The 71,604-nt window shown below is 47.5% G+C and overlaps 2 protein-coding genes across 4 annotated transcripts; one reads left to right on the forward strand and one right to left on the reverse strand.

The window, feature by feature from the left end:
- Positions 1-9,824: 9,824 nt before the first annotated feature.
- On the reverse strand, positions 9,825-41,313 carry LOC149336743 (regucalcin-like). Of its 3 annotated transcripts, none has more exons than XM_089553097.1 (6): positions 41,145-41,313; positions 17,650-17,811; positions 15,774-15,968; positions 14,165-14,377; positions 12,158-12,304; positions 9,825-10,531 (listed from the first exon to the last, which is right to left on the reverse strand). In XM_089553097.1, the coding sequence occupies exons 1-6, from the start codon at positions 41,281-41,283 to the stop codon at positions 10,338-10,340; spliced, it is 1,050 nt and encodes a 349-aa protein (XP_089409223.1). In that variant the 5' UTR covers positions 41,284-41,313; the 3' UTR covers positions 9,825-10,337. The 3 variants fall into 3 exon arrangements, with proteins under 3 accessions (XP_089409223.1, XP_089409221.1, XP_089409222.1); XM_089553095.1 differs by having other exon boundaries at positions 17,650-17,933; positions 41,142-41,275; XM_089553096.1 differs by having other exon boundaries at positions 17,650-17,882; positions 41,142-41,250.
- Positions 41,314-67,649: 26,336 nt separating this feature from the next.
- On the forward strand, positions 67,650-68,588 carry LOC149336744 (TNF receptor-associated factor 5-like). Its single transcript, XM_089554768.1, has one exon. It carries the CDS (start codon positions 67,731-67,733, stop codon positions 68,418-68,420), a length of 690 nt encoding a protein of 229 aa, XP_089410894.1. The 5' UTR covers positions 67,650-67,730; the 3' UTR covers positions 68,421-68,588.
- The last annotated feature ends 3,016 nt before the right edge of the window (positions 68,589-71,604 follow it).

The raw sequence follows: 71,604 nt of genomic DNA on the forward strand, positions 1-71,604 counted from the left end.
GTCCCATAAGAGCGTACCGCAGCGATCTGTACGAAACCCCCACGAAACATGATGCGAGTTGAAGTCTCCAACAATTAAAACCTGTTTCCTGCAACTAGACAAAAACGAGTCAAGAGGCCGAACGTCATGCACACCTGTTGGAAAATATACATTAGCCAGAGTGAGTGGCTGATATCCAGGAATATTGAGATCAAGAGCCTGAATTTCGCACTGCCTGTCCATATATTGAAATGACACAGTTGCCCTGTGGCAAAATTTTGTGGATACGAACAATAGCAACCCACCACCTCTTGAGGGCCGGTCAAGCCTGAAAGAACGATAATTTTGTAAATTGTAACTAGAATCTTTTGAGAGCCACGTTTCCTGAAGAGCAATTAAATCTGGACTTAATTTACTGATTAAACAAGCTAAATCTGTTGAAGCAGAAAGAATAGACCGGCAGTTCCACTGCAACACCTTCAACGACCCTATGTCGCCGAAAGGGCCGCAGCGGAGACCGCCTGATCCAAAATGCTGCCTTTGGGTGTAGATCTAGGGTGATTCTTTTTATTCTTCGACTGAGAGCAAGACGGACTAGCACCACCTATCGGAGACGCACTGCGCTTTTGAGCACGCATCTCAGTCTCCATATCAACGCACTCTTCAGATGAGAGTTCTGTCTCACTGTGATGTGAATAACTGGTTGTAGGGATAGACGAAGGCTGTGATTGAGTCTGACTCAGTGGATTGGTAGTCACGGGCACAGAAGGTTGGGGAGGTGCAACCAATGGAGAAGTGATTGAGCCACAAAGGGGGGCAATAGAAGCTTGCAATAAAGTGGACATTTGGGATGCCATGACCTGCGAAATGCACGCGGACAGATTTTCAACTATGCGATCCATGGCATTTGCCATTGCTTTCTCCACCGCCGCCGCAATCGCTTGCGACAAGGAGGAATCCACAACGGTTGCATGCCGCGCTGCCACACTTGCATAGCCAGATGTCCTATCTTTGATGACTGCAACTGCCTCACGTCTTGAGCACCTGCGCTTGTCAATCAACTCTAATACTTGCACTTCCTCAGCCCGCGCTGGGCATTCGGAATGGCTTGCTGAGTGTCCTCCGCCACACAAACAGCATTTCTCTTGTTGAGCAGAACACCCAGCGGGGTCGTGGCTCTCTCCGCACCCACAGCAGCGAAAACTCGATTTACAGGCCTTGGCGCTATGGCCAAACCTCCAGCAATTACGGCACTGAAGGGGCCGAGATGAAAATTGATCCACACGGAAAATCAAAGGCCACACCTTAACTTCAGATGGACAGGACAGCCCCGCAAATGTAGCAATAACAGTCTCCGTCGGTACCTTTGTTCCATCCACCACACGACTGCATCGGTGAATGGCGATCACACCAGCCGAAGTGAGCTGTTCTAATGTCTCGGACGCACTTAGACGTGGGTCTACGCCACGGACTAGCCCTTTCGAACACGCCAGATGAGGAGGTATGAACGCGCTCACCGGGTGATTGGCAAACGACGAACACTTCAGCAGGTCGGCTACGCATGCCTGGTCTGGCGATCTGCATACGATCCCTCCACGGCCGAACTGCCGGACGTCTGTAATCTTCATGTAATGGGGGGTGGTAGATTTAAGCGCAGCCTGAACAGCCTCGGGGTTATTCAGCTTGATGGAGCCGTCATCCGCGGGGACGAGAGCAACCGGTATGCTGCTAACTCCGCCACGGAGGAAACAATCAAGAGGCAGCTCATCTGGGGCGAGACATGCTGCACCTCTGAGGACGTTGGTCTTCTTCTTCTGCTTCTGTCTAGTGCATCCGTGCCATCAGACGTGGGCATGACGTTGAAAGCGATGCTGTTTCAGATATATCGCGTGTTGCGGAAATATACGCGCCCCGTAAAATGATTCTTTCAGCTAAACGGGCGCATTGTTCGAGCTCAAATTTCGCACAGAAATGGAATTTGGTCGGCAGAATTGTTTAATACCACGTTTGCTTGGGGTACTTACCTGATTCGAACAGAATAAGTCGGATATTCACATCGTCTGCGGCGACGACGAAGGAAATTATGCCGCTCTGTCAGCGATCGCACTGGTGGCGCCATCTCGTTTGTTCGCCGCGAAGTTTAAGCAAATGTGGGGGATGTTTGCGGGAAGTTTGAAGGCTCTCTTTCAAATGTTCTTTAATTGGTCACAAAAAACGCAGTTTGGCAAAAACTGCGCGAAATTCGCAACGTTTCGAATGCCTTTAGCAATAAATCTTTTCGAGCTTCGAGTGTCGTCTGCTTTCGTCTGTTCGCTACCGGTGCGATTTGATGCCGTACACTGCCACAGAATAAACGCTATGAGCGCTTTGACACCCTCCTGAAAGCATTTTTGCATTATGCTATCTGTGTAGATACCATTTGGTTCTCCTTTATTTGCAGAGGATCGGGTAAGGAGTAGCGGCGGTGCGTTAGCTCCCACCAGGCAGGATTTTGGTTGCCCTGATAAGGGCCGTTTCGCGACTTGTTCTTGAGATCCTGTGCAGCTCAGACGTCAAAGTGGCCGCCGTTGGCTTGGATGCACCACTCCAGGCGCTCTTCATAGTTTCTGAACACGTTTGCCCGCATTTCATCAGTGATCTGGTCAAACGCGTCCTCAATGCGGGCCTTGAGCGCAGCGATGCTCGTCAGTGTGCCGGCGCTGTATACAAGCGGTTTTATGAAGCCCCAAACAAAAAAATCGCACGGGGTGAGATCAGGTGACCTCGGAGGCCAGGGCATGTTTTCGGACCCGCGGTCCATCCACTTGCGCGTGAAATTTTCATCCAAAAAACGCCGAACCTTTGAGGCGTAGTGCGCTGGGGCACCGTCGTGCTGGAAAATGCACACCTCTTGCTGCATGTGTCTTTCGTTCAGTTCAGGCAGAACATCGTTCTGCAGCAGCGACAGGTAAGAGTCGGCAGTGACAGTATCACTGAAAAAAAATGGTCCTACGACCCCTTCTCTACAAATCCCGCACCAAACTGCCACACCTGGAGAGTGAACAGGACGTGTTGTTGAAAACCTGGGGTTTTCCCGGGACCACTGGCGCGTATTTTGCCTGTTCACTGCGCCGTCAAGATGGAAAATAGATTCATCAGTGAACAGTATGAACTGCAGATGTCCAGGGTCTGCAGCAATTCTTCTCTGTTCTGCGCGACAGAACTCCAATCGTTGCGCCAGGTCTTGGGCGGTAAGCTCTTGGAGCACGCGAACTTTGAAAGGATGCAGCCCTTTCTTCCTAAGGTGTCGGCTCACTGTTGACGTTGTGGTGCCGAATAGCAAACCTGCGCGTCGGCAGGAAAGCCGTGGGTTTGAGTCGAAAGCGCCCTCAATTGCATCAGCAATAAAACTCCTGGAGCTTCCAACATCGCATCTTTTCGTTCTTCCGACAGTTCCAGTTGACAGAAACTTGTCGACCCACCTTTTCAGAGATTCTCGATGCGGCGGTCGACCTTGGAACTCCGCACGAAACTTATTGCGCACGAAGCGCATGGAATTGGATGCGCACATCCATGACACGGCCATGGCCTTCTCTTCGTCAGTGTACGGTCTCATTTGTCGGTAGTAAGCTTCCGTACTTTACGAAAGAAGGCAAGACTGAAAGCACAGACTCAGAAGCTGCAGTCGGTAGCGAACAGACGAAAGCAGACGACACTCGAAGCTCGAAAAGATTTATTGCTAAAGGCATTCGAAACGTTGCGAATTTCGCGCGGTTTTTGCCAAACTGCGTTTTTTGTGACCAATTAAAAAACATTTGAAAGAGAGCCTTCAAACTTCCCGCAAACATCCCCCACATTTGCTTAAACTTCGCGGCGAACAAACGAGATGGCGCCACCAGTGCGATCGCTGACAGAGCGGCATAATTTCCTTCGTCGTCGCCGCAGACGATGTGAATATCCGACTTATTCTGTTCGAATCAGGTAAGTACCCCAAGCAAACGTGGTATTAAACAATTCTGCCGACCAAATGCCATTTCTGTGCGAAATTTGAGCTCGAACAATGCGCCCGTTTAGCTGAAAGAATCATTTTACGGGGCGCGTATATTTCCGCAACAGTCGGTAGTTTACAGTGCTAGCAGGGTGGGGACGAGTTTTCGTGAAGACGACAATTATTCAGATATTTAGTGAAGGCCGGTATTTTCTGGTGCAGAAATCGTCTGCACAAAGTCATGAGAAGAAGAAGAAAACTACTGGGTACATCAGCTATGCACCCTGGCCAATCCCCCGCCGTGGGTATGTGCCATTAAGCCTGAGGACATCGTCATCACTGTGCCCGCTATGCACCCTGGCCAATCCCCCGCCTTTGGTACGTTTCATTAATCTGAGGACATCATCATCAATATCACTGTGCGCGCTCTGCGCTAAACCCGAAACGATTGATCACTTCTTGTTGACCTGCCACCACTTCTCCTCTTTACGGAGGCGCCTTCCAGGAAACCCGTTGCGACAGCTCGGTCTAAGTCTGTCTGCTGGGGTTGCTCTGTCTCTTGGTGCCTCCACTCTTGTACACAACAACAGGAATGTGCGCTCATTGTTTTCATCTATCGATAGTATGATACATTAAAAAATGAAATTGTTAAGCTTACCTGTAACTGAGAAGCAGTGATACATCGCCGCCATGCTAGTGACGCCCTTCTTGAAGTGAAGTACCAACCGCAGTTGTCCTGGCAGCACTTCGCTCGCTAGGCGTTGCTAGGCCCAACCTTCTTCAAATCGAAGCCGCAGCGGACTGTATTTTGGAACTAGCTATTGCTATCAGTAGATGTCTGCTCCTGTTAGCAGTAATATATGTATAGAGCAACCGCTCACTAAAATTAAGGTACAGTTGATTTCCGCAACGTCTTCGGCACCAACACTCCCTTCCTGGCAACCTCTGTACGAGCCCCAGACTACAGTGCTCTAGAATATTGGGAGCACTGTACCCAGACCTACCCGCAGCTGAAGCGATCGCCATCGCACTGGCCATAAAAATGAGTGACACACACTCCAACAGCGGTCGCACATTTACAGACTCTCAAGTCAAAAAACAACACCAACTCCAGCCTTTTTACCTACTCTCTTCAAATTGTGGGACAGAACATAGACATAGGGTATAACTGCCAGATTTCCTTGTTTGGAATTAGGGACAGTGTTGCCCCCCTTCAGCTTTTTCAAAATCCCTTCTGCTACTGACGTCAGAATACGAAGGGGGTATTTTGTATCGTTAGTCTATCAACCTGATTGGAGAAACAATAATCTATCTTGTGTGGACAGGATTTTTTCATGGCATTTTGAAAGCTGAAGGCGGGCAATACTGTCCCTAATTCTAAACAAGGAAATCCGGCATTTATACCCTATATCCATGTTGTGTCCCGCAATTTGAAGAGAATAGGTAAAAAGGCTGGAGCTGATGTTGTTTTTTCGGCGCCTATGAGACTGAGTGGCTTGTGTGCTAGGGTAAATGCCCCGGATAAAAGATCGGAATCTGGTCATGAATGCAAGAAAAACCTCAAGATGAAGTATATCAAGGGAGAAAACCAGCCAAAAAAAAGACGGAAACACAAGAAGAGAACGACACAGGACAACGGCTGGACAACAGGACACCAGCCGTTGTCCTGTGTCGTTCTCTTCTTGTGTTTCCGTCTTTTTTTGGCTGGTTTTCTCCCTTTTCTCCCTTGACATGCCTTACCAACAGGCCCACCATTCTGCCCTGCTCAAGATGAAGTATGTGCCATGCCAAGATAACGTTGTGTATTCAGTCCCGTGTATGTGTGGTGATTCATACATCGGCCAAACGGCTCGTTGTCTAAATGGAAGACTTAGGGAGCATGGAAACAACATTAGAACGCGGCCCGCCACATAGGTATTCACTGTCGTGAGTGTTCATGTTTTCCTGTGTTCAAAAACAGCCAAGTAGTTACCAAACACAAGGATAAACTTACAGGAGAGATTATCGAGGCATCTGAAATCATGAAGCTGGGTGCGAATTGTATCAGCACTCCTTCCGTAGCCATTTCGTGGAAAGAGCACAACTATCTGATATCATATGATCGATGTACACGCGATACAGCTTTATGCGCATAGTGACTAGGTTTGAAAGTTTCCGCTCCTCTCTGTTTCTTTTGTTTTTTTTTTTCTCTAAGGTGCTAAAATATAGATATGCTGATAGCACCCCGAATAAACATTTGTTGTCAGTTCAGAGCTGTGTTCAACATTTTCTTCCTTTGGCCTTGTGCCGTTGCGCTGCTTCACTAGATATGTCAGACCAACTCGCCTACCAGTTCATGTTGTCGATATTGTAGCCTACAGAAAATAGCTTAAAGGGAGACTGAATCACTTTTTCTGAAAATCGGGCTGGCAGCGGCGTGCTATAGTTTTTCATGCTGTATACTGAAATATCGCATCCAAATACGGCAAAAACAAGCGCGAATTGCCTTTTTTAGCCGAAATATGCGGCCTGTGCCGCGGGGCACGCCGCGCGGCGCGCCGCCGCCCGTCATTGGTCAAGAGAGATCGTGACGTCACTTTGAGGACTGGAGAAGCTGCCGACGCGGATCCGGCGCTGCGTTGAGTGCAGATCGAAGCTTTCCGTGTCGTTGTAAAAGCGAATACGGCGACTGTTTTTTTTTTACTGACCACCGAAGAAAAGGATACTACAGTTTGCTCATTCCACGTATCGCCTGAAACCAAAAAAGACACAAGCAAAAAATTCTATGCCTAGCACAAGCATACGCCAGCGTCAAAGACGCGATGCAGACCATGCGTAAAAGGTACCAGCACAACCTCGGCTCGTATTCTCGGAAAGGAAGGGGTGTGAACAATACTCAAGTCAATTACCACCACCGGACGCCTCCTGGCTCGCCCGGAAGAGCGTCATCCTAAAGAAAAGGCCCAAAGCACTGTGTACAAGAAATCCTATTCTCAGTACCCGGCGTTGCAGGTTGGGGCAAGAAAGAATTTTAAGCAAACGATGAAGGAGCACAAAGTTGGTGTCAAAATTAGCGACGCAATCATGGTGCGCTAGAAACCAAGCCAAATACGCGCACAAGGCTGCTGCTTCACTCCTGGCGCGTTCAGCAGATGCCAGAAAATATTAATCGCTGCCTCGGAAACGTTCGCCCTTCCTAGATTTGCAGTTTAGGTTCAGTGAAGTAGTTGCCAACTATATGTGTGTTTAAAAGCCAAGCTAGCTCCAACTCGCCCGCTGCCACAACTTGATGAAGAAACCGAGTAAGGCTGCGGTGTTTTTTTGCAAAAACTCGGTTGGCATTCATTTCTCTCATAAATTTGCATCCCAAATCAACGTCGAACGCTTTCATTTTAATTGCTTAGCTAGGAATAAACGAGATGCCCCATATGAAGAGCTTCGATGCTTGCTTGCTTTGCTTTATTGTGCTTTGCTCTGCTTGCTTGCTTGCTTGGACACGTCGAACCGAGTATAAAATCACTAACCGAGCCTTGCTGAGCACGTCTCAGGTGGTCTGGCCGCACCTAAGCTCAGGAGAGCGACACATGCTTAAGCCTCTATAAGGTTTCTTCAGGGGATAAGTGAGCATGTTTCTATTTTTAAAAGAGGCGCTTCTTCGGAATGGTGACACGCCTCTCATGCGCGAGGAAATCGATGGAACTGTGTCATGGTTCAGCCGCGCCTTTTCGGCAGAAATCTCCAGAGATCACACTAGGACAAGCTCTGCCTGTAGCCGCTCTTACGAAAGTGTTTCGAGCAGAGTAAGCTTGCTTTAGTCGGCATAAATTCTTCGTCACAGCAGCGAGCGGTTGCGCTGCGAGCTTGTGATCGTGCGGAAAACAGTGGAAGACGACGCAGTCGCGGCCGTAGTTGTTCGTGGACACGAACGTAGAGTAGTACCTGTTGAATCTGATTCTCAAGGTCGGCTGACACGCTTTGTACGTCACAACGCACGCAGTACGAGGAACAACGCATGCAGCACGAGAAACAACGCACGCTGAAAGCGCGCTCGGGTGCGCCGAAGCATCCCCGGCTCCTCAACATGACGTCATGCTGGCCGACATGGACGAGGTTTCCCTCTCCGCTGTTCCTCTCTCCTGCGCTCCCGCGGGGCGCGGGAAATTTAAACATCGCGTTTTTAACTGGTGATTGCGCCACTGTTTTAGCCAAAATCGAAAAAATAATTTCACAGACGTGATCAGCAATGACAGTACTTCAAAACCCTAGAAGGTTAGCTGATTCGAAAACCGCCTCAGTATCCCTTTAACACACGGTAAAGGTCACAGAAACAGCAGCAAGTTGCCCTATTGTGTCCATGCTCTTTTGTCACTGTTCTTCGCGCCCCCGAAAACCGTCGTGAAGGGAAGATATTTGTAAAAAAGGCTGACCTCTCAGCTCAGTGCTGAGCCATGCTACGTTGCAAAATGACTAAGTCGTGAGTCATGACTATGACTACGACGCATGACTGTGCTTAATCTTTGTACAACCCTATGCACCCTACATTACGTTACTTGTAAAGTGTTGATTCATACTACACAGCAGAAGTAATGGGCGGGGTCATAATACGTTGCACAATGATTATGGGTCATGACTTTAAGTACGAGTCATTAAGCATACTTTGTAGAAACTTTATGCACCTTACCTTAGTTACCAGTAAAGTGCTGAGTCTTGCTACGTTGTAGAATGAATGAGAGTCATGACTAAGAATACGCCGCATGCCTGGGCATACTTTATGCAAACTCTGTACACTGTTATGACTCAGCTTGCGATCCACCGTTTGACCAGCCGACGACCCCAAATAACGATACCGCGTTCAGAAAGCGCCTGCGGGATTTTCTCGCCCTTCGTGAGGTGGAGATGACCTACCTGGAGAAGGACACCAGGGCACAGCGACCGACGATGGACGGAACGAAGGGCGTCCTTTCTGGGGAATAAAGGGATGGAGCCATCTAGTAACTACCCGTTTCCGTAATGAGCCGGTCCCACCGTAGAGAGATGTACCAATGCTGTTCCACGGCAGTCTCTAGACCAGGCAGATATGGAAATCGCGGCCGCAGAAGAGCTCTGAATCATCAGGACCAATTACGAAAAACTCCGAGGGAGGATGTCGAGCCTCGACCTCAGTAACAACGAAGTCATTTTTCGCGTGGTCTGAGGTGATATTGCTTTTTTACGATATAACCTTTCTTCTCATTTTCTTTGTAGGTTCTGGGCGGTTTACTTTACCGGGTTTCGTTTTTTTTTTTTTTGCACTACACCTGCCTCTTAATTTTTAGCATCAGCCAACATCTTGCGCATGGCTGCCGACCCTCGCTTTGCCGGTCCACTGCCCACAGATCCACAAGTCCTGTCTATACTCAATCCGTGCGCACGTCCTTCCTTAGGGTTGTGGAAATTCGCCTTTATCAAGGGCCGAATGTGTGATCTTTGAGATCTCGGAATGCCGGGGCAATCCTAACAACTTAATAACATGCGGCTCAATCGAACCGCAGTTTCCGACTTCCTTTCAGGAAATTAAGACAAGGTTGTCTCAGGAAGACAACTATGTTTTTTAACTGCTCACTGCTCAGGGCCTGAACACACCGACTGAGCACTCGGCGCGAAGCCGAGGCAAAGAGTCTCCTTCTTTTTTCACTGAATGATTCGTCGTTTTCATCAGCAGTCGATTTGTGGGTTGTCGGAAGAAAATAGGGTCTCTGAAGGCCAACAATGTTTCCGTTTGTGTCCCCTACGCTGCAGTAATGCGGAGAGATGATTCTTTGCAGAAATACTGGTTAGATATGTTGATTTCTGCTCTAAGACTGGTGTTCAGTGTGTTGGTGTCATCTGTGTCGCTTACAAACAAACTAGACATTAGACGTTGAGGATAAAGGCCATTTCTTTATCACAGTAGTGGGGCCTCAGGAAAATCCATGGTCCTGGATCTCCATAAGAGCACCCAAAAGCAAAAGCAGTGTCAGTGCTTACTATATACTGTCGCTATGCACGTAGCAGAGTCCACCAGTCGCCAATTCCGCGTCTTCGGCTTTTTCTTTTGTGTGCAGCAGCTTCCGGTGGCACCGTGTTTCTCAATGGCGTGGCATACATATACATATACATACATACAAGTTTTATTCTCCACAAAGAAGTGGAAGGAGGCGGAGGGAAAAGCCGTACATTTGCGGCTTGAAAAATCCTCCGCCCCCTTACAGTGTATACAGCAGCAGAGTGGGGCAATAAACAGTCGAACAATAAACAGTCAAACAATAAACAGTCAAACAATAAACAGTCGAACATAAGGATAGATCTGTGCGTTCATTCACACAAAAAAAGAAAAAGGCTTGAAAGTGCGCCTCGCAAAACAATATAGATTCCGTCACAGTCGCTACGTGTGTTAGCCAGCGAATTCGAAAGGAGCTTTTCCTTTGACGCCAAGCTCGGTTACTTGGTACAGCAGCCCGTCGTCTGGCCCCGAAGCGTCGGGAAGGAAGCTGGCGGAAGTGACGTACAGCGTGTCGTAGTTCTTGCCTCCGAAGCAGCAGGACGTAGTACATTTAGCCGGGAAGTTGATCTTGGTCAGAATTTTAGCTGCAGTGGGATAGGGGGAGAGAAAAGCAGGAAAAGAAAACAGTGGAATTATGTTTCATTCAAGCAACTGTACAGGACTTGAAACATCCCCGTAATGATAATTTTGGATATTCCCTCATGATCGCCACAACTAGGCACCGTAGGATTGTTTTCGATTGATTTTTTTCTCTGATCCGCATTGATGATTTAAAGCGCGTCGACCGCTTCCTAAGGCTGCGTTTAATCCACTGCCTAAGCAAACTAATGGTGAGATCGTGCAGCACCAGCTCATTTTCCGCTTTGAAAATAGCCCCACTGAGTTCGAGCATGAGATTTTCCCCGTGTTTTAAATTCTATGCTGCTACTTCTTGCGTAGCAAGTACTTTTGCATTTCCACTTGCACAAAGCTCAATGCAATCGCACAAGGTGTGGCCTGCCTAACATCTCGGCAATATCTGAGCCAGGGCGCGAGCGGGGAGAGTAGGGTTGCATATTATTTCAATTGGGCACAGACGCCAAGGTTTTAGGTCTTGTTCTTATTGTTAAACTATGCGCAGATCCTTACAAACAGCAAGTTGGGAGAATGCATACCTGAGTTGGCTTTAAATTTTTTATTACAAAGTTATTTTTTATTCGCAGAGTTTCGGTTTCAATGTTTGTGAGCATTAATGTGAAAGGTAGATCACGACGCGAGTCACATCCGGTCTGGGAACAGTGACGCTTTTGCTGTTCCACACCGTCTTCAAAGAGGAAAGGAAGTTGGGCTTACCACCCTTGGTGTCATTGTGCTACTGCCAAAATGCTTTCACGAAAACAGGCATTAAATCAACACCTGACTGTTTGAGCAAGCAGAGAAATTGTTTAAAAATAAATTCATTTTTGCAGTTTAAACTACTCTGAGCGATCTTAAACCCGTTGCAGAAATGCTGTCTGTAGCGTCCATCGTGGTGCCGATTATAATCACGCTGTCCGGACAGAATGCTGCTTCCCCATTAGTACGCACTGTATTATGTCCGTAAAATACTTCCGTAGATTCCTTCGGCGGCTTACTTCCTTACTTTGTTTATTTCAACTGCACACCTTACTTCCAGTGTTGACTTGCCACCATTCCTAAACTATGCACCAGTTTCTGAGCGTCAACGTGCAAGTAACAGCCCCTTCTCTCTCGTCATTTGCTACTCTGCCGGACTCCACGCGTAGAGTTTGTCGTGGCGAAACGCTTCTGGTACTCCATTCAGTGACATGTCGTCATGCAGTTCTCTTCTTTCTCCTTCTTTTTTTCTATTGTGCATATTGTATGGCGGCTACCAGTTTGGGTGGCCTGTTAACCTTTAGCGGCGCTAACGAAACCAGCCGATCGTAGCCCTGTTTCCTGTTTGAGTATTAGCACCTAAAATGGCTCTCAAGGGGCCATAACAGAAGTTGGCAGATTACAGAAATGCGTTGAAAGTAGTTCGCGGTAGTTCAAGTGAACTTCAAGGCTTCTTGCTGTTCACGTAGCGGCTGTATTTACCTCAGGCGATTTCTCCTGCGAAGTAACAGTCTGGCAGACTCATAAACTGTGCTATAAATGTACCTTAGGAAACTGTAAGGCAGGCTCTTGAAACCAGCAAAACATTTGCTAATAACTGGTGTGTGGGTCCTTACCTGTTTCGGGGTCGATCTGCACCACCGAGCCGGTTGAGAAGCAGGTGAGCCATATCTTGTCGTTGACATCAATGGTCATGCCGTCGGGAATGCCAAGTTGCTGATATCCGGGAGTGACACTGAAGTCTGCCAGAACACGCTGGTTGCCTGCAGGTTGCATCAAGGCTCATAAACGACACCTACTTGCGAAAGATATGGACAGCCGAAGAAAACGCGAATGTTTATGCCGCGCACAAACACCACTCGTCCACACAATATTTCGGCAGGATTCAGATGTGGTAAGGTGCTAAATGTTGACCACAGCTGTCCAAGATACAAACGACAGCCTAGCAGGAACAAGTAGCCTTGGTGAAACGTTCCATATCGTAATTTCGTAATCCTGTATGTATTCCGTGCGGCTGACACCATGTAGCTGCTACGAAACTGTTTGAAGCTTATGTGGACTGTTGTCCCAGATAAGAACCGCGCCTTGTCTCCAAAGTTCTGCGTCAGCTTTAAAGTGAGCTACGTCGGGACTTGCAGACATGCGACTCCCGCCATAGTTCCCAACAACTGCCGAGCACTTGTGTTGCTGTCACCAACACCGCGTTGCTCAGTTTTTTTTTTCGTATGAAAGTCAACTCAGTAAAATGAAATCTATGCCCGTTTGCTCTTAAGTTGTCCTTGGCGTTGTGACCACCACCGTCTCCACATTATGTCATAGACATTGTAAGGAAGCGCCATGTGGAAATAATTTAGAAAGGATATGTAAACCACACAGAAATCATGGGCAAAGAATACGGATATCAATGAATGTTCGTTACCGCATGGACTCCTTATTCCCGCAGTTCTATACGGGTTGTTGAAGAGGAACGTTGGAGTCGGGAATAGTTTCATATTATAGATCTACATGGGTTATTCGAGAATGTTATTCCCGAGAATGCGACTGAACTGTGCAGAGACACTACCACTCATGACCGTTAAGCACTGTCAGAAACAAAAGACTCCATGGGGCATGAGGGCTACCGAAGTTGGTAGCTTCGGTTTTAGCCGTTGGGTCGAGAACGCGCTTGTAGCTAAAGTCATATTTGCGTCCTATAAACTGCGATCACCAAAGGAGGTGAGTATTGAAGACATGACAACTGTGCACCGAGATCGCTTTGTGTGCGTCGTAGAGATAGGGCCCAAAGTAACGCACAAAAGCCATTTAAAGCATGGAGTTGTGTATTCGGCAGTTACTCCGCACGTGTGGACTAAACACTTAGAAGTCGCGTATAAGAAAAACCTATCTATGAACTTTACACTAGCACAGCTTGGGTGCAAGAATGGTGCAAAAAGCGGCGACGGTCACTAAGACGGGATTATTGAACCAGCTTTCTTCCGCAATAAACTTATTGAACAATACACACATCTGAAGGAGAGTGAAATTTCTTTTACACTGTGCACAGTTAAAATCTTTAGTTTGGTTTATTGGTTTACTGGGGTTTAACGTCCCGAAGCAACTCAGGCTATGAGGGACGCTGTAGTGAAGGGCTCCGGAAATTTCGACCACCTGGGGTTCTTTAGCGTGCACTGACATCGCACAGTGCACGGGCCTCTAGGATTTCGCCTCCATCGAAATTCGGCCGCGGCGGCCGGGATCGAACCCGCGTCTTTCGGGCCAGTAGCCGAGCGCCGTAACCACTGAGCCACCGCGGCGGGAGTTAAAATCTTTAATCTGCTCCCTAAAACAAGCGTTTTGCGCAAAAATACAAAAATCTCACTAACCAATTTGATACAAGGAGAACAATGTGTGAACAACATCCGCACCTAAGTAGGGGTCCAATGCATTTGCTATCCATTTTCTCTAAAGAACTCATGAAAGATACCCGTAAAGCTTTAAGAATTACAAAAAAATAGCTTACTAGCCGATTTTCAATACGCGTTGGAGAAATCTATACGCCAGCACATTAACTGCAGTCTAAGAAGAGTTTATATGGCGATTAAACTCTGTCGGAGGATTATGTAGCTATCGCCCGAAAAACTCACTTATCTCCCCTGAGGCAAGGTCGAAGTCGAAGGCGTACGTCTTTCCGGGCACAGAGTCGTTGTAGAACATGGTCCGGTTGTTCGCTGTCCACGTGATGCCGTTGGACAGGGAGACCTTGTCGAGCTTGTGTTTCAGCAGTCCCTTGGAGAAGGACCACAGGTTATTCTTTCCTTGTGTCATTCCCTCGATGTCGACTTTAAGTGGCATCGTACCTGGAACACAGAGTGTTCGAAACGGCCCGTTAAGCGAGATTCATTTCGCAGCGAAAGAACGCTGGGGCTTGACGGCTGTGGCAGTGAGTACAGTCTAGGCTTTGTCGCTATCAAAAAAACGTTTGCTAAACCGTGTCGAAAAAATGTATGAAGAATGTAATGCCCCTTGCAGCCTTTGCTGTGCTTTGTGTTCGCAAGATGTTTCTGTTTATTAATGAATACTGCTTGCACAGAATCGGCCTCAAGTGCAAATCTGTAATGGAGGAGTATGCAGACCGGCAACGTAGCGAGGTGAGTCAATCACATTGATGAAATGCGTTGATGAAATTTCTTCTTTCATCAATGGCTGTCACGGTCCAGGAGGCAGAACCGACTACATACTTTCCGCATATAGATACATGTCATTGTATACATACGAACGGTGTCAGTGGACAGAATGCCACTCGAGGCTTCAACAGACGGGGATAAATTTCTCGGTAGTTTTTGGAGCACGTGATAGCTGCTCTGCAGCAACTGACTCGACCGGAAATTTTGTGCTAGCTCCTTTCAGTGTTAGATATTTTTATTTATTTGTGACATACTGCAGGCCGTGAGGCCAAAGCAGGAGTGGGTACAGAAACAGATCACAAATTGAGCAATAATACCAAAGTGCAAACAGAACACGAACAGCGCGAAATGACATGGAAGCGGAAAAAACTAAGAAAATAAGCTAAAAAACAAGCTAACAATGGTCATTTACCAGGTCAAGAGACCGTACACACAAAGCTGGTAATATAACAGAAAGGAGAGCTGGTTGGTGACTAGTATTAGAATGCATCTAGGGACCACGCAAAAAGACAAGGGACGAGAAAGAGACCAAGAAGACACAGCGCGGAACAGCAATGTCTCGCGATAACACCTGGAAGATCAACGTACACTAATCAACTGGGCCCGCATCGCGGCAGCAGCCGCAGGGACCCTGGACTAGTGTCTCTGCCCACCGAGCTCGCCAGGGCCTCTGTTCAGCAATAAAAATTTCTCATTCATTCATTCATTCATTCATTCATTCATTCATTCATTCATTCATTCATTCATTCATTCATTCATTCATTCATTCATTCATTCATTCATTTATTCATAAATAAATCATTCATTCATTAATCATTCATTCGTTGATTCATTTTTCATTCATTCATTCATTAATAAATCATTCATTCGTTCATTCATTTTTCATTCATCAATCATTCATTCATTTCTTTTAGTAAACGATCCTGTGTATCGGATCAGGTGGTTGAGAAAGATTTGATCCCCTACGATCGGCGCGGATATTTGTGCCATGGCTTCCACGCTATAAGCGTGGCAAGGAACGGCACGCCCACCACTCCCTTCTCTACGATTTAACTGCACAGGAACTCACCGGCCCAGAGGCGTCCAGCGGCGTCGCACTTGCCGTCGTTGATGCGTGTGGCCACCGGGGAGTCCTTGTCCAGCATCTCGGTCAGCAGCGTCTTCTCCTTGGTGTCCATGTCCAGACGGTAGACGCCGTTGCCCATGCAGACCATCAGCTTGCGGTTGTCTTCGGTGTACGGAATCAGGTTGCCGATCTCCTCCTCTGCGAATTGAAATGTTTAAGCACTGCCGGGTACAGTACCACGTTGATGTAGAGGCTAAAAAGCCAACGCTCCTCCGCCTTCTTGAGGCCTTTAAAGGGGGGTGGGTATCGGCCGTGAGCGGTTTGATACAGGAGGGAGATCTCCCGAAAAGTAATAGCCGGATTAAAATTAGTAGCCGGATCAGGCAGCGAGAGAAGCGATGCCCGGTGGTTAAGAGCACGGGCGGTAGCGTCCGCTACCTTATTTCCCTCTATCCCCGCATTTGCTGGGTCCCAGATGATGGTGCGCCGGGTTGGGAAACCCCGGTACTCACGCTATGTAAAATTTGGAAGGCACGATCTGGAATTTGTCCCTGTTCAAAATTGCGGCAAGCTCCGCTTGAGTCGGTGATAATGACTCGGGACGCTGGATCCGCGGCGGCAAGTGCGATAGCAACTTCCTCCGCGAATGCAATGTTGGGGGTACGGGAGGTGAGGAGGATCGCCCTGATAGGTCTGTCACTAAACAAAGCCTCGATTTCAACGTGTCTCGGGATCCAAGCTAGTTTAGTCGCACATCAAGCTAGAGTGATGCCCTAATTTCGCGTACTTACGCACATTTGAAACAGTAAGGCTAAAAAAGGTGCAGTTTCCACTGCTTTGTTTTGTTCCCCAGTTACCAGTAGAGTATTCTGCATCGCTGCGTTATGACAGCAATACTCGTTCAGAGTTCTTCAATCCAATGGGTTGCAAAACACAGAATGGAAATCCAGGGCATGGCCTGCGGTCACCAACTAACCGAAGATTTAGGAACTGGTGGCCTTTGTGCTTTTTTTTTCCACATTATAACCATGCATTGGACAGTCTGGAGCATATACCCTAAACGCTGCAAGCAGCGTGCCAGTAAGCTAGCTTGGTGGTGGTAGTGGTTTATTAAAAAAAAAGAATAAACGAGAAAGGAAAAAAGAAAAAAATGTCAATGAAAAGAGTGTTGCCGGCCGCGGCAATAGCTATCTAATATCTTAAGCACCAGAGCTGCAGCCGGCGGATATGAAAGGGAAAGGGAGAGGATAGTGAGGAGAAGTATAGAGGGGAGCGATAGCAATAAAGGACAGGGGAGAGCTTTTTACACTATTTACAAAATACGAAAGCAACCAAGTTCGCGCCGCTCGCGCGCAAAATGTGCAAGCTTTGTCCGAAAATAAGCGCGCGAGCGGCCACTGTGCACAATCACTTACAAAAAATGAAATAAAAACCTTATGTACAGAGCCGCGCGCACGTATCCTGCCTCGGATTAATCGCGCGCGCGGCACACTGCACTAGCGGCCGGGGTGGGGCGCAAGGCCGCGGTAAGCTAGCCTCCCGGGATTGAATTTCGACACATGGGTAAATTGATAAATTGGTAAATTGGTTTTTGAGGAAAGGAAATGGCGCAGTATCTGTCTCACATATCTCGGCGGACACCTGAACCGCGCCGTGAGGGAAGGGAGGAAGGTGGGAGTGAAAGAAGAAAGAGAGAAAGAGGTGCCGTAGTGGAGGGCTCCGGAATAATTTCGACCACCTGGGGATCTTTAACGTGCACTGACATCGCACAGCACACGGGCGCCTCTTGGGTCCCACGAGAAGCTTCTCCAGGGATTTTCCATCAAAGAGCCCTGTATCCGCTCTCAGTTTGTGCATGTAAAAAAAGATGATGCCTCACCAAGGCGGATGACCTCGGTCTCGGTCCTGGTGTGCGGGTCGTAGCGCACCACCTCGTGCGCGTGGGCATCGTCGAACAGAAGCGTTCCGCTCCTCTCGTCCCAGTGGGGTCCCTCGCCCAGGATGCTCCGCCGCTTGCTGGCCACTTCCACTTTCATCGTTCAGAAGGCGTCCACGTACGTGTGGGTAACGAGGCGTACACCGGTGTGATGTGAACCAGCAGGTCGAGCAAATCTGGACGTAGTGGAAGGGGAGGGTCTCTGTAGCTCCACCAAGAGACGTCACCTTCGGGACAAGATACTCTTATAAGCGCCCATGCAGGTGTCCCTCGGAGATAGCTCTTGAGGGCCGCGCAAAACAAAAATAACGCTTGCAGTCTCCATCGATAAAGCGTGCAGGCGCTCGTTTAGAAATGATCGCACTGCGCCAGGTTAACAAATGCGTTGAGAATATCAGCGGAGCCTGTGAATTCTTGGCCGCGCAATAAGCTTCCGCACTGCAATGAACGGTACCTGTTCGCTGACAGTGGTATCGGTCCAGTTACAGCTGGGAATATGGCGAGAATGGAGGGCGCAGAACCATGTGCACTGCTTGTGAAAGGCGCTGTTAATTTTTAAAAGAGCCCCAGCACTTTTTTCTGCCAGAGCCCCGCCTGTTTCAAGAAGCGGATGACGACCAAAAAAAGTCCGAGGCGCCATTTTTGCTCCGCAAGAAGTGACACAAACAATGGCTCTTTATCGAGTCCAAGATATCACCTATATTTCCCCATCTCCCAAACTCTCTTGTATCGCGTAACCTCGAAGGCTGCAATCGTGAGAGCCCTCCTTCACCTGTCCGCATAGATCGAACTCCCTTTGGGTAGCTCATGGACGCGGAAAATTTCTGTAGTGACATACCGCGTCGCCATGTGGGACTGCATTAACCCTATAAGGCATGGATGAAAAAAAAAGATTATAACTTCTCGCTCTCCTCTAGGGAACAGTAACGGCACAAGATGATAGCACCCTACGCGACAGTGGCCATATATATCTCCACCTGATCATATTTCTCTGTATTGGTACTTCATCGGGAGCGCCAACTTCACAGACACGTATTCTGAACCATATACAGGGTGTTTCACCTAAGACTTTCTGCAATTTTTAAAAATAAGGTATTTGAATTAGATGCGCGCTTTTTCTGGCATAACATTGTCATTGTTGTAGTGCATCATGATGCAGCTAAGACGTGCTAACTAGCAGGCTTGTTAACCAATATTTAATAGTTAACTTTTAAACTATTACCGTTGGGCTCCTTAATTATTGACAGGCATGCAGCCCACCGTAAGTAATGTCCATATCCGTTTTTAGAATTTCGAGAACGCGATTATCCTCGGCGCTGTGGCCCAACAAATTTCGCCTACATCGCGCCAAAATACATGCGGTTTGAGAAGCTTGCAGGCAAAGCAACCTCTCCAGTGAACCTAACTCGTCGAAATAGCCAAAATTTGTTTGGCCACAGCGCCGAGGATAATCGCGTTCTCGAAATTCTAAAAACGGATATGGACATCACTTACGGTGGGCTACATGCCTCTCAATAATTAAGGAGCCCAACGGTAATAGTTTAAAAGTTAACTATTAAATATTGGTTAACAAGCCTGCTAGTTAGCACGTCTTATCTGCATTATGATGCACTATACCACTGACAATGCTATGCCAGAAAAAGCGCGCATCTAATTCAAATAGCTTATTTTTAAAAATTGCAGAAAGTCTTAGGTGAAACACCCTGTATAGTTGAAGGCACATCCGCATAAAGAGGCGCTCCTCTTTAGTCCTGGTGGCAGTTTGGGGGCAAAGGCATAACTGGATCGGGAGTAGTAAAGGTATGTTAAGGGTATGCTTAAGTGTATGTTATGCGTCGACCAAGTTTTTCTCTTTTTTTTTTGCTGGGTCTTAAATGCCGACTTTCAACGACTTGATTTGCCCCAGGTAACCTCTTAGCGGTGTAATTTCAAGTATTGTAAAAAAGCGGCCTCATCACGCAGGTTTCCAAATGGCATAGCATTGCGCAGCGGGGCCTGCTGCATTCCGCAAAATTTCGCTTTTAAGTGCCGCGCATTACGACTTGACAAGAATGAGCTGTTTGTTATCTGAGATCCACGCGTTAAATCCGGCTCCTTGCAAGAAGCTGGACCCGCCGCGGTGGCTCACTGGTTAAAGCTCTCGCCTACTGGGCCCGAGTTTCCAGGTTCGAACCCGGCCGCGGCAGCCGCGTTTCAACGGAGTCCGTGTACTGTGCGATGTCAGTGCACGTTCAAGATCCCCAGATGGTCGAAATTATTCCGGAGACCTCCACTTTTTGCGTTCATAAGCAACTTCTCGTTGAAAAAATTCGTTTGTCCAGAATTTCGGGGCATGATGAAGAGCGAACGCAGCCGAAAAACGCGTGAGCAGTGATCCTTTCTTTTATTTCGAAGTCCGCTGACAACTATGCCGCAGCAACTCTTATGCAGTGCGGTCCAACGTGATTGCAGTCATTCACTTGCATGCAACTGGCGCAATTGTACTTGCGCACATGTTAAGTTTAGTTTGGTTTTCTGGGGTTTAACGTCCCAAAGCGACTCAGGCAATGAGGGACGCCGTAGTGAAGAGCTCCGGAAATTTCGGCCGCCTGGGGTTCTTTAACGTGCCCTGACATCGCACAGTACACGGGTCTCTAGAATTTTGCCTCCATGTATATTCTGCCGCCGCGCTGGGGATAGAACCCATGTCTTTCGGGTCAGCAGCCGAGTGCCATAACCACTGAGCCACCGCGGCGGCCCTGCTAGATTTGGAAAAGGCACTATTCATAAATAACACAGTACCGCAAGCATTAATAAAACATGTTTTATCTGCATTTGTACGGTGTTGTCTGTATGATTTTTATTGCATGCATACCCTTCCATTTCCATTAAAATACATGTGTTTTATTCCAAATCGGGTTCACATTTTGTTTTCGTAAGTGCATTTCCATTCAATTCATCAGAATTTCAAAATTGCACCGGAAGGCCATTTCACAGGCGGAAGATTTTTTTCTGTGTGTCTTTCGGCAATGTCCCAAATGTGCTCCCAAGTTTGTTCTTCCTACCACGAAAACAACGGCGGCTTTAATTAACAGACACCTTCAATTAACTTTTCATGCAGAGTGATCATATCCGGTAATTTCCGTACAAAGATTAAATTTTCTAGAAATTTCTCTACAGAAAGTGCTTAACGTTAAAATTATTTAAAAGCCGCGAACTCATCAAGAGAAAGCAAGAGTTGTGCAAGAGTTAGGCGCCTGCAAATAACAAAAAATCACACACAAGTTGCAGTTTATGGCCATACATGTGCGACGCCCCATGAGCAAATTCGCAAGCAGTCGCCTTTAGAAAGGGGCTTTAAAAAAATGTAACTAAAGCTCTGCTCTTAGGGGTAAACACACCTGTATGATAGTCACTGCACTTGGGATGCACTCAAGGGTGCTACCTATGGGGTAATTGCAGTTGAAAACCAGTTGATTGCAGCTAAATATGCCTCCATAATAAAGCTACCCCGTTCGCCTTCGGAGCTCCATTTAAAGATAGATTTGACCCACTCTGGAGCAAAAAAAAAAACACTCTACCACTTGCCCAGTATAGGACACCGTTCTTGTTTCGAGAAGTTCCTCAATTTGGCACCTCACTTCCAGTGAAAAAGCCATGCTTGTCAGCTGAGCCGTTAGCAGAGGTGCAGAGCATCGAAATCGACCAGTCGGTGTAGCACACTTCTCTGAAGTACAATCTTTGCCAAAAGTAACCAGGCTGCACGGTTTGATTCTCAGTCGTATATTAGAGCTACTATTCCAGCCCTCAAGCTTTGAATCTCTGTATGGTAAGCAGAACCCCTGTCCTGACCTTCAAAGAACTTTTTGATACTTAGGAAACCGTGAGGGCTCTACTATACAAATGAGAAGCAAACCAGGCAGCCTGGTTACTTTTGGCAAAGACTCTACATACATCAGAGAAGAGCGACAGGCTCTACTCTGACCGAGGTGCTGACTCCGTTTGCCGATGAGAACGAAGAATTTTCTTCCCATTACAAAATGAACCGTGACCAATACCCCGCCGTGGGTATGTGCTATTAAGCCTGAGGATATCGTCACTATCAACAACAACTTCAGAAAGGCTTACGGCGTCCCTCTGTAGCTGCAAGAATTTGTTTACTACCATCGTCGTCATCACCAGCCTAGTTAAATCCACTGTCAGTTCAAGTACTCTCCCGATGACTTGCCATTACTCCTGTATTTCACCAGCCGTGGACCATGGCATCCTAGAAATTTTTTAAATTGTGCCCCTTCATATCTACTTTCATCTGTCCTCATTTACGTTTCCCGTATACTGGCACTCCCTCAGACTTAGATAGACCCCAGCTGTCATCTGAGTGCTTTACCTGTCCTCCGCATGTTCATTTCTTCCCTTTCACCAAAACAATATTCTCACCTTGCTCCATGTGTACGTTAAACGTTGATATATATAACTTTTTCCTGGCAAGGACTAGATACAGGACTGAGCGTCGTGACTAAAAATGAAAATAAAAACAAATAGTGGCACACTTAAGCTTCGCCTTGGGGGTATGACACGATAGCAAATGCGTTGATGCCAGTATGCATGTGGAATTGGTCATTCTCTACTTAACATTCATGTATCTATGGGAGTCCTCATACCAATACTGGTGCAGCGGTGTAGTGGTTAAGCGATGCGCCACTCGATGGCAGGTGCTACCACCGGTGAGACTTGTGCGATCCAGGACGCTCTTCCCAGCAACATACTGCCACCTGCCATGGTGCGCAGTTTTACTCACAGTCCTGTGGGCAGGTTGTGATGACGCCACAAAGTCATATGACCTAGCTGGCCCGCCTGCCTCATAGGTTGTTCCTCTGGGGATTTTTTCGTGGATTTTTCACTCACGGTCAACGACACCGACGACGTCGACGCTGGATCTTCTGCGGCACGAGCTCCTTTACGTATCGCGTTCAAAAAAACACACCGCTCGCTTCAAGAGAGATTGTGAAGCTATCGCAGAACTCTAGAGGGCCTCGCAAGCAAAACGCCGCACTTTCATGATAACGTGGAAGAAGCTAGCCGTTTCGCCACGCGTTCGCTCCTCCGCAGCCTTCCACCAATGCGTTGGGCATTCGGTCACTCGTGATGGTGCAGCTGTCTACGACATACAGAACTAATGCGTCAATCGGTACGGGCTGCTTTTGGCATCAGGCAGACAGGCAAATTTATTAATGAGTATAAACGTTACTTTGCCAGTTACTCAACGCATCGAGTCTGCGAGTATAAATCTCCCGTGTGAAGCCTTCCTGAGCAACAGCAAGATAACTTCGCAATATCGCTTAGTCATGTAAAATGGTACTCTTTCGAAGTTTCTCACAAACAGCATACCTGAAAATTCTGCACGATGATTAATGCAGTACCTGGCGACCTGGTTGGTTTGGTTGATTTATTGGGGTTTCGCGTCCCAAAGCGACTCAGGCTATGAGGGACGCCGTAGTGAAGGGCCCCGGAAATTTCGACCGCCATGGGGTTCTTTACCGGGCACTGACGTCGCACAGTACACGGGCCTCAAGAATTTCGCCTTCATCGAAATTCAGCCGCCGCAGCCGGGATCGAACCCGCGTCCTGGCGACCTGGGAAAGACGTTTAGCTGCCTTCTACCATGTGACGATTGCCATTACCGGAGTTCTGAGGACACGACTGCGCAAGCGCGACTTTTGCCAGAGGCGACCACTGTACCGGAACGCACTTTTTACCTTGATACCGTAATGGCAAATGGTAAATTGGTAAATTGGTTTTTGAGGAACGGAAATGGCGCAGTATCTGTCTCACATATCTCGGCGGACACCTGAACCGCGCCGTAAGGGAAGGGAGGAAGGTGGGAGTGAAAGAAGAAAGAGAGAAAGAGGTGCTGTAGTGGAGGTCTCCGGAATAATTTCGACCACCTGGGGATCTTTAACGTGCACTGACATCGCACAGCACACGGGCGCCTCTTGCGTTTCGCCTCCATCGAAACGCGGCCGCCGCTGCTTATGCCGTTATTCGAGTGGAGATTTGCATTTGCTGGCCGCTGAGTCCGTTCACTGGCAAACGAATCCTCATGTTTCCGATGAGCTGCGACCTATTCTCGGTTCGGTTCGAGGGTACTACATATCCGTCTAATGTCTTACATGTAGCTTGAAAATGATACTGACGCCGAACGTAGCACGCCGGCTTGTCAGCGAATGACCCAACGATTTGCACTTCAGCAAAGATTCAGAGATCGACATCGTCAAGCGACGTACAACTTGGACAGTGTCTTATCTAGACATTGCACGCATGTGTTTAATTATAGCAATGCGCATTCATTTTAAAAACTGAATGTGTTCCGACAGTCGGCGTTGGACGTCCTTCTACGGCCAAATGCCTTTCTAAGTTAACGAGCGGAGGTTACACAAGGCCAAGAAGGAAGTTTTGCGAGAGGTATGTAAAATGCATTACAACTGACACCAGAGGAAAAATATTTTTGTGCTTTCTGTAAATTAACGTCTGCGCGATGCACCGGAAACTAACGAATACTCTTTTATCGCCTTCAAAGATGCAGTTTTATTCAAGTCCTCCAACAAATGGACACTGGAAATGGACTTCGTTTTCAATTCCCACAGCGTGTGATACCTTATATGGCCACTCAACATGACCACGAACCCTCCTACGACATGATTTTTCTATTCGTACTGCACAGCCTGCGAAAAACGCGCATGTTGGACAAAAGTGTTGAGCCTGTCGTTTCTTCCAGAACCCATTTTGGCCAGACGATGCTCCACCTGAACGACACCTACGATGACAACGACTTTCCAGTCTCCGTTCTTGAAGTGTTGTCTTTCTTTACCATCCTTTCAGATATTTTAGCTGTGTTTAGTTCTCTTTTCATTTGCTGCAGCATGTCCACTTGGTGTCGTCTTTGTAATTAGTATCTGTGTATAGCTCATTTCTGTACATAAACGCGTTAATAAATACCATATTGGAAAAAATGGCCGTTTTAGTCGAGGAATAGCCTTCGTCTCCCGCTCAAAAGTCTGCTGTTAAGTTCCCGCTTTTCCGTGCTTTTATTTTTTTATACAGCGTCTTCTTTTTTGTGTTTCTTCCTGCGCTTCTATTCGTTTCACGGCGGTAAAAAACTACCATCCTATCTCTTCTTTCTCTTCGCTCCGTGTAGTTAGGGTTAGGTCAGTCTTATATCGTCAACGCGGCGCCGGCGTAATCGCTGCCGTCCAAGGGACACTCGCGCACGTATTGTCGCTATAGGACTCCCCGTACTGCGGTACCGGATTAGAGCATGCTAAAAGTTCCAGTCGAGGTCCCGGTACTCCGTTAACGATAACACATTACACGGTATGCCAATAGTGTCTATTGTGAGTCACAATGTCAGCGCCGCCGTTCAAAGGCGGTGCACTCGTTGTTCGATTGAGTGCCCCAATTTGTATCACAAGAACCGCATAGGCCCCTGTAGGACAAGTGTAAAAGTCTTAAATGTTTACTCGAATCAATACTTCGATGCCTGTCAGCAGGGTTGGAGGGTCTTTGTCAAGAAAAGCGGAAATGCTGTTTAACTCATAGAGTTTCTCAGAGAAATCATTACCTGTAAATAAAAGTGGCGCTGCGAACTTTCACCTATTATGGAGAGACACAAGAATGACGGGAAAATGAGATTGCATATTTGGCTTGGCTATTTCGGGGCATAAAATGTGGATTCAGCTGGGCATAAAACGTGCGCTGTGATTATACCACTGTTTTGTCTCAAAAAACTCCCTGGAACAAAATAGGTTTATCCCTCCTTAGCACACTCATAGGACACCCGGAGCCCGTTTTTGTACGTTTGAGCAACCTCCTTGTCACGTGATTTCCAGCCACGAAAATAAAAAAAATTCATAAACTCTTTCGTCGCGCCATTTCCTTCGCTGGGCATATAGGCTTCCCGCTCAAAAGATAACACAACCTTGGACAAGTCGCACCATTGCGTTCAGCGTCTTTCCCGCTACTTATCGCTATTTTTATCTCTGGCGTCACTTGAGCTCCGGGTCACGGATCAGCCGGAAGAGATTGCAAGTTCAGTCGGTTTTCTCGACTCTGCGAGCAATAATAACAATGATGGATCGTCTTGACCTTGTGCATTATATACGCCGGGCGTCGCCGGCCCATATATGCACTACGGCTTGCGGGAAAAAAATTGGAAGTGGCTTAGCTCTGCTATGCCAGGATATACGTAGCGTGAGGTATTGGTATATCTTGGTTAACTGTTCTTATCAGCTTGGTTCCCCCCTCCCCTGTTAAACCTTGAAAATCCGGTACGTGTAACTATGACTAAATTAAAGACGAGACAGTGTGCAGTATCGATTGTCATTGGCAGTGAAATTGGCAGGTTGGTATCATTTTTCCTAAGCTCAACGGCTAACTGCCACGCGACAACCTCGGGGTTCCATGAATTGAGTTTTTCAAATATCCTGCGCCGCTCAGCAGCAGCTCGACGCTCTTTTTTCCGTCATGGAACACGGCGCAGTAGCTGTGCATCCCTCCGCGTTTATTGGAAGACATCATTGGTAAACTTTATCCCAAAGGCGGGGAAACCGGTAAACACAGACAACCTCCGGCCCATCTCCCTCACTTCATGCGTAGGAAAACTGATGGAAACGATGGTCCGTGACCGCCTCTCAGAATATCTCGAGAGCAAGAACTCGTTTGCCGACACCATGTTCGGTTTCCGACCCAGTAAGTCCGCACAAGACATCCTTTTACAGCTTCATCACGAGGTTCTCGAACCCATAGAACACCCACACAACGACAAAATAGTCCTAGCACTCGATCTCAAGGGTGCGTTTGACAATGTTAAACACGGCGTCATACTAAAACACCTTAGCGAGATTAACTGTGGTCCTCGTACATTCAATTACATCAAAGATTTCTTAACAGACCGCTTGGCCTATATACGTATACAAGAGACCGAGTACGGCCCGTTTGAGATGGGAACGCGGGGCACACCACAAGGCGCTGTGTTGTCCCCGCTTCTCTTTAACATTGCTATGATGTATCTCCCGGCACAGCTGGCGGCTGTCGGCGGTGTTCAGCATGCGCTGTACGCCGATGACATCACCATCTGGGCCACTACGGGAAATATAGGAGAGACGGAGGAATGCCTGCAAGCAGCGGCGAGCATAGTTGACCACTATGCCACGTACTGCGGCCTCCAGTGCTCCCCGTCCAAGTCTGAATTTGTGCATATTCGATCTTCTCCGAAATGCAAAATCTCCGTTCAGCTTTCTCTCGCAAGCGGCCCCATCGGTGAAGCGAAGGAGCTACGCATACTCGGTCTCTTCATTAATCAACATCGTAAGGCAGACACAACTCTTGCCAAACTCCGCAAAGTCGGCGACCAGGTGGGCCGAATGGTTCGCCGCGTTTCCAACAAGCGAGGAGGGTTGCGAAGTAAGGATGCGATGCGGCTCGCGCATGCCTTCGTAACAAGTCGAGTACTGTACTCGACTCCTTACCTCCGCTTACGGAAATATGACGAAGATCACTTGGAGATTGTACTCCGCAAAATTTTCAAGAGAGCCCTCGACCTCCCGATATCCACTTCCAACGCGCGACTTCTCGCGTTGGGGGTGGTGAACACCTATCGAGAGCTCCGCGAGGCGCATCTCGTTAACCAATACACGCGTCTCGCCCAGACCGTGTCCGGTCGCCGCCTCTTGGACCGGTTACATATCAGACATGATCACCATACCATGGAACGGGTTCGAGTGCCAGAACTGTGGAGAAGCGCCCTCTACGTTCGACCCCTTCCGACTAAGATGAACAAGGAGGACCATAATGGCCGGCGCCAGGCGCGGGCGAATATCCTGCACCGCCACTATGGCTCAAAGAAACACGTCTTCTACATCGATATTGCAGGCCCCTACCGCTCCAGGGGGGAATGGTACACGGCTGCAGTCATACACGAGGGAAAACAGGTGGACGGCCTCTCGCTCAGAGCGCCCAACTCAACGCATGCGGAGGAGGTGGCGATCGCCCTCGCAGCCTCCCATCCCGACTCTAAATTCATCCTCACAGACTCTCGAGGAGCCTGTCGTAACTTTGAGTTCGGTTGGATCACTCCACTCGCTCACCAAATTTTGCACCGCAGTACTCGCGACGGCGATCCAACTCATCGCTCAATCATATGGGTCCCCGGCCACCAAGGCATGCCAGGTAACGAAGCCGCCCATGAGGCAGCCCGCGCACTCACTCACCGGGCACCAGGCGTCCCTTGGAAGGAGCTTAACCCAGATCACAGCCCTCTCCTTTCTTTTAAAGAAATTACTGAGCACTATCGTGCCGAACACCGGCGATACCCAGTTCCTATGAAAGGACTGGGTAAAGCTGGCGAACGAATTCTCCTCAGGCTCTTTACAAACACCCTTCTGTGCCCGGCGGTTCTCAAGCACTTTAATCCTTCTTTTGACGGCCGCTGCTCATTCTGTGGGGAGGTGGCCGACACCTTCCACATGGTTTGGGCATGCAGAAAAAATCCTTCTCTCCCCCCAATCACCCCTTCCCCTACCCGAGAGGACTGGGAGGCGGCCCTACTCAGCTGCCAGGAACTATCGGCCCAGCAGGCCCTGGTTCGGCGGACTTGTGTAGCGGTCTCGACCAACGGGATCCCGGAATGAGGGACTCCGACTAGTATTGTAAGGGGTGAGACCCACTAGGGGCCTCTCCCCGAGCACCTCTCTGTACATTACCAAATAAATGCTTTTCTCCTCCTCCTCCTCCGCGTTTATGCACGCGGCGCAATCTCCTCACACATGCGCAGTAGCCCGCTGCGGCGAGGTGTCCACATTTCGGTGGACGCCTGAAGCACAGGGAAGGCGCATAACTGCCCTCTTGGAACAGTGGACACCTCAACCATGTGGCGGTAGTGACAGGTGTGCGCTGCTTGCGTTGGCATTGACAACGTTGCGCCAGAAACGCGGCGCTGATAGGCCGTGGGCTTTCGTTGTGTTCATTGGCGTTGGCGTTGACAACGTTTTACACTTCGGTCATTTTAAGGAAAGGAAGCGCGCATAATGTCTCCCTGGGTCAGTGGGCGTCGAGCGCACGCGGCGAGGCACGCCAGCTGTCCGTAGTGACGTCACTAGCTCCTCGCGCACGCGCAGTATGGTCGAGCAAGAGAGCAACTCTGGCCAATGTTGCTCACGCTACAAAACTTGCCATGAAATGGAGAGCAGGGTTTAACGTGGAACAATGACAACAACAAAAAGCGACGATGGCAATTAAAAAGAAACAAGAACTTGTAGAACAAAGAGTTCTCGACAATGCGCACTTTTCGGTATACGGTGATTAACGGAACAGCAAATAATCCTGACAGAGACTTATTTGGTGCAGTCGACATCGAGGTTCCCCTCCATGAACTAAGAATGTTCTGAAGTTCACTTAACTAACAAACATCTGGGATGGTTGGCCATATGCTGTCAATCGTTATTTAAAAATTATCGTAACGGCTCTTCCAAGTTTCGTCTGAGGGGAACCAGACATAGCGACCCACCCGTACAACAACAGCGTTCACATTAAATCCCATGTGAGCCATGCTCACTTGAGCCATGCCCACGTGAGCCACGTGATTGCGCAAGTTACGTTCTCGACAAAGCCCAACTTAAAAAATTGGCGGGGGCTTAGCTTTGGCTAAGCCTCGTAGGTTGCGAAAGCAAAAGCGCAGCGCCTCCAACTGAAGGAACGCAGTGCGCCGCGTATACAGGTCGACGACTCAAAGTGTCTTCGGTAATTTTATGAGCAGCATATTGCAATCACTCAGTTCAGCCCTTGGGCGCGGCCGGGAAGCCACCAAACCACGTGACGTCACGACAGCCGGAGGAAAAGCTGGGCCCCAACTCGCGCGGTCGCGCGCGGCCGCAGCCACCACCTGACTCCAACTAAAACAAAAAAAGAAAAAAGAATCAAAAGAAAAAAATAACAAATAAAAAAAACAAAGGAAAAGACTGAGCATGGTGGCGGTTGCCACCGCCCCGTTTCAAAAGGGGCGCTCCTATCCATCCATCCATCTATCCATACGTCACGGAGGAAAAGCTGCTGAGAAAATCGAGTGCCGCCAAGCAATACCTCGCGAAGAAAGACCGCGCAATATGCAACGCATTCTTGGCTTAACCAAGCTAAGCCTGGGCATCTTTTTTATATTTTGTTTTTGATGTTGTTGCGACTGAGAGAAAGAAAACATAATCTACAGCTGGTATGACGTCACAGCGGCAGTAGCGCCACAGGTGCGCAGCGCGGCAAACACACACCTATAGTGTACTAGATTAGGTGTAGTGGGCCGAGGGAAGGCCCTGGTAGGCTGCGCGCGTGAAGCTCAAATCCCAGAAATCTCAAGCGGCCGCGAGGTGGCGCAGCTGCGCCTTTCACCTGGGGATTCCGGCGCGGCGCAGCGGCTGCTTGCCGGCTTGCCTGTCTCGACGTGCTTCTTGTGTGTTGACGCTTCGCTGTGCTCCGATGTTCGTGGTGTACTGTGTTTTTTCTTCACGATGAAGCCTCGACGCAGGAACTACTGCTTCGCGCCTGGTTGCAGGACGGGGTATAGTGGCGCTAAAAACTCGCCAAAACTTTCTTTGTTTGGAGTCCCCGATGACGAATGCAAGCGCCGGATTTGGGAGCGCAACCTTCATCGCGCTGACAAGGCTTTAGAAGTGACTGACGCTCTTTGTGAGTTGCACTTCGAGGATAAGTACATTTTGAGAGACTATGTGCATGTAATTGATGGAAAAGAGGTGCGCCTTCCGCGTGGAAAGCCATCGCTTTCACCGGACGCCGTGCCCACTATACTGCCGAACCTTCCGAAGTATCTTTCGAAGAAGCCCACTCGAGATCGACGTAAGTAGGCATTTAGCAGTTTTTTCTGCATATTTGAAAGCATAGTTTGATGATTTACATTTCTGCTGTTTGCTTTTGCAGAAGGATTGAGAAGCTGATTAATCTCATGACATCCCGGTATGCAGCTCAGGCATTGAGGCCAAATTCTGCGGATGCAGCCGCCCTTATGGACTTCCTGGATTATTTAAAGAGATGGGAAGCATGTAAGGGTGGTTTTGTTAGTGAATCGACATCAACGGGACTCAGAGTCACTATCATGAGTACACTTTCGCTGCTGCAGTACCTGACTCAGACTATTGGGTTCAAATACATGATGACGTCACGGCTTAGCACTGACCCTCTTGAAAACCTCTTTGGCATTGTTCGTCAGTCAAGTGGCTGCAATGCCCACCCCTCACCAGAGCAGTTCTTGATTACAGTTAATTGCCTTTCCTTTTATAACCTAGCCAGAAGCGTTGATGGCGCTAATGCTGAGCCTGACATTGTTAGTGCACTGATTAGTGTTGATGACCGGGAATGCTCACAGCCTGGGCCAAAAAGGATTGATGAGATGCTTGCTCAAGGCAAACTCGAGGAAGCAGAAATTTCTTTAAAAACAATCCCTCGCAGCAGTGCTCAACACTTCTCACTTGTGATTGAGAGAAGCGATGCACGCCTTATATACTACACTGCTGGATATGTAGCACGAAAATGCGTGCTCAGCCTCAACTGTGCGTCGTGTAAGAAGATACTACTAGTTGAGCCAGCAGCAGCAGCTTCTGACCGCCTCCCTTCTAGCTTTACTGAGCAATGTGACTGGGGTGGACTGTTGTACCCATCAAAAGTGCTGTACAACTTCATGCTTGCACTCGAAAATATATTCACTAAATGTTTTAGTGTAACAGAGCTGCATGCCAACAGCATCTGTGATGTTGCGTCACAAGTAAAAGCGAACTTTTTGAGCTCTAACAGTGTTGGTTGCGATCAGCACAGGGAACAAGTGAGTGTAAAAATTGTTTCATTTTACATACTCACGCGCTTGCACTTCCTTATTAAGGGCCTGAATAGCTCAAATGCCACAAAACGGCAGCGAGCTAAACATCTTAAGCTCAGCAGGAGCACGTGAACTGCGGTTTCTCAGTACTTTTTCCTTCAGTGCTGTATATTTTTGAATAAAATAAATGCTGTTCTGTGTGTGGTAAAAGGTTCCTTGTTTTTATCGCAGTCTCCGCATAGCCCTACTTGTAAGCAGTATATGTAGTGTTGCATGCTTTCTTTCTTTTAAGCGTCCATAGAATTAGCGTTGAATCGACTTCATAAAATACATTCGATGCGCGCGCCAGAACGCCGCTTGAGTGGGAGCATGCGGGAGTGCGGACGATGACCCAGGTGAAAGGTACTGCAGCGCCACCTAGGCGTGTCTGGGATTATAGCTTCACAGCGTCTCCAGTCCTCGCCCCACTACACCTAATCTAGTACACTATACACACACCCTAACTGCAGCCGGGCTCTCTGAAGGAGCAATTCGGTCGCCCATAATGTACAGCTGGTATGACGTCACAGCGGCAGTAGCGCCACAGGTGCGCTGCGCGGAGTAACTGCAGCCGGGCTATCTGAAGGAGCGAGTTGGTCGCCCATATTCACTCCGCTAAAGGTCAAACGCAACTGCGGCCGGGTCACGCGAAGGCTTGAAAGTGGGAGTAGTATTGCTTTCGCAATAAAACATTCTCATTAGATAGCAAATGAACACTGAAGTTTGCAGTCCCGGCACATTACACCACATACGACCCCCCTCTACACCGGGGAAAGTCCCACACACAACCTGAGTGCAGTAATTTATTTTGACGGCTCAATTCAACTCATCTCGAGAAGCGCTGCTTGATTATGCGAAGTTTATTGCCCCGGCTATAGCTTAGCATGGAGTGAAATCCGACGCAACGTGAGAAAGAACGCGGCCGACTCAAAGTACTAAAATATTTCACCTGACCATTTGTATTCCCCCAATATCCAGTCACTCGTGAATAAGCCCCCCCCCCCCCCCCCCCCCCCCATGTTTTGACAAGCACAAACGAGAACCTTTGACTCACCGCTCATTCATCCCTCAGACTAAATGCTTTCCCGCCCCGCCGCGGTGGCTCAGTGGTTAAGGCGCTCGGCTGCTGGCCCGAAAGACACGGGTTCGTTCCCGGCCGCGGCGGCTGAATTTCGATGGAGGCGAAGTTCTAGAGGCCCGTGTACTGTGCGGTGTCAGTGCACGTTAAAGAACCCCAGGTGGTCGAAATTTCCGGAGCCCTCCACTACGGCGTCCCTCATAGCCTGAGTCGCTTCGGGACGTTAAACCCCAATAAACCTATATGTTTTCCCGCAGAGCCAAACGACGAAACGTAAGTTTGGCAACCCCACATATTTTATAGAAATGCATCGAAGTTAATGGCCCGAAGTAAGCAAAAGGAAAAGTGACGCTGCCTTCGGAGCTAAGCGACCGAGTCTGTAGACTAACATAAAAGCACTTGGGCGGATCCAAAGGAAAGCTGTGCGATTCATGTTTTCGCAATACAATCGAACTGCTTCCGTCTCTGCATTAATGCAGTCGAATTCAATGCCAACCATTCAGTCCCGGTGCAAGTTTATTCAGTTGAATTCTTATTCTTGTTATTTAACCACAAACTTGGAATAAATTCTCCACCGTATCTTAATCTACCGGAGACCAGACAAACCCGATACTCCCACCCCCTTTCTCTGACCCCGTACTTTGCAAAGACTAACTTATTTCAGCACTCTTTCTTTCCGCAAACCATCAGTGACTGGAACAGCTTACCAGCTTCGTGTGTACGGTCTCTTGACCTGATAAGCGACCATTGTAAGCTTGTTTTTTTATCTTCTTTTGTTAATTTTTTTATTGCCTTTCCATGTCATTTCCCGCTGCTCGTGTTCTGTTTGCACTTTGCTATTATTGCTCAATTTGTGATCTGTTTCTGTATCCACGCCTGCTTGGGCCTCACGGCCTGCAGTATGTATAAATAAATAATAAAACCAACAAATTTTATTGAAGCATGAAATAAACAAGCAAAAATAGAAGAAACGAAGACTGAAAACAACCACATAAACATTGAACTTATAGGCATCTCATGGGGACGAGTATTAAATAAGGTTTCATTCTTTTTCTTCATCAGCCTCGATCGATAGCCAGTTGAAGGCTATAGGCGACTCTACCAGGAAACATCACCCTCTGTATATACTTCCAGGCGAAAACTAACGGGCGCACGCGGGAAGAATGGAGACGCAGTTAAGCCGCGCGTGGCACACAAAGCCTTCGTCTCGCGCAATTGGCTGCCATGTGCCGTTGGTCTTGGGTGGAGATTATGCACCACGGGCCATTACACCCGACCATTATTCATCCTTATCTGCAGTCATTTCGTCTGTCTGGCCACCCCTCTCAGGACAGTGTTGTATACAGCCGTCAGCAGTCTTGTCTATAGAGCGCTCAGGCGATGCGAGCGAGCATCTAAAGCAGGCGCAGGGTTTCTCACAAAGAGCTTTTGCTCGACCGAAGCCGCATAGAAGCCGCATAACCGCGCACACAACACAGCTGATACTCTGTAACTTCCCCTGAACAGTTCCGCAATACTGCCCCTCCAGTGGTAGAGATGTCAATATTGATGACATTATAAAATCCCAGAAAAATAATTTAAAAAAACATTTTTGGTTGCTTTTTTTAGACGGAACCTCGAAAAAAGAAACGAGAAGGCATAGTGTCAATAAGTATATACATTGCGTAGCTCATGCATGAAGTAGGGAGTGATAGCATTACGAAAGTTAACTCAGCAGCAGGCGTGTCAGGCCTCAAGGAGAACACATAAAACAGCACTATAACTGCAACGTCCTTGTCGTCGTCGACCGCACCGCGACAGTACAACAGTCCTCAAACCAATCCTTATACCTCGAACCGCGATATTTCTTAATTGCAATTTTATGAATTAAGTGTAAAACTGTAATTAGTATTGTTACGGCAACCAAGCAAAACAATTTTTTCGCACTCGCTAATTTACACACACACGACCGTTCCCGGATCCTCATAGCTGCGCATTGCTTTCTCCAACACGGTTTTCTGGTAAACATTCGACTGAAATAAGGAACTTCATGCAGCAAACATCCTGCGCGGGAATACCTAGTGCATAGCCTTAGTACTAAATACATGCTTGGAATTCTTTCTGTCCGTTGACCTATTCTTTCTAATGTCTGGAATCCCCTTCCACCCGGGTTCAAAAGATTGTCTTGGGCCCCTCTGGAAAAAAAAAAAAGAAATCTGGCTATGTGCCTGATACGAAGGAAGCCAGCAGTTTCCGAAACCAAGGGGTCTCGCTTGCGCTGCTTAGGTATGAGTCACAGATTTTTCTGCAACACCTGCAAACCTTTTCTGACTAAATATTAACACGAAAGCCATTAATGGCTCATACTGTCGCCCGTTAACAAAGCGTGTTACGCGTGTTTAATTTGGGAGTTAAAAATGACAGAAGAAAACCAATGGTTTCCTCTGATAGAGGAGGAAAATATTAACCTAGAAGCCAGGTTTGATGACTGCAGATTAATTAGTTAATTAATTAAAAGCAAAAATGTCAAAATTACGTCGAAATAGCACGGACGTTGATATAGCCACGGGAACGGTGTGACGTCACATCCACCGGATGTCGTCACGGCACAGTGTCCTCGGCTTTCGCCTCTCAACACTTTAGTTGCCAAAGTGTCCTCGCAATGGTAAAGTTAGCATTATACATTTTCTTCTCACCAAGTCATATTGGGTAGCTAGTACTCTGTTTATTTTTTGTTGTATATTTTGTTTACTTTGGCTGTTTTGGTTGTATTGGATTTTCGGCGTCTTCAGCCCTGTACCTTGAAAAGATATACACTACCACTGAGCGGTAATTTTCCGCGACATTAGGCAAGTTTTTACGAAATAAAAGAAAAGGCTGAAGATTAATAACAGTTGCACTTGCACTTGCAACAGGCGGGGCGTGGGATTTTCTTCCAACGCCAGCCGGCAACCTCTCCCCGGCCGTACTCGTGACCGGTGGTCATAACAACGTCGCCAAAAACAAGTCTAACTCGTCCGTCCCAGGGCTAATATTAGCTCCTCATTGCACAGGCGAGCGAAGCTCAACAACTAATTTGCGTGCGCCTTTTTTTCTCGTTTACACAGCAGCGTCCAAGGAAGTGTCTGTATTAAATCTTTTTATTGCGAAAGCAATACTACTTGCACTTTCAAGGGTGACCACCATCGTGCCGCGACGGTGACCACCATTCACCTTCATTTGACCTTGATTGCATTAGTTGGATTAGATTGGATTAGATTGGATTACATTAGATTGGATTGGACTGGACTGGACTGGATTGGATTAGATTAGATTACATTAGATTAGAGTAGATTACATTGGACTGGATTCGATTGCATTGGATTGGGTTTGATTGGATAGGAGTGGATTGGATTGCATTGGATTGGAGTGGATTGGATGGGAATGCAATGGAATGGATTGGATTGTATAACCGATGCATCACGACAAGTCTAACCACAAGCACCACCACCAGCTCCCTACCAGCTGTACCATGGCATAGGTACGGATATTGCTTTCGCAATTACCGGGCTTAACCAAGCTAAGCCACAGCGAATTTTTTTATCTACAGGTTCTCTAAAGCGCTCAAGAAGCAATACTCTTTTCTTATGCACTATCACAGACGTGTCTGTGTGACACGTCTGTGACTTCTTTTACGTTTGGCACGCATTTCGCCCGGCAAAAAGAATTTCAAAATGGCGCCACGCACAAAAAAAAACAGCTGCCGACGTGCCACCGTTCATGAACGACCTTTTCTGGAACGCTTTGAATATCATGTCGATGGGCACATCCAAATGATTTCTGCACGAAAATAAGCGATGAGTGACTTTCGAATGTCATAGAATGCATAAGACTTCATGATGCTGGGCGCGTTAAAGACGACATACTCTAGCAAAAAAAAAAAAAAAAGAAGTCCATAAATGGCGCACCTGGAGGCGCGCAAACACCAAGAATCCGGGGCACGAGTAATAGTACCTGATAGCCTAGAAACTAATGCCTCATAAGTTTTTGTAGGTACTTTAGAGCGCAGCTTTAAAGGTGCAGTGAAGAGGAATCTGAACTCGTCTTTTTGCCGCGGGAACTCGATCTACACGTTCCGAGAATTCTTAGAAACTTCGACTTATTGCCCTGTGTGGCCGATCTCCCTAATTACATCGAATTAACGTCCGGCTCCCGTCTATTTTTTTTTTTTTTTTGAATTCTCCCCGTACGGTCGGCGGAGTCGACCAACGCGTGGAGTGCCTTTCAGCCAGCTCCGTGGAGGCTTGCCGCTCTGCCATCGGCGGAGTAATACGGAGTACTATGCGAAAACAAATACTCCGCGCTTATTTTTATTTCTGCGGGCTTATTTTGCGGCTATGGTATCTGCGAATGAAACTATTCGCGGAAACCTAAAAAACAAAATAAAGCGAAAGCAAAGCCTCCACGGAGCTGGCTGAAAGGCACTCCGCGCGTTGGTCGACTCCGCCCACCGTACGAGGGAGAATTAAAAAAAAAGGCGGGAGCCGGACGTTAATCCGGTTTAATCAGGGAAATCGGCCACACAGAGCAATAAGTTGCAGTTTCTAAGAATGCTCAGAACGTGCAGATTGGGTTCCCGCGGCAAAAAGACGAGTTCAGATTCCTCTTCAGTGCACCTTTAAGCGCCCGTTCCTGGGCCGAGCATCGGCACCTCTATACCTATTGATAGCGAAAAGAGGACGAGGAGGAAAGGAAAAGAGGATGAGAGGACGGCGGAAGCCTGAGGAGGAAAGCGACGAGAGAGGACACAGCAGATGTGTGAGTGAGAAAGCAGAGGAGGAGAGTAGGGTGGGAGCAGGCGAGAGCGCAAGGAGGAGTGGGGAAGAGAAGGGCACAGCGAGCGTAGTGGAGTCTGTCATTCTCCATCTGCGAAAATTGCGGCTGTTGTGGTGATGATGATGATGAATTTTTATGGCTCAAGGACATCTGTGGCCAAAGGGCGCCATGACACAAGGTGTTTTCTTCTAAACAAGCTGTGGTCAAAGACCCATTTACCCAGCATTTCACCCTCAATAAGCCGAGCACCAGGACCGGGGAAGCTTGTACCCATTGTATCACTGATGGGTAGCCGGCTCTACAGGGGATCGAACCCCGGACCTCCCGCACGTGAGGCGGACGCTCAAACCACTAGGCCAACGCTGCGGTCTGGGCCGAGCTGAGGCGTTGCGCCGAAGCAAAGGACAAAAGCTGCCACTGTTCAGCACTGTGTGTTGCGTTCGATGACCTGCAGTTAAAATGCCTCAACAGCTGCGCGCTAATTTCTATTGCCGACTATCGTAACTCGCCGGCCGTCAGCCCCATTAATAAGCCCCAACAGTGCATTTCGTTCTTTTTTCATTTTTGTTCGGTTTTAGAGGGGTGGGAGGATGCTCGGTCAGCAACGGTTAACAAAGGAGCCCAGAAATTTTGCTCATATCGAACAATATCGAACTTTTATTTTTCACGACCCGATTTGGGGCTTAAAGAGTGAATGCGAAAATTTCATACAAATCGGAGTACCTATAATTGCCAATGAAAACATTCTACGGTCATCATCATCATCATCAGCCCGACTACGCCCACTGCAGGGCAAAGGCCTCTCCCATGTCTCTCCAATTAACCCTGCCCTTCGTCAGTTGCGCCACCGCATTCCCGCAAACTTCTTAATCTCATCCGTCCACCTAACTTTCTGCCGCCCCCTGCTACGCCCCCTGCTTGCTTTCCACTGCTCCGGAGTGCCTTCTCTTGTAATGCACTCCGTTACCCTTAGGGACCAGCGGTTATCTTGTCTTCGCATTACATGCCCTGTCCAAATTCACGTCTTCCTCCTGATTTCGACTAGGAAGTCATTAACCCGCGTTTGTTGTCTCACCCACTCGGCCCGCTCCCGGTCTCTTAACGTTACACCTATCATTTTTCTTTCCATAGCTCGCTGCGTTGTCCTTAACTTAAGCTGAACCCTCTTTGTTAGCCTCCATGTTTCTGCCCCGTAGGTGAGTACCGGTAAGATACAACTGTTGTATACTTTTCTCTTGGGGGATATTGGTAAACTGCCATTCATGATCTGAGAGAACCTGCCATATGCGCTCCACCCCATTCTTATTCTTCTAGTTATTTCCCTCTCATGATCTGGATCAGCGGCCACTACCTGTCCTAAGTAGACATATTTTCTTACTACTTCCAACACATCGCAACCAATTGCAAACTGCTGTTCTCTTGCTAGACTGTTGAACATTACTTTGGTTTTCTGCGTGTTAATTTTTAGACTCACCGTTCTGCTCTGCCTGTCTGATCATGCATTGCAGTTCATGTCCTGAGTGACTTAGCAATGCAATGTCATTAGTGAATCGTAGATTAATTAGGATTACGGCAACAATCCGTTAAAACGAGGAAAAGGTTGCTAGAGCTGTCTCCCCGCACACGACATCGCAAAGGTTTATTGCACCAAGAATCGCGGACAGGTACAGACCGAATTAACCGGGACGAAGTGCAATCACGCCTCTACAAGAGAAAATTTCAGTTTTTCTTACGGTTTATGAGGGTTAAGCTAAAAGATTTTGTGCATAGGTGCAAACGCACGAGCGTGTCCAACGCGCATGCGCATCATGCTACAATTTCAAATTTTCCACACCCAGCTTCTCCGAAAGTAAGAACTGTAGCAAGAAATATAGCCAGCATTGAAGCGCCGTCTACTGGCACTTATTTTGGCTTCCGTTTCTGCGGAAGCCAGAAAGTAAGGCACCATCTAATCAAAATAATTTAACCCCAGGATTTCTCATGGATGAATTTGTTTTACATTGCCCCTTTGGCACCGTTTAAGCGACTTGAACAATGTTAATTTTTACCATGAACTCTGATTCAATAAATTTGTTTACATGCCACAATAACGTCCCGAGTGAAATGGCAGTAATAAAACTTTAAAATACCGCTCATTTCCAATCATCAATTATTCCTGCTTAATTAGTATATCCAGCCCCCATGAAAAGCGTTTCATGCAATGCGCAGCACTGATGGCTGTGTCTTTGAAAGCACATAAAAAATTTCCTACAATAGCTCACAGTGTCCGGAAATCCTAACATCGAAACACCAGGATTTGTCAGATACGAGTACTCGAGTACTCAGCGGATCTCTTATTTCGTTTTTCGAAAATGAACATAGCGCTCGAAACACAGAAAGAAAAAGTATTACAAATGACAGACTTTGTCTGCGTGATTATGTCGAAAGACGTGCTGCAAAGTTTCCTGTTTCGAGGTATACAGGCACATACAGGGTGTTTCACCTAAGACTTTCTGCAATTTTTAACAATAAGCTATTTGAATTAGATGCGCGCTTTTTCTGGCATAGCATTGTCAGTGGTGTAGTACATCATAATGCAGCTAAGACGTGCTAACTAGCAGGCTTGTTAACCAATATTTAATAGTTAACTTTTAAACTATTAGCGTTGGGCTCCTTAATTATTGAGAGGCATGTAGCCCATCGTAAGTAATGTCCATATCCGTTTTTATAATTTCGAGAACGCGATTATCCTCGGCGCTGTGGCCCAACAAATTTTGGCTATTTCGACGAGTTAGGTTCACTGGAGAGGTTGCTTTGCCTGCAAGCTTCTCAAACCGCATGTATTTTGGCGCGATGTAGGCGAAATTTGTTGGGCCACAGCGCCGAGAATAATCGCGTTCTCGGAATTCTAAAAACGGATATGGACATTACTTACGGTGGGCTGCATGCCTCTCAATAATTAAGGAGCCCAACGGTAATAGTTTAAATCTTAACTATTAAATATTGGTTAACAAGCCTGCTAGTTGGCACGTCTTAGCTGAATTATGGTGTACTACACCACTGACAATGCTATGCCAGAAAAAGCGCGCATCTAATTCAAATAGCTTATTTTTAAAAATTGCAGAAAGTCTTAGGTGAAACACCCTGTATATAGGTATATAGGTACAAAATACTTGTTTCGGCTAAACCGCTAGCTTATTCGCGTTGGAATTCGACGCACAGATGGCATACGACAGTCTCGCTTTTTTTCGATACCAAGTTTGGATGATGTATTCTCCTGATTCGATCACAATTAATTATAAATCCGCATCGTTTGCAGCATTGCCGACCGCCATAGCAAGCAGCTTTCGCGTAGGGTGCGTTTCGCATAGTCAGTATTATTTCTTGACTCCGCTATAGCGAAATGAAAAAAAAAACATCCCGCTTTGTATATGAAGAGTGCTAAATTCGTCTGAAATGAAGAAATTTCTGGTACCTTCAGCGCACTTCCCCGCCCCCTTACAGAAAAGGTGCATATTTGCTATGTACCCCCTCCCCCCTCGGAAAAAAAAAATGCTGCGTAAAAATAATAATAAATAAATGCTGCGTACTTGCAATGTACACATTTGTATACGCAACTCCTGAAAAGTTTAAAATATATCAGCGAACAAGATGGCGATCAAACCCAGCAACCAAGTGTGATCGAAAAACACTCACCTTCCCCTTTGAGCCGACGAGCGCGGAGAAGCCGCCTTCGGGTTATGTACAACGCGGAATTCTGCTGCGCGAGTGCTGTGCAGACGACGCTGACCGCGGTCACGTGACCACTTAACCCAGCGCGAGGAGCCGGTTTCGCCATCGCCGCTTCTGTCTGTGCGCGCGCGAGCGTGGCCCCGCCAAGAGTGATTACAGCTCCCTCTTTTATTTCTCCTTTAATTCTCTTTTTCCTGTATTCTAAACAGTTGGCGGTGACGGAAGACGCTATGCATGAGCGCCAAGGTCAATCGCGCGCACAAGGTCACGAAACTGTCGTTCGGGATTCGGTCGCATCCCGAGCCACACTGCGGATATTCTACGAGTGTTATCGCCGCCAGTGTCACAAAATTTACTGCTTTGCATCTATTTATACAGTGCCGAGTAAGTTTTGAGCAGTTCATTTGGTCTCCCATAGATGGCGCTGTATTTTGAATACTCGAAGCACGGGAAGCTAAGAGTAAAATACTATATGGAGAACGCCTGAGGAAATTGGACGATAGCAGGTGGGCAGCTAAGGTATTTAAATACTTATACGGAAAGAGCGTTGTCTCACAGTGGCGAAAAAGAACTAGAAAACTAACCAGTAAGTATGCCGATCATGAGGACGGAGAAAGAAAGAGCATTAAACGGCAGGTTAAAACCGTGAAAGTTGAAAATTGGATTAATTCAACGGAAAATAAGCATAGTGTAGAACTCTGTCGATACTGGAAAAGGCGGATCACGAAAAAATTCTTCTATGATAACTCTAGAGGCAGTGCCCTACTCTTTGAGTCTAGGTCAAGGGTGTCTTAGAACGCGCAGCTACAAAAAAAAAATTCAACGAAATGATGACACATGTGCAGTGTGTTGTAGATCTGTGGAGACAATTGAACACCTCATACTCAAATGTCATGGTATCCATCCGGAAGTAGACGCAGGCACAGACGCTCTTCCTGAGGCCCTAGGGTTTAGGGATAACAATGGTCATGTAAATAAATCTGCCGTGGAAGTTAGCAAAAAGCGATTGGAGGATTGGTGGCTGAAAAGCAGATATGTGGCACAAGGTTAGAATTGTAGGAAACCGTAGGTAAAGATGATGGCGATTCTTAATGAGAATTGCCAACAAAGTAAACAAAAATAATAAAGAAAGAAAAGCTGAGCATGGTGGCAATTGCCACCACCGCGTTTCAAAGGGGGCGCTCCTATCCATCCATCCATCCATCATTGCACGCAGAAAACACCATTACTTTAAGGACAAAAGGCCATGAGTAGCTTCACAACAGCAATACTGAGAGGACTGTGATGCGTGTCGGCGTATTTTTGCGCATTATGAGAACCACACTGAAAGCTCTTGCCGCTGTGTGCTTAGAGCGCGGCGACTCTATCTCCATGCAGAGACGCGTCAAGCGTGTCTACCCAAGATATCTCCCTAAAGTGGCACCGCTCCTGCCCTTTTGAAATGGTCGAGTGAATCTTATCTCTCTTTCTTCAAACAAAGCGAAGGGAGCTAGTTTCCGCGGTTAGGAGCTCGCATTCGCAAATAGCAAAGAGCTTGCTGTTTTTTCACATTTTCAAATGTATTCCCACCCCTTATGTAACACCCCCTGAAAAGGGGGCCTTTAAGGAATAAAACTGAACTGAACTGAACTTCCGATGCAGGATACAGGGAAGGACCGTTATGACAGCGCTTGGTGAGAACCATGCGCCAAAGACATCGCGCCCCCGCACGCTTACACCGAACCGTGCCTAATTATTGCGACAATGACGGCGTAAGCCGGGAGTCTTGCGTTGGATTGTTTGGGCTCACTCTTGTGTACGCCGTCGGATAAAACGCGGAAAAAGTCCTATCGGAAACGGCCGGCAGCGGTAATGGGCTTTCCTGTAATCAGCAGCAGGCAGCTACCGCTAAGCCTCGCCTTCGCAGGGTATAACAGAAGCTGTAATTTAGCTCACTTCTCTTTCATCTAGACTATCAGCAACTCGGTAATGCGGAATGTGGAGCCAAAGAATGCGACGGCCAAGAAAGATGATTTCGCAGCGGCCAATGATTTCGTACCAAAGCAATCCAAGCCAAGAGAAAAGACGTAGAGAAAGAAGAGATTAAAGAAGGAAGAAGCCAAGGTAAGATCGAAAACAATGAGAAGGCAAAGAAAAGAAGAAGGGGAGGAGCAGGTAGAAGGGAGAGAAGAAAAGTGAAAAAAAAAAACGGATGGATGTCACGGCTCTGGTCAAATATTTTAATTAAGCCTTAGCCTAGTACTTTAAAAACACAGCGCAACGGACGAAGGAGAAGCGAATATAAGGGGAAAAGTTCGATCAACTGCATAATTTACTGCAATGACACAAGTATATACACCCTAAGCACGCATACACCTATATGGGTGCAAAAAGGGAGCAAGTTCTCCTCCAGCGGGTGTGAGCTAGAGGACAAATTTACACCCTTTTTACACCACTCTGTTTAGAGTGTACAGAACATCCCAGCACCCGAGTCTTTTCCCTAGTTTAATCTCGCTCGGGCTAGACTACGCGTTCAAGCTGTCTGGAGAGCCGCCGCCAACCCCCTTAAATAGGAAACCGAGTCACGAGGCACAGACCGGTGTAGTTATACGCAAAGCGCGAGACACCCGCCCTCCGCCAGGGCATCACCCGTCGCTACTTGGACAGCTTAACTTAAGGATGATTCCGAGCACACCTGCCTCTCGCCGCCTTCGCACTTCTTCCAACGGCATGAACACAGTGTTAGGAGGCAGTAATTCGTTCGGTAAGTTTGAAAACATAAAAATAAGGGAAAAAATAAGACTACAAGCTGGCGATTGCTACCGGAAGGGGCACAACGACTCCCTCTTCCAAAAGGGAGAGCGAAAAGAAAGGACGTGGAAAGGGTGGAAGAGGGAGAATAAGACGCCATGCGACGTCACTCGGAAACACGAGAAGCATAAGGAAACGTTGGGAAATGTTTGGAACTAAGACCGATAGCGAAAGACTATCTGCACTGCAGCGAAGTGCGATTAGAACAATATATAAAGAAGATGTACACCCTGTAACCTTAATTAGAACACAAAATATCCGACCTTTTCGCGAAATCTACACACAGAAATTATCTGCGTACATATTCTCTGAAGTATCAAGCAATTACAGTAGTTTTGTTAGTCACTATCTAAATAGCGATCCTGGTCACAATTTGCGTAGGAATTTAATCGTCATAGAAAAACAAAGGACAAATTATGCTGAACAGACAATTCATCATCAAATTATGAAACTATGCAATAATTATCCAGCAATTCTCGATACAGCAAAGTCATGTAGAAGTCTAAGAACTTTCAAACGCAGAATACACCTTCTGTTCACTCCAAATAGCAGGCGAACACGTTTGAATAATGATTTCTAATTGCAAAGTTATTGTGTTCCAGTTTCTATATTTGTGTACAAAGTGTTAACTGTAACATGTGTTTCTTTCTTTTTCAACTTGCTTCATGTGCATTTTTGTACGGTGATGATTGTTATATCCATGTGTATGTGTACTGTCTACATGTATTCTGTATCCGCTGCTGTTGCGCCCAGTGGGGCCAGGGCCTCGTCAGGAGACTAATTACCTCCTTTTGTCCTGTCCCACGGGCAGTACTATGTATTGCCCATCCAATAAATAAATAAATAAAATAACAAAAGTAAACTTCCAAGGCGTAAAAAAAAGTTACGCAAAGAACAGACACTGATCACAAGTCAACCCATGCGATACGTTATGTAAAGCTCAAAAACCAACTATAAAATGAGGAATAAGGCATGCACGGAGCACACGAATCAAGGCGCACAGAACAAAGCAACAGATGTCCAATGGTTAAGAAAGATCCATACAACGCAGAAGGTGCAGAAAGTACAGAAATAATTGCACGGAATCAATGCGCATCTTGCTGTATTCATCACAGAGACCTTGCTATACTAGCTGCCGTTACTGGTTGCAGTTAACGTGCAATCCCTTGTCGGAAGAGCAAGCCTCAGCCACCCTTATAAAACACATCAAACAAGTTTGAGCCGCATATAGAAACCAAAAATTTATCTGTCTATACCGACTTGCGATTTTGGTTTATTGTTTTGAAGCATTATCCTAAGCGCACCGTATCCTAAGAGAGGACGAGTTATATTATTTATAAGTACGGCAAGTAATACACCAGAAGAAATATTACGAAAACAATAACAGTGAAAATTCTGAATATTTTTGAGGCGCAGAAAGCACCGAACAAAGAAAATAATAACAAACTATGGAAAGTAAGCAATGACATATCATGTACCTGCCATCCTAAATAAATCTGCCGCCGCCCTGCAAACCAATCTGCCCGTCAGTGGGCGCTCTGCTGCTGACCCGAAAGACGCGGGTTCGATACCGGTCACGGCGGTTGCATTTCGATGGAGGCGAAATTCTAGAGATCCACTTGAGATAGAGAGACTTTAATGAATAAAGGAGAGTTCTGTCTGGTTATGAGCTTAGCATGCTACTACAAAAAGAGCCCTAGGTGGTCTCACTAAAGCATCCCTCATAGACAGGAATCGCTTTAGGACGTTAAACTACCATAAACCTAAATAAATTTGAAGGAGAACTAAATTTTGAATGCACATCAAATATATTCAAACGCCATGTTAGGGAGGTATTGTAAAACTGGATTAAAGTACAGTTATGTTTGTGTTTGAAATTTTCCGGCTCTCTTTCACTCAAAAAAAAAAATCATTTCTAACACAGAAAATGAACTCTTCTCATTTTTCGCCTCTATTACTGTGCTCATAGGTGTTTTTTTGATCAGTGCAAAGTATCTTTTCTTGTTGTGTGTGCTGTGGTGCAATTTTATCTTGTGATATGAACATGTATTTACTTTAGGATAGCGTCATGCAATGCCTGATTTGCAGGTGCATGTGTCATAGTCCGGGCAAGTTCATATACAACGGGGACGGTGTCAAATGTCGCGTATTGGTACCATGTACGATTCCACGAAGCAAAAAAAGTTTCATTTTTATACATGTTATCTTATATATTTTTGTAACAGTACTGCTGCGTAGGGTCAGGGCCTCGTCAGGTGTCATTAGCCTTTAGCTTCTGTCCATGCGTCGGGCTCTGTATATTTTCTGCTGCTAAAACTAAATAAATAAATAAATTACTGCAGCAGTGCGATGCGATAGGTAAGTGGAAAAAACATGTGCGACTTCGACCTGCTTGTAAGGTCGTACCTTTTTTAATGGTTAACGCTGATGAAAGATCTCAAGTTTAGTGCACAGGAAGGGTCTTAAGCAACCATAGATATATTCCAAAATAGCAGCGGCCCATTGCACCGCACGTGACATAGAGAGGTCGTGGGTTTGGCTCCCACCAACGCAAGGTTGCCTTTTCTTACACTCTCTCAAATTCCTATCGAAAATAATTACCGAATGAGTCCACCTTTGTGATGAACACCACGCGCAAAAAAAAAATATTTCTTCACTTTTTTCGTTTCGAAGAAAGTTGGCTGCTTTCGTATGTATCTAACGAGACCAACATTTTTACAATTCTTGTCTCCTCACTTTGTGAGGATGATATAAATAGTACAAATGCAATGAAAGTACACTCCATTTGATTTCTTCAGTACTCGGGTCTTGACACTGAAGGGAAAAAAATTCCAGACCATACTTCACATAAATCCTAACAATATTCACTTGACTTCAGTTTGGAAGAACGCTTAGTGCTTTTTTTTTAATACTGATCCATTTTAGCTAGGGCAACCTAAGGATAAGGATGGTAATTGAGATCCTCTGATTAATATTTTATTTTCCGTGGAATATTTATATGTGATGGGTAAATGTGTCGACACAAACAATGGACTTTAGTTTTGTAAGAAGCACTGTAGTTTACTTGGTAAAAATTTGTATCACAAGAAGTGGAAAATATCGGCTTTGCGATTTCCCCAAATCGCAAGTTTGTATCCCTGCAGAGCGAAAAATATCGGTTTCTGGAACAATAACCTTTTAAAATAATTTTATTCAAACTTTTCTGTTGGATACTTAGCAAAAGCTTGTTTGGCTTTTGGAATTTTGCCGGAAAAACATTGCTAACATTCTTCAAAAATTAAAGTGTTCCCATAAGACCACTTTTCAGAACGATAATAAGAAAAGAAGAAGGAAAAATCTTGAGGCTGAAATTTAAGTATCTATAGATCCTTCCTACTGCCGTCGGGAAAATTTGTATCTCTAAAGGGTTGTTTTTTTTCCTGTTGTGAGTTCAAATTCCATGGAATTCCAAGATTTAAAAAAATGGCCGACTTTGATTACAGTTTAATAAAAATTATCGATTTTCCTTATAGTTTACTTGAAAGGCCTTTATATTTGTTATTTTTATTACCATTATTATTAGTAGTAGTAGTAGTAGAAGACCTTTATTCGGCCAAAATTTACAGGCCGAGCATGTCGACCGCCTGGGCGACCAGAAGTCGCTATTCTTCGTCCCCTTCAGCGCCAAGCCAGTCGAGCCAGGTGGTGATGGATAAAGAAGGTGGGGGGTAGGAACCCGACTGCTGAGCAGCCGGGCAATAGAAGAGGCAATGGGCCAGGTCCGCATAGATACAGGGACAATTTGGACAGGAAGGGTCCGATCGATAGCGATAGAGAAAGAGGCGGGACGGGGTGATGACTGCATTCATATGAATGTGCCGAAGAAGGCGAGCCTCCGGCACCGTGAGTGATGGATGAGGGGGGAGGGTAAAGGCGTTTCTCGATGCGGAGCTCGAGGTAGACCTCTTTTGTGGTGCGGCGAAGGGTGAGTCTCCCACCGTCCTCCGAGGGCTTGGGCCTGGGGATCAACGGTGCCCGGAAAAGTGTGTCGCGGGTGAGCTGATGGGCCAGCTAGCTCATTGCCATCAATCCCTGAATGCCCAGGGACCCAGCGGAGGAAAACGATGGAAGGTTGCAATGCGGAGATCGCTCGTTCGACCTCCTGTTGGAGAGAAGGGTTTAGGGTGCGTTTCTGTATGCGGTGTATAGAGGCTTGTGAGTCTGAATAGAATGTGTACTCTTGAAGAGAGGGAAGGAGGGCAACTGACTGGAGGGCTTACGCAATGGTGAGGACCTCGAGGGACAATGCATCCGGAGGACGTAGAAACGGCCCGCTGGTGTGGGTTTCAGGAGCGGGGAGGTGCCCTGTATTCCTGTGTCAGTCTTTCTTGTGTACATCTTATTGCAGCGCTATTACCATTTCTATCTCAAATAATGCACCATCTAGCCCAAACTGACGTTCTTCTAAACCATCTGTCGCTGACTCTACGTTGAGAATATTGTTTATGCGTTTTAGGACGGCGAGTTTAGACACCGCGTTCAGGTCACCCTATGACAGAGAAGTCAGGGGATCCTATTTAACTCATAAATTTAAAGCTGTCTCCTCTGCCATATACGAGAGCGTCAGAAAACTCACCTGTTCATTTGGAGTTCTAATGGCGGCGAGGTTCGAAATATGACTGGGGACGTGGCTGTTATCTTTTGTCAAATCGCATTTGCGACAAATACGATGTCTATTTCCTAAGTTCGACCAGGACGTCTCCAGCTTCGTACGTTTGCTTCGGTGTTTTTCCCTTTGTTTTCATTAATTTTCCTTGCAATCTTTGCTTATTTGCTCCTGCTGTATGTCATTCACACCCACATACATTTTATTAATGATTGTATATGTTTGTACCGCTTACGGGGTTTAATGTCCCAAAGAGACTCAGGCTATGAGGGACGCCGTACTCGAGGGCTTCGACCTCATGAAGTTCTTTAACGTGCACTGACATCGCATAGTACACGGGCCTCTAGCATTTCGCTTCCACCGAAATGCGACCGCTGCAGCCAGGATCGAACCCGCGTCTTTCGGGTCAGCAGCCGAGCACTATACAACACCTGAGACACCGCGGCGGCTGATTACAGATGTACAATCATTGTGCATTCCACCTCGTAACACTGTGTAAGTTAGCGCTTCGCGCGTGTCCTTGTCTTTAATATTTTACATGCCCTGTATTGGACATTTTTGAGAACGTGTCATTGTACTGTTGACACAGATATTTGTTTAAATTTTGTTCTTGGATTTTTTTTGCCGGTCACTAGACCTGACACCGATATTGTCACGTTGTAGTGACGGCAGTCCAGCGGTCAGGATGACACCAACCAGTCTTGGAAACGAAGCTCTTTATTTGGGCTGACTTGCGCCCACAAAAGAACTGAATCACTCGGCGGCGGCGTAAGCAACAAACGTGCTCGTCGGTCGTCGAACTACGAATGTCCGCTGCTCGCGGCATCGCTCAATTTAAAGCCGGCAAGGAAACTTCCAGATAACAGGTCAAGATCATCTACGGTAATCTGGAAAAACCTAGATGCAGCCTTTCATGGCTGCGAACAATCGAGATTAGTCTGGTCGCTTCTCGCGCCACGAACAAAAGTGATAACGACCCTTTCCTGCTGCCTTGAGCGTGAACGAACACACACTGCAATTATACGTGGCAATATTATTAGCATGTAAATACTACACTGTGTGTAACATCGCTTTTTTCCGGAGAGCGGAAAGAGCACTAAATCGTTCCATCGCCAGTCTTGGCATTTTCCCTCTACGTACGTTTGCAACCGAGCCTAAGGCAGCTTTAGGAGACGAATATGTAAGGCTAGACGGGCCTAGGTACGGACGTTGGGCAAAATCGACACCCTCTGTTCCATTTATTCCTCGTCCTTCTCTTCCAGTAGCGACTTACCACACGAGGATCATCAAAATTCGGGGGCACTTTGACTGTCTAAAGTGCGCAGAGGCGAAAGCGTTTTCCGCACCACTTTGCCTATGTGACACTGGTGACATCACCACTGGATGACGTCACTCATAATTGATGACGAAGTAATGCCAAGGTACTAATTAATGACTAACTACTGATTAATAACTCAGCACTAATTGACTGCTAATTAATGGCGCTTAAGCTTCGCCTTTAGGAGTGGAACGCGACAGGGTGTTGTAGCGCTGCCAGGCAGTCCACGGAACGCCACCACCCGTTTGGCGCGATGCCTTGCCCTTTGAACGCAACGCTTTTTGAGGAAAGGAAATGGCGCTGTAATTCTCAGTCATCTCGGTGGACACCTCAACCGCACCGTATAGGAAGGGAGGAAGTGGGAGTGAAAGAAGACATTTGGTTGGTAAACATTTATTAAAACAGTCAAGGGGCCGAAGGCCCAGATCTAGGGGTCGGCCAAGACTCCTTGGAATCTGGCAGCCTCTAGAGCGAGACCGATGAGCGTTCGTTGGTCGTCTAGGGTAGAGCTGCGTAGACGAGCCTCCCAGGTATGTTGTGTGGGTGTTGGCATGTGTTGTCGTGGACAAGTCCAGACCATATGAAGGAGGTCTGCTGGGATATTGCAGTGTTTACACATCGGCATACACCGTTCAGGAAATATATTATGGAATCTTTTGGGTTTGGGGAAAGTGTCCGTCTGGAGTTGGCGCCATGTGACGGCCTCTGTCTTTGTAAGTTCTTGGTGCGGACCTGGAAAGAGTTGGCGAGAAAGACGATAGTGCTGGAGAAGATCGCGTGAAGTGATTATGGTGTCCTTCCTGACCAAGGCGGGCATGTAGGGGGCGGGGTGCTAAGCTGCTCGGAAAGTGAGCCCTCGAGCTAGCTCATGTGCTCCCTCATTACCCTTCAGACCCATGTGGGCTGGAGCCCATATCAGTAGGGTCAGGTGTTTAGGAGGATTTGATACGAGTACGCGAAACGCTTCGACTGAAATACGGCCATGAGTAAAACTAAGAATGGCGCGCTGTGAGTCACTTATGACTACTCTATCTTTAGAAGTGGACAGCGCGAGAGCAATAGCTACTTCCTCCGCTGTAGTGATATGTGAAGTGCGTACGGAGCAGGAGGCATGGAGAGTCATGTTCTCATCTGTGGCAACCGCTGTTGCAGCAGTCCGAGTAGGATGGTCTGCCGCGTCTGTGTAAAGCACGTCAAGTCGGCCAGCATATCGCTGCTGGAGTGACGCGGCCCGAGCTTCTCTGCGATCTTGATGATGAGTTGGATGCATGTTGCGGGGGAGATGGAGAGTCTTGATGTTGGCCCTGATGGCAGGTGGGAGATTGACCACCGAAGATGGCAGACGGAAGGGAGCGATGCGAAGTCGTTCGAGGATAGAGCGGCCTGCGGAAGTTAGGGAGAGGCGTTGGCGCTGGGCCAGGAGGGCCGCCTCAGTGAGCTCGTCAACCGTGTTGGAGACACCAAGGGCGAGGAGCTTGTCGTTGGGAGTAGAGAGAGGAAGACCAAGGGCTGTTTTGACGCCGCTGCGGATAAGTCAATCCAGGCGGTGCTTCTCCGTGAGCGTGAGACGTAAATATGGAGCAGTGTAAGCAATACGACTTACTACAAATGCTTGAAAGAGACGAAGGAGATTCGCCTCCTTCATGCCTGCCCGCTTGTTGGAAACGCGCCGTATGAGACGGGCTGTCTGCTGTGTGTATCGATGCAAGCGTTGTATTGTGTTGGTGTTGGCTCTGTTGGCTTGGAGGTGGAGGCCAAGAATTCGGATGGTGTCGACCGTAGGCACGAATAGGTTGTTAACAGTGAGGCGGATATTTGGAGATGTGGGGGGTTTCCGGGTGCCGGGATAACGCACAAAGAAGAGCTCAGATTTTGCTGCTGAGCACTTAAGTCCTTTGTCCGATAAGTAGTCTTCAACTGTGTTGATCGCAGCCTGGAGAGTCTCTTCAATGTGTCCGTCACTGCCGCCAGTCATCCAGAGGGTGACGTCATCCGCATAAATGCTATGATGAAGGCCCTCGTGGCGGGCGAGTCGAGCGGGAAGGCCCATCATAGTGATGTTGAAAAGCAGCGGAGACAGGACGGAGCCCTGCGGCGTGCTCTTGTTGCCCAGGGAGATATCCTCGAGGGATGAAAGAAGACAAAGAGGGCCCGTAATGATTGGATTGGAAAACGTTTATTGTCAGCACTGAGCCCTAGTGGGCATTATACTAGGTGGCTTCGAGCCCATGGCTCTTGGCGACCTTGTGAGCCCACTCAGTGGCCCGGACTTGCGTCAACGGGTCTGAGCTGGCCAGTATAGCCTCCCACCGCTCTAGAGAAGGGACTGGTAGTAGGTCCGCCGGTGGTGGCGCCTTTTTGCAGCTCCATAAAATGTGGTCATATCCGGCTATCTCGCCGCATTGTTTGCAAGTAGCGTTGTATTGTGTTGGATACATGTGTGCTAGTCTCGACGGGCTAAAGAAGGCTCGCGTCTGGAGCCGACGCCACGTTACCTCCTGGCTTTTGTCGAGCTTTTTGTCTGGTGGCGGATAGATCCTCCTTTCCAGTTTAAACTGATTTGTGTATTCGTGAAATGATATGAATGCATCTCTCGTGAAATTTGGGGACTCAACCGGGCTCACTGCTCGGCTGACATAACCTCGAGCTATACTGTGAGCCAACTCGTTTCCCCTGTTCCCCGAGTGTGCCGGCACCCATATTAGTTCCACCTCTCTTTGGTCCCAGTCTTTATCTCTTAGGATTCGTTCTGCCTCCTGGGAGATCATACCCCGCGCAAAATTGTTGATAGCCACCTTGGAGTCGCTAATTATGGTGACTGCTTTGGTGCTGGCCATTTCCATGGCGATAGCCGCCTCCTCCGCTGTCCCTGAGTTTTTTGTTTTGACCGAACCGGCCGTTAATGATTCACCCGAGTCTTTCACGGCCACGACCACAAAGGAGTCGCCTCCTTCGTATTCCGCCGCGTCTACATAGGTTGTGTATTCCGAGCCTTCGAGCTTGGCTTCAAGGGCCTTTGCTCTGGCTCTCCTCCTGCCTTCGTGAAAAGCAGGGTGCATGTTTTTTGGAAGTGGTTTAATAGTGAGTAATTTTCTTACTTTGGTCTGTAATTTTGCCTGCGCGTTTCTTTCCGGAATTCTGTCATGTAATCCTAGGTTGCTCAGGATCTTTCTCCCCGGGGGTGAGGTCGCAATCCTCCTTAATTGCGCAAATATATGTGCCTCGCATAGTTCCGTGGTGGTGTTGTAGATCCCCAGTTTAAGAAGTCTTTCCGTAGGAGTGCAGTGGGGCAGCCCCAATGCTGCTTTATATGCCTGCCTTATGATCCCATCGATTTTGTTCTGTTCCGCCAGCCCTAGCTTGAGGTAGGGAACGGCGTAAACTATTCTGCTTATCACGAAAGCCTGAACCCTTCGGCAGAGATCTTTCTCTTTGACTCCCCGTCTTTTGTTAGCTATTCGCCTTATGAGCCTGGTTGTCATGTTAATTGTGGACTTAAGCCTGTTTATTGTCTCTGTGTTCTTTCTATTGTCCTGTATTATAAGTCCTAGGACCCTGATTTTGTCAACTCTGGCTACCGGAGTCTCATTTACCAGTACGTGAATGTCTCCTGCGTTGGCATCGCGTTTCCTAGCCCCCCGGATCCCCAGAAGTTCGGATTTGCTTGGCGAGCATTTTAGTCCTGCCCATTCCGCGTAATCCTGGACAATATCGATCGCGTGTTGGAGATTTTGTTCTATTTCCCCATCGTTTCCTGTATGCGTCCATATTGTTATGTCATCCGCATATAGCGTATGGTTTATACCTTCGACAGTCTTCAATAGCGGCGGTAGGTTCTTCAACGCCAGGTTGAATAAGAAAGGAGAGAGCACTGAGCCCTGCGGAGTTCCCTTGTCTCCCAGCTTAATAGTTTCTGACTGGATGTCTCCTAGATTTATTTCTGCGGTTCTGCCGGTTAGAAAGTCTCTTACGTAATCGTAGGTCCGCTTTCCAGGGGCCATCTCCGCCAGATTAGTTAGTATGACCTCGTGTTTGACGTTATCGAAGGCTTTATGTAGGTCTAGGCCCAGTATAGTTTTGGCGCCCCCTTTGTTCGGCGGGTCTATGATGTCTGCTTTGAGCTGGAGCATGACGTCCTGCGTGGACAACTTGCTCCTGAAGCCTAGCATCGTTTCAGGAAATACCTCCCTTTCCTCTGCGTATTCCTGGAGTCTGTTTAATATGACATGTTCCATCAGCTTCCCCAGGCAGGACGTTAGCGATATCGGCCTGAGGTTGCCCACTTCAAGTTTCTTCCCGGGTTTTGGAATAAAGATTACTTTGGCATGTTTCCATTGTGAAGGTAGACTACCTCGTTTCCAGATCTCATTTAGGTAATCTGTGACTGCCGTGACCGAGACTAGATCTAGGTTCCTTAGCATTTTGTTGGTTACCCCATCTGCCCCCGCTGCCGACGTGGTTCTTAGTTGACTCATTGCGCTCCATACCTCCGCTATCGAGATGTCCTCATCTAGCTGTGTGTTCTCTGCTCCTTGGTAAGCTGGAGATGAACCCCCTTTGTCTGTGTTAAGGTACCTGCTCTTCAGTTCCTCTATTAGGTCCGCGGCTGTTCCCTGGTATTTGTGAATCAATCGTTTAAGCTGCCCTTGTGCCGCCGACTTTGTTTGTCCTGGGTCTAGTAAGTGGTGAAGAAGATGCCACGTGTTCTTGCACCCTAGCTTTCCATTCATTTCATCGCAAATTTGTCCCCAGTGTTGACGCTGAAGCTCGTTTGTGTAGTCTTCTATCTGTTTTTCGAGTATCGATATTCTCTTCTTTAGCCTTCTATTGTGTTTCTGTTTTTTCCACCTCTTCAAGAGGCTCTCGTGGGCTTCCCACATGTGGGCCAGCCTCGAGTCTGTGATGTCATGTTCGGTGGTTGGGGTCTGTCTAGTGTGACTTTTTACGTCTCTTTTGAGTGTCTCAACCCATTGATTTAGATCCGATATCTCCCTCGGAGCGGTCCTGTCCCGGACTTTTCGGAGGGTGTCCCAGTCTGTCAGCTTCGTTTCGCGCAGCTTCCCCTTCATTGGCCTGGTTTGTGTTTCAATCTCTATGATGTAGTGATCGCTACCCAAGGTGTGTCCTGTGTCTGACCATCTTTCACCCTCGAGGTCTTTCCCTAGCGTCAAGTCTCCACTCTAAACACAGTAACCTATAAAGTAACTTTTGAACGTGAGTAACTTTTGTCACAAAGGTTACAATTGATGTTTTTTTATGTTTGCATTACGTTTTCTTTATTTTTGTGGAGCCTAAAGGTTACAACGGCCAGAAGTCAACCGTTTCAAAGGTTACGATGAAAAAATTGCCAAGTAACCTTTGCGCAGTAACTTATGGTCAGCACGGTAACCTATATGCGTCGTCAAGACAGGAGATATGCACATATAGAGGACGTATGCTGCTTTACGTGCGGGAATGTGCTTTTCGGATGCAATGGGGCTGCGGTTTCGACCGCAAGGGAGATGCTTTAATATTCTGGAGACATCAACGTAAGCTATCGCATGAGCCCGATACTGCTGTTTTGGGTCGCAGCCACATTGAATCGCGTGTTATCAGATATCTGTCTTCACATTTACCAAAGGAGGCTGCAAATGCAATGCAAATGCAGTATTTTGCGGCTGAATATATATGAGCACACATCTTGAATGTTCGATTCCTATCGATGAGCTTTGCAAAGATACCCAACATGCTACTTCTCTAAGCATGGTGTGTACCGACTTTATTGCGCGAATAAACGTTAATAAACAAATATTTCAAATTACATGTAATTTCTCGATCACTCCCATAGAGCCTATTTCTCATCTTTCTCGAACCGATACGCGATAACAACGGTCGCAATTAATGGTTTGGTTTTGGTTTTGTGGGGTTTAACGTCCCAAAGCGACTAAGGCTATGAGAGACGCCGTAGTGAAGGGCTCCGGAAATTTCGACCACCTGGGGTTCTTTAACGTGCACTGACATCGCACAGTTCACGGGCCTCTAGAATTTCTCCCCCAAAGAAATTCTAGCCGCCGCGGCCGGGATCGAACCCGCGTCTTTTGGGTCAGCAGCCGAGCACCATAGCCACTGAGCCACCGCGGCGGCTAGGTCGAAACTAATAGTAAAAAAGCAGACATATGGAAGGGCAGCACCTGGGAAGGCGACAGCGGACGTAAACGCATTTGCAGGCCGCCGAGTGCGCGATTCGACTTCTCTTCATGTGGCTCTCTACATACGCCTCCAATTTATCATTTCAGGAGGCAACTATATATCACAAATCAAAACGTAATGCGCCCACAGTACGAACGGCGGCGCCTATAAGAAACGAGTAATTGGCAAAGAACTACTCAAAACATGGCATGACGGCCGCTCCAGTACGCGTGAGACGCGCATGCGCAGACGGCCGGCGCTTCACCCAATGAAAAGCGGCGCTTCTATTTCAAAACGCTTGGCATCGTTGCACGCCGGCAGACACGCCGGCAAGTCTGGACGGCGGGAAGGCTCGGTCGTTGCAGCGTTGCGGAGGCTGCTTTGTTCTTGGAACCGAGAGTTGGAACAGTTCGTGAACCACGCCGTCTTATGATGGCGTTTCTGTAGTGGTTTGTTTGGGGTAATGTCGCTAAGCAGCAGGGACCTGTGGGGTACGCTGCGCGGCAGCTGCAACGAACCTCAATGTGACTGTAGACGCTACGTCGTTGTGTGCTCGGCAGACAGCCCCGCGCCCAGCGCTATTCGTTGAGACTACTGCAATCACGTTCCAGGGGTTCATGTGAGAATAACGGACTTGGGTGAGTGTCCTTTTTTTTTTACCATATGCGCAGTAACGACCTGCGAAGTCATTTATTTCATCCTTGTCAAAGTGCGTATTTCCTTTGTTTGCCAAAGCAGCTTCATTTCTAAGCCTCGTTGAGTGCACTTCGAAGCGAAATCTGGTTCAGTAGTTTGAGTGCCCCATTCACCTATTACGAGGGTTTTCGTGCCAATAAGTTTGGTTACCCAGAGTATTTGTTTTAGACTATTGTTGCCGTATGTCATTTGGGGTCATTAGATGCGATAATACGGGGGCAATCCAGCGCTAATTCTTGATCGTTTGCATGCGTGCGCGCTCGTTTTTGTTTTTTTTTGCATACGTACAAGAGAGCATGCTTAAAACGCACGGCGGTACTTTTTTAATTAAGGATGTGATTTGGGTGAGTTGGTATTGTAAGCAATCTTATGACGCAATTCCACATCGGCGCTATACGCCCGCCGAGGCGGCGGCAGTCGTCTCCTCCACTCAAGTGACGATCACGTGAATCTTGCTCAGTGCGCCGGTCGGTCCCAGTGCCTGCCTATCCCCTTTCCTGTCTTCCCGGCGCCGTCTGGATGCCATTTGTGTTTGTGATGGTTGTTTTTCGCGAGTGCGGCGCGTCGACTCATCAGCGTTGGCGGCGGGAAGTGTAGCGCAGGGTGTGTGGTGCACGGGCGATCTAAGCGGACGTGTGTAAGACAGTGCGAGCCCTATTGAAGTGCAGTGGCAAGAATTAAGTTGTAGCTGCAATATATCCGTTGTTTATTCTCACAAATTTGTGTGTGCGTCGAGTGTCCTTACTCGCTCCCCCTCCCGTTTTGGTCATCTCTAAAAGTATTGATTCATAGTGAAAACAGCGCGGGTAAACGAGACGAGCAAAGAAAGACACAACACATCGTCTCGTTTTCCCGCGCTGTTTTCACTAAGACGCGGTACTTTTGTTTTGAATCTGAATTCTGGAACTTTGCACGTCGTTTCATTGATTATCAATTGATTGGTGCGCCATACGATTTTGGCAATACAACTAGGCCCATTAAGAAAATTCGCTGTGGTTTGACCAATGGCCATCCCGAGTAGAATTTGCGGAAGCAACAGCGCAGCATCGCAGCAGCGGCGCTGCGATGCGATGCGGTAGGCACTGCGATGTTCTTTGTATACCATGCTTCACTCTGGTGAGAATATCAGCCATACTTTAAGTATGAATGGTTGCTCACTGGCTCTAATTTAACATTCCACAGATCCCAATGCCTGAAGAGTTGCAAGTGACTGCACCTCATGTATATACCTGTGCTGAGTGTTAACGCTGGAAGTAGTAAAGAAGCGATCTCCATCAGCAACGGCAACCTAGAGCGTGCCCTCATCTTCTGCCTGGTGACATATTACATAAAAACTTCAACTATATCCACCGGCATTTTCCGCCATACTCATCCTGCTGCAGAAGATTGCCCTGCCAGACACTTCAGTGCCACGTGGACTACTGACTAACCGACTTAAGAGCTTGTTCATGCTCTTGAAAAAGAATAATTTGTTCTAATTTTCTGGAAAGATATGTGTTTCAATTGTTCACTTTCTAATATGTTCAAGTATATTTTCTACAGCTAACTTGAGCAAGTTTTTTTTTTTTAACTGCAGTACACAAGTTGATGTACTTATGCGAGTGTTGTCAGGCTTATAGCACTGTTAATGTTACAAGTTATTGGTCACGTCATTGTGCCTCTTTGTTAATGAAGTGACTGGAGGACTCACAAAGGGCTTTTGTTTATATAATCTAGGCAAGTTGTGCTGAATTTGCTGATGTTATGTACATCTGAAAGCTGTTAGGTACATGTATATCTCTGGTTGCTGTTTAGCCAAGATGTTTAGATCGATTGATTGTTGTTTACGTTTGCATGCGGCCGCAAGTTTTAAAAGAACTCATGTTATCTGCACTGCTTGGACCACCTTTCTTGATCTCTAATTGTATAGTCATTTTAATCTTGTGACAATTAGAAGTGTGATTGTGTGGTTAGAAGTGTAATAATTAAGATATGTGACCAAAATATTGCCTTCTCTGATATTTTTGCCGTTTATATTTTGTGTCTGTTGTATCCCTTACACAATGACAAGTTGACTTGGCACTTGGACTTGAATAATAGAGCTTTTATTTTGTTCTTTTTGGTATTACAATTAGAGTGCCTATTTTTTTATTTACATTGCAATAAGAGTGATATGCTGTAGCCAAGCTCTACTCGAAGCGAGACTTCATCTGAGCATGCTTAATTGAGTTGCTTGTTCAACGTGGTTCTGTTTGCCATGCCAACAGTAATACTGTAATATGGGCCCATATTTCAGTGCCTTGCATGCCCATTTATTGCGATATTTTTTTGCAAAAAGTTTGCAAAATTGGTTCCTTGAACATACCTGCATCTGTTACATCCCTTAGTTTTTCTTTAATGTAGACAATATTTGGGAAGTTTTGTTGTTTTGCGTTTCCTGTAGTCTTGAAGATGTTGGAGTCAATGAAAAATTTGCCTATCATATGCCGGTGTTTGTCATTTTTCTCTTTTTCTAAACCATTCTCTTCTTTGGCCAATTTTTGTTCCGTTCAAATTGAAAACCAGCAGAGCTCTGTATTTCATCACCTTCAGCAAGTTGCAACGACATTTTTGCCATTTTTAGGCCAGCCATTGTGGCGCACAAAGGTTACACATTTTCGAGCACGTAACCTATGGCTAACTCAATGAAGTATACCTTTGTAAAGGTTACAGCGCTAAAAAAGTTGCGTAACCTATGCTTAAAAAGAAGTAACCTTTACCATTTGTAACTTTCACAAAGGTTAAAGGTGGCAAGGTTACATTGTGTAACTTTTAAACTATAGGTATACTTCAATGTGAAAATGTGCACCTTTACAAAGGTTACCTAAAGGTTACCGTGTTTAGAGTGTGGGGACGTGTCTACGCTGACGCTATTGCCTATCCTCGTGGGGTCTTGCGGGTTGTTTAGTAGCGTGAGCCTCAAGTTTTGGATTTCTGTCCATAGTTTGTTTCCCTTAGGGGAGGCCGTCCGATATCCCCATGCCGGATGCGGGGCGTTGAAGTCCCCCGTGATTACTAATCCCTTCTTATAAGATAGTCTAATGGCTTTACGTAATAGGTCCGCCAGCCCTGTGCCCCGGTTTTTCGGTGAGTTGTATATATTCAGAATAAAGAGACTGTTGTCCCCTTTTCTGTTTGGGATTATTTCTAACATCACGTAGTCCTCGCTTGTGTTTTCGAGTGTGTGTTGCGTTGCCGTTAGATTTCTTTGCACTAGCGTGGCCGTGAACGACTTGGGTTTGTGCTCTTTTTGCACTTCTAGCGGGGTGTACGCGGCGTAGCCATTTAATTTGACCATGCCGCTTGCCTCCTGAAGCGTGATTACGTCCGGTGTGGTTATGTTTTTTTGAATGTATGCCTGCAGGTTCCATCTTTTGGACTGGAAGCCTCTGCAGTTCCACTGCCAGATTCTAATTTGTTGGCGACGGGCCATGATGTCCTATGAGGCTGCTGCTGCGGTTGCAGCGAGGGGAGGGTGTTGCCGGCAACAGGGGGAAGCCTGGCTTCTATGTTTGCTAGTTGTTCCAGAATTTGCTGGAAGCAACCCATGGTTCGTTCCCTGAACATGACGAATTCCTCCGTCAGATTGTCAGCACGTTCGGCTATTTTGTCTACCCTAGCGGTAAGGGCATCAATTCTAGCGTCTTGAGCGTCAACCCGCTTCAATAGTGTGTTCATGTCTGACCTAACCTTGATGTGGGTTTTAGCCGATGCGTCCTCGTTAGGACTTTCTGCCGCCTTTTTGGGAGTACTGTCGTTTGTGTTTCCCTCTCTGGGTAGAGGTCTTTTCAAGGGGACTCTGGTGTCTGTGTCCATTGTGTTTTGAATGTCTCCCCCTTCATATGTGTCACGCGGGGGCGCCTGACTCGCGTTTTGTGATTGTTGCAAAGGTGGTTTTTCGACCACCTTCGGCTGTTTTGTGTTAGCGTTAATGAGTTTCCTCAGCTCCGCCATCTCCTTCTTTATGGTGTCTAGCTCTCTGTCTCTCTTAGCGAGCTGCTCTAGCAGTTCCTTCTCCCGAGCGGTTTCCCAAGAAGAGGCCTTATCTGGCCAGCTCACCTTTTTGCCCGCGTCTCTGTCCTTGCTTGAGCCTCTTCCTCTGCTCGAGCTGCTCTCTCTGTCAGGACCCGAGCTGGCGCCTCCGGTCCCCGGTAATGGTGGGTAGGAGCTCGATCGTAAGGAAGAAACTGAAAATTGTATTTGAGGAAAGGAAATTACGCAGTAACTGTCTCACATATCTTGGTGGACACACGTCAAAACGCGGACACATCTGCCGACACGGCTGCCGACACGGACGCAGACACGGCTGCCGACACGAATTGCTAACGACAGCATGAGGCATTAAAGGCTTTCGCGCCTTAATATTTACCGGGCGTTCCAGCTGAATGTAAGCCAGTTTTAGTGCGACAGCAATACTTGACGAGGTCTAACCGGATCACAGAGGTCACGGTCATGGATCACAAAGGCTAGGTTGGAACGCCATTCACTGCAATACAGAAATTTTGGAGTAATTGTCGATGCAGACGTCACCAGTTTCAGTCGAGTGGCGGGAAAATTTTTAAAGCACAATTTTATCGCCTCTACATGCGTCTATGCTACCGGACAAACATCGACAAATCCAGAGATAGCCATGGAATCGCTTTTTACTAAGAACAAACATTCGATGGGGTTGTCGTCCACGTCGTTTCAAGAGCAACATTTCACCAGGTATGCTCCAAGACTGCCACGAACTCTCCTTGAATGTGTACCCCCTGCTCCCCGAAACCCGAGAACGGAACCTCGAGGTCGAGAGAAGTAGACAAGCGAGTCGAACGTTCAAACACTTCCCGAACCTCTCCCACCCTTCTTAATCGCACTACAATTTCCCTCCAAACCCGCCGCGGTGGCTCAGTGGTTACGGCGCTCGGCTGCTGACCCGAAAGACGCAGGTTCGATCCCGGCCGCGGCGGCCGAATTTCTATGAAGGCGAAATTCCAGAGGCCCGTGTGCTGTGCGTTGTCAGTGCACGTTAAAGAACCCCAGGTGGTCGAAATTTCCGGAGCCCTTCACTACGGCACCCCTGATAGCCTTAGTTGCTTCGGGACGTTAAACCCCAATAAACCAAACCAAGCCAACCAAACTGCAACTTCACCTCACGCCTCGAGTTCAATCCCGGCCGTCATTCGATAGAAGCGACACACAAAAGCCACCTATTTGCTGTGCGATGCGAGTGTACGTTAAGGATTACCCGATGGCAAAAATTATTAGAGAGGCATCATCTACGACACATCGCTTTTCTTGCACTCTCTCCTGATTCCCTTCCTTTACGGCGCAGTCAGGGTGGTCACCCAAGAAGTAACAGGGCTATCACGCCCTTTCCTTTCCTTAAAAAACAATTGTACAGCGACAGCTGTTAAAGAGTGCGCGTCGTAATAGTCGCCGGGGTAACCGGCGGGTGCGCTGCCTTGGGAACCACTCGGAAGGTGGTTGCCGTGGAGGATATGACGTCAGCGGAGGAATGCGTAACCAGTGTGTGGTTACCACCGGAACCATCCCGGGGGTAGTTACCGTGGAAGAAGCAGGGAGTGGCGAGAGCGTAAGGACGCGCAACCCGTGGGTGGTCGCGCATTCTTTACAGGCTTTTTTCAGTAAAGAGAAGATACAGAGGAATTTTTTAATCGCTTATCAGAACACATAAAAAGTGATCTGCAAAATAATGCAACGCGTGCGAAACACTACCAAACAGAGGTAACAGTTCCAAGAAAGGTTGGTTGGTTTATGGGGTTTAACGTCCCAAAGCAACTCAGGCTGTCAGGGACGCCGTAGTGAAGGGCTCCGGAAATTTCGACCACCTGGGGTTCTTTAACGTGCACTGACATCGCACAGTACACGGGCCTCTACTGTGCGATGTCAGTGCACGTTAAAGAAACCCCAGGTGGTCGAAATTTCCGGAGCCCTCCACTACGGCGTCTCTCGCGGCGGCGCGCGCGTCCCTGTCAGGAAGGCGGGGGCAGTCCGACAGCTCCCGCTGTGTTGCGCGCGCTGTCGCGAAGCAGTTGTACGCCTCCTTCTCGAGCACAAAATGGCACATAACAACAGCAGGACACATTGCTGTGTTGCAGGATGCAATAATACATATATAAATTTGCCTCGGACAAGATTTTATGGATTTCCAGCGCGACATTGGGAGACGGCCCACCCTTCGCGACGGGCAACACGCGCGCGCGGTTTCTGGTCAAACAACGGTCAAACCCGTGCGGAATACGCTTGCTTGACTCGTGCATTACCTCCTAGACAGGTTTTTGAGTCATGGCAAATTCAGCAGACTCGGAGGAATGCTAATGGCTCTCTGGGAACCCTTCCCTCTTCTTGCACCCACGATTTCCGGTCACTGACTTGGCTGTCAACAATAGTAAGCTTAAAAAGCCACGCCGAAACTCGCCCGCAGTCACACCTGAAGGAGCCCAAATTTTGCGCAGTAAATAGTCGTTTCCCTTAGTTCCAGTCATGCGCGGAATCCTTGCTCGCTTCCACTGCGCCTTGTCGTCCAGCGTCTTTTTCGACAGTTAAAGGCACGTTTTAAGGCACGCTGATAAATCTTTGCTCCACATCTGAAGGACTGGGTGATAATGTTCTACAATAAACATATATCTAAATGTCGAATATTCAGGACACTTGAAATTAAACAAAGCTTTAAATGAAATTCCGCTTCTTCAGCACAAGCTTTCGGCAAGAATCCTGCATGAATTAGCTGGGATACTCCTTTTTTGCAGAATCCAAATCAAACAGTTCGACGTTATCCGCATGCCTTTCAGTGCGCACACCGAAGGTGCGTCAAAAGAGAATGTTATGAATTCAGGTTTGCGTCGTTCTCTCAAAAACTGGAGTTTTCTAATTACCTTCCATGTTATGCCACCTGGCCGTCTTTGAAAGTTTAGGGTAAGCCTTTTTAAATGCAGGAACACCCCAGGCTTGCGGGCGGCTCGTTTTGGAGAGCGTTTCACACCGCTCCAAAAACACAGCAACGGCAGCAGCGGGTTTACATTTGCCTGCCTTGCAACTGCAGCTCGCGGCAACAAGCTATCTACTGGAAGATAGCTACATAAAAAAAAACTCAGTGAGAGTGCAGCGCTGACAGGCATTATATATAAATATTTCTTGGCGTTAATTTGATCGTTTTCGGTGGCGCACTGATCCTAGTCTGCGCAATGCACCGGGCTGCTACTTCGCTCCCGTCGCACGACACCACCTCTTTCAGAGTGTGTGCATGGACTGCTTCAAAAAGCTTCGTTTCTTTCCTGACGTTCGCTTCTCGAAAAGAATTTTTCAGCCTCATGAATTAATAGGTCGAAATCCCGCCTCTACGAACAGCGGCAGCCGCTAGCAGACGCCATCCCTTCGCAGTCGCGGGGCGAGCCTTCCTGACAAGGACGAGGAACTCGGCGCGTGGGGGAGCTGAACGCAGCCTCGACGGTGGCGGTGCCTGGCGGGTGTAGGGTGCTCAGCATGCACCAGGTTAAGCGCTTTCCGCTGGTAATCGGGGATCATTTCTCCAAGCTTTTCGATCCTTCTATGGCGCGTGCGGGCAAGATTCTTTTCGCGCGGCTGCAGACTTTCCAAGTGGGCGCCGTTTTGTTTTGTTTTTTGTGGCACGCAATGGTTATAAAGAGCAGTACCGAAAAGGTAAACACTAGAGGAATCAAGTAGGTATCAGTTTCGAAGATGCATACTGATGTCCAAAATCAGGAGAAAGAAAAATTTTATAGGTCCAAAAATCTGTGTATAATAACTGACAACGTGCTACTCAGCTCAATGTATTGCGAAATATTTATTTTGTTCTTCATATGGCATAGAAAGGCGATCTGTTAGCGGTATGAATGATGCTAAAGTCATCCAAAGCAAAGAAATCATTGCTATAGTGCATCGCAGCCTCACAAAAAGCTTCGAATTCACGTGAATGCGACCCCCGTTAATACTGACAGTATTTTTCAATGTATTTGCGCCTCGTTAGTATGGAAACTCGCTGTCCGGACAATGGACAGGGTGAAAATGCACTGAGCCCATTGGGACACATGTATTTTTGTCCTGTTAATATGGACAAAGATGAAGACAAAGTACTGAGTGCCTCTACCAGATTTTCCACCCCTCATAATTTGAGCAAAGAGCACCTGCGAAAGGCAGTGCGAATGTAAAAATGCCGTAGTCATGTTTTTTTTGTGTGTGCATGGCCCCATGCCTTACAGTGCTGAGGTGACCCATGGAAGCGCCTTATCATTTGCCGCAGCATTAATGGCTGCGAAAATAAAAATTATCTGTACGCTGTGTTGAAAACAACATTCAGCAGCTGTCAGCCGAGTGAGTACAACAGAGTTTTGGGATGTGGACAGTCGTAGTAAGGAGGGGGGGGGGGGGGGGGGAACTTCATCACACCAAGAGCCCCTATCATGCTCCTCATGAACCACTAGGCGCTTCAAAGGTGCTTCAACCTACAGCACATTTTCACGATAATGACAATTTTCAAGATAATGGCGGCCAGAGTAACGCACTTCGAGCTGCTAAGATTGCCTGATTTCCCTTACTTTCCCGCCACTATGCACAGAAGTGGTATGTAATCATGCTTTTTCCAAATATTTATTTGTTTTTCTTCATGATTCGTTAATACAGACGACTCGCTTTATGGGCCCTTTTGCTCCATATTAACGAGGCACCTTAAAGTGTTAATATCCATATCAGTTTTTAGATTTTCGCTGCAGCGCAAGAAACTCTAATGCCGCAAACAGCCGAAACTGGAACCGCGCAAATAGAAAGAGCGCTAGCCGCGCCTCTTTTTTTTTTTTTTTTACGTACGCCCCGTTTCGCCCGCTCTAGTGTTTGGCCTCAGAATTGCTAGAGCTGCAGCGGCGACGAAAATGGCATTTTCTAACATCTAAGAAGTGATATGGATGTTATTTACCGTGCCCCGCAAGCCTCACAATAAATAACGAGCCTAGCAGTAATAATTAAGAAGTTAACTATTGAAAATTATTTCACCAGCCTGCTTCAGCATGTCTCAGATGTATTCCAATGCATTACGACGCTGCCAGTGCTACGCCGTAAAAAGCGCTCTACTAACTCAACGAGCCTATTTTGAAACACTGCTGATAGTCTTAGGTAAAACATGATGTATATGTGCGGCGGCAAAATGTTGACAGCTACTGAAAATGTTTTGGGCGTCTCGCATAAAGTTAATGATCAAAAGGGGTGCCGACACAGGTGGCAAAGGCCAGCATGTATTCTCTCCACAGAACATTCTCGCAAGATTCAAGCAAACGGGCTCTTGACCACGCAATTACAGGCACACACACACTACTTGCTCGGTTTTTCAAACATAAATAAGTTGCTTTATCTGCCGGACCCCACTCGTCGCAGATAAAGGACATCTCGTCTTCAGCTGCAGCACAGTTCTAACCCTTGCTATGTATCCCCACCCCTTCGTCACTCTTGGACCGCCCGACTCCTTTCGGCGTCGTAGGACGTACAGCGAGCCTTGACGGCACAACGCAACGTTAAATCGGTGTGCGATGAAGTGTCTTCTTTCTCGCTCGCATGAACAGAAAAAAAAGCAAGCTTCACACAGAGCGGGCTGCAGAAATCTGGATATAGGCGTACAAACTTGCAACAACCTCGTCACTCCTGCAGACGACAGGCTCCAAACGGCGGCGCCCTGGCGTGTCCGGGCACACCCTTGGACAGCTCGCCGTCAAGCGCGGCAAACCGTTTGCCCGCCGATATCAGCGTCGTTCGCAGAACATCGTTGTCGCTCGACGATCCTAAAGCCTGCTCGATTTCCTTCCGGACGTTGGCCAGTCCTTCCAGCAGAGAACGCGCGTCCGTGTCGTGTATGAAGACACCCACCGGCGACTTGCAGGCGGTATAGTGGGAGCGCACGTCTTTGTAGGCCACTTTGTCGCCGCACTTGGAGCACGTCGTCATGTAGAAGGCGCAGGCCTTGCGGAGGTGTTCATTCAGGTCTGCTAGACGCCCGATGAATTCGCAACCCTCGGCCACGTTGAGGCAGCGAACCTGCTTGTATTGGACACTCTTGTTATCTTGATAGTATGGGCCTGTATATTCGGGAAGCCTTGTCTCATCGATCAAGCAGACGGGCACCGTGGCTTCGAAGGCCACAGATTTGCATGCGTAGCAGGTGACATGCGAGCACGGAAACCAATACACCTCTGTTGAGACCCCGCCGCACCAGCTGCAGACTTCCGTGCCTTCGGGTTCCTCGATAAATTCGACGGTCTTCTCGTCCACGTGGTCGCCGAATCCGAGCACTCGGTACCTTAGCATCCAGCGCGACTCGGCCATTTGCACGGCTGTTTATTACCAGCGCACAGCGAAGCTTTCCCTGAAGGTGAACAGTTCAGACGCTGCGACGAGGAACACTGGCTTCGGTAAGCAGCTCCTGAAGAGGCGTGTAAACAGGCCAGCGTTTTCGAGGGCGCGAATCAGAACGACAAACGAAGATAGTTAGTGCAGCTTCGTGCCACACTGGCTAACTACAGATTGAGCCCGATTGAAAAGGTCGCTGTCCGGCTGCAGTACGACGCGGAGCGCTCACGTGGGCACTATGAGATAACGGCCCGCCAGGAAAGCTCCTACTTTGTGCAACACGGTCGCGGCCGTGGGAATGCTTGGGGCGTGTCGTACGTGAGGTAAAACGAGCCTTATCTTTGCATTGAGTCACCATGCTGCACACGGTTTCGTCCCGTGTCATCGCCATATCAGTTCAAAGGGGCGGCTAGTGTCGGTATCTTTGCATGCTTTTATCGCAACTTGAAGGCTATAGTTTCTTTTCACCCTTGGGCTTTGGCCAACCACTTTCGTTGCCTTTTCGTCGGCTGTATCGCATCGCCAACGGATCCTTCACAAGGAGTTCAAAAAAGGCCTGAGTGCGATGGCGGGCGTGCGGAGGCCGTTCAGGTATCGTGTAGTCGGTGGTAATGATTTCGACATCTGCGCCATCGAGTTTCAGGAGGCACTCGCGGCTCGGCACGTCTGCAGCTGGTGCGGCGCAGCGTCCAGAAGTAGCGTGTACATTTTATCTTGTCTGCACACCGTTTGTGCACAATGCAATGCAGAGGCGTTCCGTGGTGCATTGAGTACTCCCGTGTGCCCAATCGACCGGAAGAAACTGTCTTTGGACAGAAAGCTGTGTGAGTCAAGTGATATATCAAACAAGCAGGTGCGTTGTCTTTACGTGGACAGTGGTTGCGACTTCGAGGGAGAGCTTGGAAAGTTGAAAGAACATTTAAGCGAAAGTTGCGCCTTCCACCTGACGACGTGCTCGAAGTGCGGTGGCAGCGTAGCCCACAAGGAGATCCGTGGCCACTACGTCGCCTGCAAGGGCGCGGCGGGTGTCTTCTTTCGCGCCGAGGATGCGCAGTCGCTGCTCGAAGACTTCGACAACGCCCGCGGGGAGGTCGAGAAGGCTCTGAGTTCGACTGGTGCGGACGATCTCAGCGCACTCCGGAACGCGGTGAACTTGGTGAGCGAAAGATTAGCGAAGCTTCGGTGCCAAACTTCGGAGGGCGTTCTAGGCCAGGTCACGGCGGACAGGTGCGGAGCTCCTGGTAGCGACGTGTGACTGACTGCTATCGTCTGCGACAGAGACAACGCCTTGAAAATACGTGTTTAGCGATGGGATTTACTTGTGTTAGTACGTGGATGTGCACTCCTTGGAGAATTAACCTAAATTAAACGTCGGGGCCAGAGTGCTGATACAGCCGGCCTTGATTAGCATAATTGGTGTTAAGCAGGCCTTTTGCGTTGTATTTTTCTTTCTAACGATCCGTCGATGAGTGTTTTATAAAACCGTAATTTTTTTAACACGTTTTGCTTGTGTCGCTCAACTTGGGAAATGTGCCTTCTCAAGCGCAGAAGCCGTACGGTGGTTCTACCTGAAAGAAGACTCAAAAGAAAGACGCTTGTTTTGGTGGATCTTGTTGGTTGATGCTATGGTGTTGGCACGGAGCCACCAGTAATTTTTTTTTTTTTTGTCGTCCGTCATCTCAGGCTAGCTTGTCAGTGAATGTACAGGTGCAGTCAAAAGTAAATGGAAGGCGCGACAGCGTGGCAAACCATGTCGCAGCGCTTTCTAACGCCGGCTCTGGAAACTGCTTAGCTCGGTCGCCAGGAAGCCGCCCGCGCTATCAGCAGACCCTTGTATCGAGCGTACGGCCATCACTTTCGGCGGCTCGAACGGATGCTTCTTGCTTTTCAAATGTGACACCACGGATTTCACGGGCGCTGCCTGCGATGAGTTTGAAGAGCGATTTGCGCCGTTTGAAAATAGTCAGCATCTGGCCCGTGCTCCTTGTGGCGGCGAGCGAACGCTGCTATCATCGGCGTGTTTTGATTGCTTAGTGATGATGACGCATTTAGCGGCAGGCACCGCCCGTGAAATCCGTGGTGTCACATTTGAAAAGCAACAAGCATCCGTTCGAGCCGCCGAAAGCGATGGCCGTACGCTCGAGACAAGGGTCTGCTGATAGCGCGCGCGGCTTCCTGGCGACCGAGCTAATCACTTTCCAGAGCCGGCGTTAGAAAGCGCTGTGACATGGTTTGCCACGCTGTCGCGCCTTCCATTTACTTTTGACTGCACCTGTACGTGATCAGTTAACGGGGCATTAGAGAGGGACGTCAAAAGAGGAGACAGAACGTTAGAAAAACCAACTCTTCATCAAGTTTTTCTCGTTAGTCTCTCTGCCTTCTAGGCGGGTATCGAGTTATGTGCTGACAACTTGTCCAATATTCTGCATTGCGTATTATACAGAGTGTTTCACCTAAGTCTTTACACAGTGTTTAAAAACAGGCTGTTTGAGTTAGAAGAAAGCTTTTGTTCGGCATTGCATTGTCAGCGGTGTAGTACATCAGAAGACGTGTTAACTAGCAAGCTGGTTAAATGGGTGGAGACACCAATTTTGTGGTTGGCGCATTCTTTTGTTTCAAACGTTTCTTATTGCTCCAGAAAGCATATACACTCGAAGATTCATATATTCACAGTGAATAATTTAATCTCACATTTTTAGGTGAACGATTTTCGCTTTCGATTTCTGAACGCGGAGTTGTGCAGTGACGTCACTATTTAGGATGCTCAACTACCATGTCAACTACTTTGCCTGGTCACGTGGGCCCACAAAGTTGTGACGCACCTACTCTGCATCGTCTGCTTTCTCACACACGTGCTGACCAGCGCATGAAAGCAATGACATGGCTAGTCCCAGCAGCTCGGATTTTTACAAATCTGATTCCAATGAAGACATCGCCTTTTTTTTTTTTTGATCGCACGCTAATATCGCCTTTGCGGGTTCGCGTGAGGACGCGAAGCACTTTGCAAAATGCCAGTGAGCATGGCTAGTTCGGTAATAACTTTTTTTTCCTCCATGCTCTACCCATGGAGTTTCTTACTATTACCTAGAGGGAAAGCTGGCGGCGCTGCACTTCAGCCACCATAGACGCTCAAAGCACCACGGGGCGGTGAGCTACTTGTTGCGGCACAGTCGTAATTTTTCAGGAACACGAAGTGGCACTACTGGGGTGTTTCATTCCGAAAACGCTGTTCGTGTGTGCGCAGACGACTTTCGCGCGAATGCAGAGTGTAAAAACCATAGTAGTGAAACCGCAACGACACACAACGCCAATAAAAGGTTTCACTTTTCCAAAATGCTATTAAAAAAACTTTTTGAAGTATTTAAGCAACTAAATTTTTTTAGAAAACATATTTCCTTTTAAAAGCGCGCCTGTTGAGCACAAAATATTAGTTTTTTATAATGTTCAATACTTGGCCAATAGGAGAGCGAGTCGTCTCTTATTTTGGGCAAACTTTGCACTAAAAGGCTTTTCTGCTCGTTTATTGCAATTTACAGGCAGGATATTGAATGTTAGGACATTCGTATTTATCCAACAGCTTTATTTTTCATTATTTTTTGGCCAAAAGTTGTAGTTCTGCAGTCTGTAGCTCACCGCCCCATGATGCTTTGAGCGCCCATGGTGGCTGAAGTGGTCTAGAGGGGCATGGTAGACAAGTTAGGTGCACTGGACAGGTTTCTTTGCCTGAAAGCTTCTCGAAAGCCCATGTATTTTGGCATAATTTAGCCAGAATATCTGGGGCCACAGCACCGAGGGTAACAATGTTTTTGAAATTCTAAAACAAACCAATATGGGTATTAATTATGGTGGGCTAAACGCCGCTTAATAATTGAGGAGCGTATGAGTAATAGTTAAAAAGTTAACTGTTCAATATTATTTAATGTTAAAGAAACCAAATTTTGAAGCTATGAAAAGCCTGCTATGGAATTCCTCTGTACGCAAGGGCACTCACAGACAGGTGTTGGACACAACAAACGTCTAAAAATTATTTTAATTCGGTTCCAAATATAGCCTAAATGCTCACTCATATGGATGATGAGGACAAGGGCCACAGAAAAGCAGTACGAATATGCTTGGCACAGTAATGGAAAGCTTTTTGTGCGCAAGTGCCAGGGTGAAACGGCAATACGGATCGCGTGTGTTGCTGACCTGGAAAATATCATCTGAGCAGGCACCGCCTCTACTTCGCCTTACTGATCAGTTTTTTTCATCATTTTTCTTTTATGGCATCACAAACAAAGCCTCTTTACTACGATGCTTTATCTTTTAACTCTGCGGTGCGCAGTTGTCTTGTTCACGAAAATGACAGGATGTCAGTCTTTCATGTGAATATTAGAAGTCTAAAAAATAAGCACTTTGAAATGCAATCAGCTTTGGATTCCCTGAATCACAGATTTGAT

This window comes from Amblyomma mixtum, chromosome 7, assembly GCF_055824585.1.
Source record: "Amblyomma mixtum isolate Tamu chromosome 7, ASM5582458v1, whole genome shotgun sequence".
Classification (NCBI taxonomy): domain Eukaryota; kingdom Metazoa; phylum Arthropoda; class Arachnida; order Ixodida; family Ixodidae; genus Amblyomma; species Amblyomma mixtum.

Excerpts from the sequence above, each read along its gene's own strand:
- LOC149336743 (XM_089553097.1), bottom strand. The coding sequence starts at position 41,283 with ATGGCGAAACCGGCTCCTCGCGCTGGGTTAAGTGGTCACGTGACCGCG. Across the intron at positions 14,378-15,773 it reads CGCTGGACGCCTCTGGGCCG|GTACGATGCCACTTAAAGTC; the intron begins GTGAGTTCCTGT and ends TCTGTGTTCCAG. Across the intron at positions 12,305-14,164 it reads CCTTGCCTCAGGGGAGATAA|GCAACCAGCGTGTTCTGGCA; the intron begins GTGAGTTTTTCG and ends TGCAACCTGCAG.
- LOC149336744 (XM_089554768.1), top strand. The coding sequence starts at position 67,731 with ATGGCGGGCGTGCGGAGGCCGTTCAGGTATCGTGTAGTCGGTGGTAAT.